Source organism: Trachypithecus francoisi, unplaced genomic scaffold (assembly GCF_009764315.1).
Source record: "Trachypithecus francoisi isolate TF-2019V2 unplaced genomic scaffold, Tfra_2.0 Lachesis_group14, whole genome shotgun sequence".
NCBI lineage: Eukaryota > Metazoa > Chordata > Mammalia > Primates > Cercopithecidae > Trachypithecus > Trachypithecus francoisi.
Genome location: NW_022681459.1, coordinates 25,977,864 through 26,049,756, shown reverse-complemented (window position 1 = coordinate 26,049,756; position 71,893 = coordinate 25,977,864). Strand labels below are relative to the sequence as shown.

The window sequence follows — 71,893 nt, the reverse complement described above, 5'->3', positions numbered from 1 at the left end:
ACAGTTATGAAAAGAGCCCACCTGGCCAGCAGGGGATGGGTCAGTGGGGCTCCTCGTGCACTAGAACACTCTGTAAGCTTCAATGCAACTGCTTAAAAATGCAAAGCAGTTTTTATGGGTTGGCTGGTTTGCATATTGGGTGCATGTGTCTGTGGTAAAAGTCTAAAGCCACGCGTTTCCTGGTGATTAAGAACACAGGCTCTGATGTTCTATAGCCTGGATTGGAACTCTGGCTGCTTAGCTGTGTGGCCTTCAAGTTACTTAATGTCTTGGTGCCTCCATGCCCTCATCTGTAAAATGAGGATAACGATGACCATTTCATGGGGGACGAGGGGACTGTGAGAACTGAAAGCTACAGTCCCTGAAAGATTACTTAGAGTGGGGGTAGCAAGAAGGAAGACAGCAACATATTCAGCTGTTATTATTGTTACTCTTATCATATATGGCCACAATGAACATAATGTGCAATAACAGTTACCTCTGGGGGGCGGGCAGAGAAAGGGAGATGGGACTTCAGAGAGAAACACAGGAACTGTCCATTTTATTGTTGGTGATTCCTGTTTTCCTAGATGCTGAAGTAAATATGCATCCCACTAAGATTTGGTAAACCTGAGTGGTAGGGATATGTTTATCTTATTTATTTTCATATCCGTGTTTGAGATACCTTATATCAGAAAAATAAAGTGGGGGGTAAAAAAAAAAGGAAACGGAAAAGAACAAAAACCCCAAACCATTGCACTGGTCTTGAAGCTCTTATAGGTAGGTCTAAGACGGAAAGAAGTGGAAGGGGTGGTCGTGGAAACTCCTCCCAAAGACAGGCTCCTCCCAGCCAACCAATCAGATGAGCAGCAGCCCGACTGGTCACGCCCTCCTGTGTGATGTCACGGCTGCCCAGGCCGTCTCCCTGGCCTTGCTGGAGGACACCTGGAGGGCACCCAGAGACGTGGCATCCACCTCTCAGGGTAGGGGGGCCGTTGCCCAAGGGTCCTGCCTGATTGTATCCCAGACTCCTCCGGCGGCCTTAGGGATAATGGGATTCCTTTACCCCTCCCCTGAAACCCACAGCTTTCTTCAGGGAAGTGATAGGGGAAACCACACACATGCAAATTTCGAGTATTTAGAATCACCTTGGTCCTGCCTCGGAGGGAGGGAGAGACCTTTCTTAGTGTGTTTTCTAGTGGGCCGGTGCAGCTCTGTGCTGGTGAAATGCAGGGACCCACAGGGGACGAGAACAAATAACCATCCATGAGGCTTGGGTGGGAGGCGGGGGTGGCCATAGGGATGTGAGGGTGAAGAGCAGGGATGGCACGTGGGGCAGTGGGGCCTAGGGGAGAGCGGTGTCCCAGGTTCGTCTGAATCAGCTCTGTGGATGACAGAGTATGACCACCTTGAGCTGACATGTGGAGCTGCTAAGGTCTCAACATTTGTGTCCTCCGGAATCCATATGTTGAAACCTAATCTCCAATGCAATCGTTTCAACAGGTAGAGCCCTTGGGAGGTGATTAGGTCATGAGGGCTCTGGGGTTAGAGATAAGATCAGTGCTCTTATAAAGGAGGCCTGGGGAGCATGTTCACCCTCTGCCAGGTGAGGACACATGGATGGTGCTGTCCCTGAGAGGTGGACTCTCAGCACATGCTGAATCGGCTGACACTTTGGTCTTGTACTTCCCAGACTCCAGAACTGTGAACTTATAACTTCGAATCTTTATAAGTTACTCATTTGAAGGTATTTTGTTATAGTGACTGGGACTAAGAAGCTCACTCTCTCAGGTGCTGACCTAAACGCAGTCTAAGCACGAGGTTGTTCCTTCTTCCTGTCACCCCATAAGGCACCCTCCCTTACCAGCTCCTCCCTTGTTCAGATGAAGGTAGAAAGGTTTAGAGGTTAAGTCTGTTGCCTTGGAGGCTCCACAGGTCTATATTGTTTCCCAGTGAACACGGGGTTGAGTTTCTTGGTTTACTTTGGAGGAAAGTGTGTGCTCAGAGTGGATTGTTCCAGATGGACCAGGTCACTTGGGTCACACTGTGACTGCCAACCATCTCCCCCAGCCCCACTCCTCCTTCCCTGCCTCCAAGGCATGTGCAGGGACTAACCCTGTCCAAACTCGCACTCCCTCCTGTGAGCATCCCTGCAGAGGAAGGCCCAGCAGAATCCTCTGAACACCTCCAAACTCTTGGTCTCCCAGCTCTTGCAGCAGCGCTTGGTTTACATTGAAATTATCTCTAGGTTGAAAGACAGGAATTCCCTTTTTGTCTTTCTTCAGACACAGAAGTCCAAGCCTCCCTCCCCAACTATGGACCCCACAGATTACTCCCTGCAGGCATCAGGTGATTGTTCAGTGAATACACACAGGGAGCAGAGAACCCAGAAGTGTGGGGAAGACCAGGAGATGTCCACATGTGGGGCCGTGCCTTAAAGAATAAACAATACCTGACTGTCATTGAAATGCTATTTATTTGCTTGACCCAGAGGTGTTTTTGAATACTCATCTAAACGAGGCAGTGCATTAGGCACTGAACCTCAACAGTTCCAGTCTCCCTGAGTGTTTGATCAGTGACCCCTACGTGAGAAAGACAGTTTAGGGAAGAAAAACAGATAAGTGAAACTAACAAATTACTGAGTTTTACTGTCCAACCTTATTTCTGAAAAGACACTGCTGCCCCACGTGCCAAGGGTGTTTTCCATCTGTAGAAGCAGGTCACACACCTGTGGACCCTCACCCACATTCAAGGCAGTGAGTGCTGAGGCACGACAGAGCCATTCTCCACGCGGATGCTGCTGTAGGAGGGGTTTGCAGGACTCCTGCCTTCAGCCCTACAGCCCCGTGGCCCCCATGACACCACAGACCAGAGCATTCAGGACCTTTCCTTAGAGTCTGGAACAATGAGCTCTGAGGGTCCCCCTTGAAAGAAGACCAGCCTTCTCCACTTCCCCAAGCAGAGCCAGTCACAGGGAGAGAAAACAGCATTTCTGATGACCAAGTCATGCCACCCTTGGGAGATGGGGAAAGGCCATGATTGAATGAGGTGAGAGACATGATCACCTCAGCCACAAAACTTAATGGGTGCCCATTTCACACTCACTAGGATGGTTCTGATTAAAAAAATAACACCAGCAAAAAAACATAACAAATGTTGGTGAGGATATGAGAAATGGAAACCCTTGTACATTGCTATGGGAATGTAAAATGATGGGGTTGCTGTGGAAAACAGTATGGCGACTCCATCTTCTTCTTCCTTCTTCCTCCTCCTCCTTCTCCTCCTTCTTCTTCTTCCTCTTCCTGCCCCTTCCCCTCCCTCTCCCTCTCCCCCTCCCTTCCTCCTCCTCCTTTTCTTCTTCTCCTCCTCCTCCTCCTCCTTCTTCTTCTTCTTCTTCCTCTTCCTCTTCCTCTTCTTTCTTCTTTCTTCTTTCTTCTTCTTCTTCTTCCTTCCTTTTTGACAGGTTCACACTCTGTTGCCCAGGCTGGAGTACAATAACGTAACCACAGCTCACTGCTGTCTCAATCTCCTGGGCTTAAGGAGGAGGAAGCTTTCTCCCTCTTCAGCCTCCAAAGTAGCTGGAACCACAGGTGTATGCCACCATGCCCAGCTAATTTTTAAGACTTTTTGTAGAGATGGGATCCTGCTGTGTCACCCAGGCGGATCTCGAACTCCTGGGCTCAAGTGATCTACCTGCCTTGGCCTCCCAAAGGGCTGGGATTACAGGCATGAACCAGTGCACCCAGCTAGTATGACCCTTCTTGGAAAAATTAAACAATACTATATGAGACAACAATTCCGCTTCTGTGTATGTACTCTAAAGAACTGAAAGCAGGGACCCCTGCAGGTATTTCTACACTAATGTTCATGGCAGCATTATTCACAACAGCCAAAAAGTAGAAATAACCCAAATGTCCATTGATGGATAAACTGATGAACAAAATACGGTATATCCATATAATGGAATATTATTCAGACTTAAAAAAGAAGGAAACTTTCATCCACACTGCAACATGGATGAACCTTGAAAACACTATGCTGAATAAGCCAGACCCAAAAGGGCAAGTGCTGTATGATTCCACTTATATGAGGTCTTTAGAGCAGCCACATTCATAAAGACAGAAAGAAGAATGATGGTTGCCAGAAACTGAGGATAACTGGGAAATAGGAGTTACTGTTTAATGGGTACAGAGTTTAAATTTGAGAAGATAAAAATGTTCTGGAGATGGATGGTGGTGATGGCTCTACAACAATGTGAGTGTGTTAATGGCACTGGCCACACACTTCAAATGGATGAAATGGTAAATTTTATGTTTATTCTACCAAAATAAAAAAAAATTTAAGGGGGTTCCAAAAATCTCAGTAATCAAGATAGATAATATTTTTATTTCATTTTTATTTCTTTTTTGAGTCAGGGTCTCATTCTGTCGCCCAGCCTGGGGTGCAGTGGTGCAATCATGGCTCACTGCAGCCTTGAACTCCTGGGAACAAGTGATCCTCCCACCTTAGCCTCCTGCATAGCTAGGACTACAGGTGCGTGCCACCACCCTTAGCTAATTTCTAAAAACTTTTTGTAGAGATTGGGTCTTGCTATGCTGCCCCTATGCTGGTCTTGAATTGCTGGCTGCAAGCGATCCTCCTGCGTTGGCCTCCCAAAGTGTTGGGATTAAAGGACTGAGCCACCTTGCCCAGCCAAGATAGATACTATTTTAATGCTATATATATAATCAAAATGAATGCAATAAATTCCATGATGGCAAAATAGCAACATTTTAAAAGAAGAGGATCTGTATTTCTGAACTTTTCTTTTGCTGCAGGCTCTAACATGGCTTGGCCTACCATTGACCGGCAGTTACCTCTCTTTGAGAATGTATGTGCTGGTCACAACACAGGTATGATTTCTCAACCGTATGGTCATATGACCAGCCTGCAAGGCAGGAATTATTACAGATAAGTAAACTGAGGCTCCTGGAGATTAAGTCATTTGCCCAAGGCCAAACCATGGCCCTTGGCCTCTGCAAAGCTGCCTCCCAGCTGTACACACAGCTGGGTAAAAGACGGCCCCAGGCTCAAGACTAGAGATTTGATCGGTCTCTTCCAGTTAAAAATGCCTAAGCAAATCAGAGGCTAAGGTGGAGATTTCAATCATGTAACTGCTATCTTGTGAGCCTGTAATAGCCGGGGATTGCATGGGTTTTTCTCCTGTGGTTTTTGCTTAACCTCTTTTTTAATTTCATTGTTCCTTTAACGACGTGATTCTTTTGGCTCTCTAATCTGTCCTAATAAATGCTGTAATTACAAGTTTCCCTGACCATGCTGTGCAGCAGGCGAGCTCCCTCCCTGGCTCCTGGGAAACTGAACTGGAGAAGGATCTTGGCAGGGAACTGCTGCATCCACGAGGCCGCAGTTACCACCCGCCTCTCAGTCAAGTTCAGCTCTTTCAAGCCAGGACCTTGTCTGTCTTGTTCACAGTAGTATCTCCCAAATCTGCCTGGTGCCTGGTACATAGAAGGGGCTTAATAAATCTCTGTTGAATGAATAAATGAAAAAAATAGAAGTCTAACTAGCATAGAACCCTTGGAAAAGTACATGCAACCTATATAGCATCTTTTCTTCAACCTTTCACCTCATGTGGTGGTTGGCGTTCACTAAGGATATTTGTAGAATGAAATAAAAAAGCATACAGGTGTTGTGTTGCATTGTTTAATGTGCTTATACATATACACACAAACATATATATGTGTATGTATATGTATACACATATATATAATTGTATGTATATATACACCTCTTCAGTCGAGAAGAGCACAGCAGAATACACATTATTTTATCCCAAAGGGGATAAAAATACTCATTTGTCATCTAATCCTTAGACATAAGGTGTATTTGCATTTGGTGTGTTCACTAAGATTCACTGAGGCCTCAGACATCCTGCTCATGGGACAAATGAGCTTGTCTGGAGCTCGTGAGTTGGTTCGTGATTTGAAGCCTTTGACCTCTTTTTCAGGCCATTCCTTGTACAAGCTGTTTCTGTGTTTAGGCAGAGTGTGTTCTCCATGGCGGCTTCCCCACTGTGACCTCCAGTCTGTGGTCCTTCGTATTCCTCTGAAAAATGAAGTGTTCTGGGACTAAAGATCACCCATGGTAGATAGGGGCACTGGAGAGGATGACGGGAAGAGCTCATCTGTGTGGGTTGGGAATCTGTTCTGCTGCCTGGTCCTGCCCTCCCTCCTGGGTCCCTGGCTCCAGAGCACAAACTCTCCTGCTCCTCTAGACCAAGCTGTGTGCACCCTTGTGTCTGCCTATGCCTTGTCCTGGCCAGAAATCTTTCCTTCCCTGTCCCTTCCTCTTTCCTTGACTCCTGCCCTGTAATGATCGAAAGAGCCTCACTATTTCGTATCTCATCCCAGCATAGGCATCACCTGGGAGCAAAGCGGGGATCAGGGCCCTGCCGGATGAATCAGACTCTACTTAGTAACAAGCTCTCCAAGTGATTCATCTGCTCCTTCAATTTTGAAAAGCATTGGAGATAGCTCCTACTCATCTTTCGGTGTTCAGCTCAGGGGCCGCCTCCTCCAGAGTGCCTGCCCTGATCTTCCCACCCACCACAGCTGGCTGCTGGGACAATCAAATAGTCAGGCACAGCCCCAACATGCACACCCATCACATTCACGAGCACTTCTAGTTCACAAGTCTTTCTCATTTAATGGTGGTGCACTCTGGTGGAATAAACTTAAAATTCTTCTTGGAATCTCCAAACGAGAGGCGTCATATAGCCTCCATGCAGGCTGTGAGCACGTCATACCTGAGAATCCCCACCCTCACTCCACACTCTCTTTTTACTTGCATGGTTTTCGAGCAGAAGTCTGATGTAATCTTACCCTTGATCCTCCAGATGTAAGGTAGGTTCTTTTTCCACCTCTGAATTCTTTCATTATTTTCTCTGCATCTTTGAGTTTCTGCAATTTGAATATATATTATATACCGAGGTATACATTTTAAAATATCCATCCTGCTTGGTGTTCTCTTTAGTTTCCTGAATCTGTGGTTTGGTGTCTCATTAATTTTGGAAAACTCTCAGTCATTATTACTTCAAATATTTTTTTCTGTTCCTTTCTCCCTTTCTTCATCTTTGGTATTCCCACTACATGTATGTTACACCTTTTGTAATTGTCCTGTCATTTTTAAACATGGTGCTCCTTTTTTTTTTTTTTTCAGTCTTTCTGCCCTTTGTCTTTCAGTTTGAGAATTTTCTATTCATATATCTTCAAGCTCACTGACATAGAGCTTGTTTTGTATTCCAGTCACTATAAAAGAGCACTGCTGATGTGCGGGGCAGAAGTGGGGGAGGGGAATAATTCTATATAGAGTCCAATGATTAGGTTTCAGGTTTTTAGTGAGCCTGTGTCCCTGGGCTGTGAACTTCACCTGGGAGTCTCAGTTATGATCCCATCTTATATTAGGCAAGACAGGAACGCTAGCTGAGATGAGACTGGGATGTTTTCTTTTCCCTGGGTGTCAGGATGAAGGAAGCTGAAGTACAGCATTTCCCTCCACAAAGATGAGGTGGTGCTTCTCCCCCTGTTCACCAAGGTAACGGAGGTAGTGCAGCCTGGCAGACGGCAAGCAGGGTGATGGTACGGATGTGATGCCCCCGCCCAGGATGGAATCAGAGAGCCAGCCTGGGATCCTACCTCCACCAATTCCCAGCTTTGTGATCCTGAGCAAATTAGTTACTGTCACTGCAGTTTCATTTCCTCATCTTAGAAGAAGGTAATAACAGTCATCACATAGCACACTTGTGAGACTTAAACCAAATGATGCAAGGGAAATGCCTGCAACACTGCTTAGCAGATAACAGAGTCTCAACAGATGGTAGAGGTCATTCTGAAGAGAATGCCATTTGACCTAATCAGGGTGACGAAGGCAGTTAAGAGTAGGCGAGAGGAGTGGTAGGGCTTGGGGAAAGCAGGTCAGGCAGCTGGTGGGATTTGCAGAGCTGAGGAGAACCTTCTGGGTGCATTTAGTTGCTGACAGAGTCTGGCCCAAGCCCAGGCCACAGGCACAGTCCCAGGAGACATGCTCATGAGCTGTCATCTCAGTTCAGCCGCTGACTCACCCCACAGGCGGGCACCCAGGGAGCAGGTGCTGCAGCTGTTCTGTCATTAGACCTCTGAGGCTGTAAGACCTGACCATCTTCTGGCTGATGGAGTAACTTGCCCACAGGTGGGGATGGGAAGGGTGAAGGCCCAGCCTCTCTCTCTTGTGTGTCTGGGATGAGAGGGTCAGTATCCTCACCTTGGTCTAGACTTTGTTGTTTAAAAGGTAAGCTGGGGGGCAGCAGGCTCAACATCACCTGGGCGCATGTTACAGATGCAAACCTCTGGTCCAGTCCCAAACTTGCTGAGTCTTAATATGCATTTGGCAAGCTCTCCAGGTGATTCCTTTGTATGTAAAAGTCTGGGAAGCACTGGCTATAGCATCTTTCTGGTTCACATGCACGTTAAAGCTGGAGAAGTGTTGGCCTAGGGGTCTTCATGGATTCCAAGCAGAAGTCAGAATACCAATAACCAGCATGAATTTCTGATTGTAATATCAGCAGCTGAAGGATCAAGGTGTTTGGAACCCAGGAATCACAATCAGACTTTTTCAGGCCACAAATGGATTGATAAAACAACGGCGGTCTCTCTGATAAGGTGACATTTCAGCTGAGCATGGAAGTAAGTGAAGACGTGCCCATAGGAGTATCTGGGGATTGAGTAGCAAGTGCAAAGGTCCTGGGGCTGGAACACACTCCGTGTGTCCGTGTGTGTGAAAAATGGCAAGGAGTTCAGTGTGCCTGATGCAGATTAAGTGAAGAAGCCAGGAATAGGAGGCGATGAGGAAAGATTGTGTTGACTCTGTAGTTCGTGGTAAGGCCTTAGGATATTGTCATGAGTGAAATGGGAAGCTGTTGGAGGGTTTAGAGTGAAGGGGTCATATTATCTGACTTTTGTTTTAACAGGACTCTCTCAAGCTGAATCTAATGTGCTGAGAATAGACTGAAGAGGGCACAGCAGGGCAGTCTGGTCAAAGGTGCCTGCAGGAATCGAAAACGGATGGTAGTGAAAGAGGTGAAGAGATGAGCTTTGAGCCTGGTCCTGTTTAAAGCAGAGCTGACAGGACTTGCTGGGGATGGGTGCATGCTGTGGGGGAAAGAGAAGCTCCTGGGTTGGCTCTGTGCACCTCTGTGAGTCAGCTTTCCTGGAAGGTGCTTTGCGTTTTCCCTTCAGTGTCTATGGCAGGCATGGGCAGAAAAGTCTTTGTTTCTGGGGAGGCTTTTTTATTTGTTTGTTTTTTTGGTGATGGAGTTTCACTCTTGTCACCCAGGTTGGAGTGCAGTGGCCCGATCTCAGCTCACTGCAACCTCTGCCTCCCGGGTTCAAGCGATTCTCATGCCTCAGGCTTCCAAGTAGCTGAGATTAAAGGCACCCACCACCACTTCCAGCTAATTTTTGTACTTTTTAGTAGAGATGGGGTTTCGCCATGTTGGCCAGGCTGGTCTTGAACTCCCGACCTCAGGTGGTCCACTCACCTCAGACTCCCAAAGTGCTGGGATGACAGGCGTGAACAACCATGCCCAGCCCAGGCAGAAGAGCCTTAAACATGGCCAGTAGCACACGCACTTTCATCTCTGTTTCTTCCCACCCCCCCTAAAATGTCAGTAAAAGCATGAAAACAGGAAACCTACAGGATGAAGAGCCCAGGACTGGGGATTAAAGAAGATGAATGACAATGTAAGTTATGTCTGAAGAGGAAAGCAACACAGCCATAGGTGGGAGGTGACTTAGCTGAGGGAAGAAAGCTGACTGCCAAGTGTCTCAGTCAGAGGTGCAAGCAGAAGACCTTGAGGATCCACCCAAGAGCTCAGGAATCAGACTCCAGGCCCTCTGAAAGGTCAGGGTGAGATGGGGCTGGCAAGAGCTGGGTTATCAAATGCTGTCTAAGGGTTTTTAGGTCTGCTGCTCAGGCAGACACTAGCTCCTTGATCCCAGGAGAGACTCGAGGGTGATCCTCTGGGAAATCGAGACAGCTGACACTCCAATGCAGGGTGAGATGGGGGTATGAATTCTGCACACTGAATGGTGGACTTCCAGCCCCTTCTCCATCTCTGCTCCAGGGCAGCTATAGCCAAACCTATAACCAGCAAGCAGGAAAACAGATGACCTCTGAGGACAACATCACCCAGAGGACAGGCTCCAGATGCCAACAATGCGGGCTCCTCTGAACATGTACTTTGCCTCTCACTGCAGAGGCAAATCCTGCCCCAGCACACCAGTTTCTGATCAATATTTTAGTGCCTCACTCTTAACTATGAATAGATAGCCAAGGATCACCAGACAGGAAGTCCTCTAAAACACACAAACATAAACTAAAGACAAGAGAGAAAGGATTTCAGAGAAAACAGGCAATTCAGGGAGCAGAGGGAAATTTTCTGGACAAACCCACAATTAAAATCTTCCAGGACTTAAGAGGAACTGTATACTTGTGATTCAAGATCAAGCTCCTAGGAGAAACATTCATAGCTCCAAGATTGGGGGCAGGAAAGAGGACAGAGCTGAAACAAAATTCTACAGGAGGATTAAAAGATAACACTGAGAAATTTTGCAAAAAAATATACCGCAAAAGGCCAAAGAGTCAACAATAGGAGAGGAAAGATGAAAAGATAAGAGAATAAGCCCTGAAGGCTGAACTCCTGACAAACTGGAATTCCAAAAGAGAGAAGAGGAAAAAATATACAGAGAATAAGTTATTTTTTAAAATGCAAGAAAATTCCCGAGAGCTAAGTGGTATAAATCTCCTGATGGATGCTCAGGCCAAGGCAAATCATCATGGACTATCACTGCAGCAGAGATAAAGAGAAGGCGTTAGAAGCTTCCAGAGGCCACTTAGCAAATGTCAGCAATCAGGAGGCCCTTAGAATTCTCAACAGCAACACAGGGAGCTAGAAGACAATGGCCTTCAAAATTCTGGAAGGGCAATGAATTTCTAATATGGAATTCTTGGTTTATAAAACTACTGATCAATTATGAAAACAAAATACAGGCATTTTCATGCACTCAAGATCTCAAGAAACTTTTCTTGTCTGCGCCCTTTCTCAGGCAGTTACTGGGCACATGCTCATCCAAAATAAGAGAGAGAACCAAGAAAGAGGAGTCTCAGCAGGGAAATCAATGAAGCAGAGCAGGACAGAAGGGATTGTCAGGTTGCCAGTCATGCAGGGGACCCAGGGAGCTATTGGTCCAGGTGGGAGCTGAGAGACCAGGGTTTCCCGGAGGGATTCCTCTAGGAAAAACATGAACTGAACTTTTTTTTTTTATATATATACAGGCTGTGCGGAAAATAGAATTCAGAAAGGGTTTTACAAGTAAATCATGACTGTTGAAAATTAGCCAGAGGTGCATCGGGGAAAATCCAAAGTAATTATAAGCTTGAAAACATACACATGTACGAGACAGAAATGCAATCTTACTTCTTGATGTGGCTCAGTGGAAAATATTTACATAATCATAGTACTGACTTCACTAAAGACCCAGATAAACAACACTGGGAAGATGAAGAAAGAGAAGCGAATGTCTGTTGGGGCAACAGGGTGGTAATTTGGGGGAGTATTAAAGAGCTATATTGGCTTCCTGTTGCTTCTGTAACTCATTACCGAACATTCAGTGGCTTAAGATAACACAAGTGAGGCTTTGCAGTTCTGGAGTTCAGGAGTCTGAAATGAGTCTTCCCTGCACTAAAATCAAGGCGTCCTCCCTTCCGGAAGCTCTGAGGAGAATCTCCCCTTTCCAGCTTCCAGAGGCCGCCACATTCCTCAGTTTTGGCCTCTTCCTCTGTCTTCACGGTGAATGGTTCCAACCTCTGCTTCCATGGTGACCTCTTTTTTTTCTGACTCCACTGTCATCCGTCCCTTTCATATGGACCCTTATGATGATATTGGACCAGGCTGGATAATCCCTCCCTTTCATATGGATCCTTATGATGATATTGGACCAGGCTGGATAATCCCTCCCTTTCTTATGGATCCTTATGATGATATTGGACCAGGCTGGATAATCCCTCCCTTTCATATGGACCCTTATGATGCTATTGGACCAGGTTGGATAATCCAGGACAATCTCCCCGTCTCAAGACGCTTACTTGAATCACACCTGCAAAGTCCCTTCTGCCATGGAAAGTGACATGTTCACAGGATCCTGCGTTCCCGAGATTAGGATGTGGACATCTTTAGGGGGGAAAAGCTGTGGTTTTGCAGACCCCAAAGGTTAATGTGCTCAATGGAGAATCAGGATTTAGTCCTATGAGCATGTTATTAACAAGAGTAGAGGTAAATTCCCAAAAGCATCACTAAGTGCACTGGTGGTCGCAGTCTCATGGCTATGAGCAGGGTGGGGTAGGCAGAGCCAGGGGCTAGTTGTTTCCATTATAAGCCTTGTGATATTTTAGACCATGTGTATCTAATGCTGTGATAAAGAGTAAAATGTCCAGTCAGGTGCAGTGGCTCAAGCCTGTAATCCCAGCACTTTGGGAACCCAGGGCGGGAGAACCACTTGTGTACAGGAGTTCCTGGCCAGCCTTGGCAACATAGTGAGACCCTGTCTCCACGAAAAATAAAATATGAGCTAGGCATGGTGGTGTGCCTATAGTCCCACCTACTTGTGGGGCTACCGTAGGAGGATCACTTGAGCCCAGGTGGTTGAGACTGCAGTGAACCATGATCGTGCCACTGCACTCAGCCTGGGTGACAGTTAAGACCCTGTCTCAAAAGCAAACAAACAAAAAAGAGTAAAATGCTATCGTTAGGCCCAGCTCATACCTAATCAATCAAAACGTAACTTAAGTTCTGGAGATCTAGTGTCCCTCATGGTGACTGCAATGAACTGTACACTTGAAATTTGCTAAGAGGTCAGATCTTGAGTGTTCTCATCACATACTAAAAAGGTAACTATGAGGTGATGGATATGTTAATTAGCATAGTTGTGTATACGTATTTCAAATCATCAAGTAGTACACCTTAAATGCATACCTTTTAATTTGTCAATTCTGCCTGAATGAAGCCAAAAAATCTAGGTAGGAGATCTGAGCTCCGTATTTTTGTAGACTTAGTCTAGGCTCCACTAGGCTGTTGGATGCAGAGCCAGGCAGGAACCGCTGTCACCCCTCGTGACTACTCCTGGGGTTTATCTCTGACATGTCTCCCAAGCAGGATGCAAGCAGATAGGTTGCAGGGCCTGTGCCTGGGACTTCTGGCTGCCTCTTGCCCACATCTGTTTCTTACATTTTCAAGGCACACAGAAGGATGTGTGAATGCACAGGAAGTCTCAAAGGGGAGGATTTCAGAGGTTCCACCCCTTGTTCTTCACAGACACGAGGTTTCCAAGTGCCTGCTTTCTCACTGGGGTTGGTCCACATGAAAACCTTTTCACTGGCTTGCAAACAAAAGTAGAAAAATAAAGGAATGTATAGCAAGTTTTCATACTTCAAATGAATTTAATTGAGAAACTGCCTTTTATTCTAAGATAACTTTCTTTATTACCCTTTTTTTTCTGTTAAAACTATCCTTTTATAAAATGATAGCAAAAATGAGTGTTACCTATTTTTTCAAATTGCTTATTTGGCAAAGTGGAAGGTTGTAAAGGCCAGTATGCTTGATCCTTAAATTTTCATTGTTGTTGAAATTGTATAGGGCTTTGAAATTTATAGTCTGGAAACCTCTGAAAGGAGCTGGTTTCTCTGCCCTGCCAGGGTCCTGCCTCTCATCACATGCGGTTATGTGCCCAGGACAGGTCACTGGTCAATTTCCTTTCTCTGGTTTGGACGATGACTTTTTCTTGTGGTCTTTGTGCAATACCTATGTGGTGAATAACATAGTGAGTGACTGGGCGACTTCCAGAAGCTTGGGGTGTGTGCTAGATGAGAAATCATCTTTGAATGACATTTAAGAATCCCCTTTTCATTTATCTTGGCATATAAGTAAGCCTGAACTGGGAATCTATCCAAATTTGCATTTCAAAAAGGGCTCTTGCACTGTGGAGGTTCACAGAAGTTCAGTAATGAATTTCTGAACTAATGACCTACAAATGGTTGTAGTTCATCATGGTTTTGTAGACATCATGGTTGTGATCCTTAAACTGGGCTCAATTAAACTTGTCCTGTGAGTGGCATGCAGAGGGACCGTATCCCACAGTCAAGGCTGCACTGGGAAGGGGCCCTGCACAGCCCTGGGGAGCTGGAGAAAGTTCCCTCATTCTGAGAGGGGCTGGGGTGCCTGAGGCTATTCCAGATCAGGCTGGAGGAGTAGGTAATGCTTTCCAATGCAACGCTTTAAAAGTCCCCCTTTTTCTTTTTTTAAGTAGAGACAGGCATGGTGGCTGGCGCCTGTAGTCTCAGCTACTCGGGAGGCTGAGCCAGGAGAATGGCGTGAACCCGGGAGGCGGGGCTTACAGTGAGCCGAGATCGTGCCACTGCACTCCAGCCTGGGTGACAGAGCGAGACTCTTAGACTCCGTCTCAAAAGAAAGAAAGAAAGAAAGAAGTCCCATTGTTTTTCACTAAGTAGAGGGCAGGGATGATGGCACTATGCTGAAGGAGGTGTCTTCACAGCCAGGTGGATTTTATTTCATGTGAGCCTGGCTGACCAGGACTAGGATGACCTTAGAACAATGGCCCTTCCTAACAGTTTATAGGTAAATTGTGTTTATACAATTTCATACAATTTATAGTTTTAATATTTGCTATAGTCTGAATGTGTCCCCCAGAATTCATGTATTGGAAGCTTAATCCCCAGTGTAACACTGTTCGGGGGGAATTGGGCCTTTTGGGAGGTGTTTAGGTCATGAGGATGGAGTCTGTATAAAACTTGGTATAATCATGAACAAAATTAAAAGGGAAAAATACTTTCTATAAATGTGATGTGCAGCTAGTTACTCTCCACAATCCATTAAACATCATTAAATACAAATATTTTAAAATCAAAATAGAAAATTTGCAGAGTAGGAAAAACCACTGTCTAATAAAATGTGAATAATGCAAAAATTAAGTGTCACTCATTATATTTAACAAAGTTAAAAAACATTTGATACATTTTGGCAAAGTTACTCTGAAGTGGGCATTCTTGTCTTGCTGGTGAAAGAGTTAATTGATACAAGCACTCTGGAAATTTTTTGCTAAAATCTATCAAGAATCTTAAAATGTTCATGCCCTTTGATGTACTTTAGTATGGGAATTCCAATGATAAAAACACATCCCAAGAATCAAATCAGTGTTTGAACCAAATATACCACACAAAAATACTTATTACAGAATTAAATGTGACAGCAAAAACCTGGAAACATCACCACAAAATCCATGAACAGGAAAATGATTCAATGAATTCAGACATTGATTTGGGATGATGACACTTGACTGTGGAGACCAGGGGATAAGCCTTAAGTGGAGGGAACCATGTAATTAGACGTGGATTACTGTCAGTTAGGTTTTTGTTTGGAAGGTGGAATAGAGGGTGCTTCTTACATTGTTAAAAATACATACATATGTATGAAATGCACCTACCATGCACAGATCAATACTGAGATTGTTCCATGAATTGAGGAGTAGAGTTTGCCCAAGTCTGAAAATAGAGACTCAAACAAAGATAGATATAGATATAGACATTAATATAGGCCGGGCGCGGTGGCTCAAGCCTGTAATCCCAGCACTTTGGGAGGCCGAGACGGGCGGATCACGAGGTCAGGAGATCGAGACCATCCTGGCTAACACGGTGAAACCCCGTCTCTACTAAAAAAAATACAAAAAATTAGCCGGGCGAGATGGCGGGCGCCTGTAGTCCCAGCTACTCGGGAGGCTGAGGCAGGAGAATGGCGTAAACCCGGGAGGCGGAGCTTGCAGTGAGCTGAGATCCGGCCACTGCACTCCAGCCTGGGCGACAGAGCGAGACTCTGTCTCAAAAAAAAAAAAAAAAAAAAAAGACATTAATATAAACATATAGCTGTAGTGATAGATATATAAATACACTCATATGTATGTGTTTTTATATACACATATATTTTTATATAGCATTTAAAATGAAAAGTTTTAAAATACTCTTTACAATAGTACCCCAAAACATGAAATACTTAGAGATAAATTTAACAAAAGGTATGTAATACCTCTATAATAAAAACTGTAAGATGTTGTGGAGAAATAAAAGACTTAAATAAATATAAACATATACAATGTTTATGGATTTGGAGACAATTTTCTTATGATATCAGTTATCTCCAAATGTATGTATAGATGCAATGCAATCCCAATCCAAATCCCAGATGGTTTTTAAAAATAGAAATAAATGAGCAGATTCTAAAATTTATGTGAAAATTCAAAGCACACAGAATGGCAAAAATAATCGGTTTGGCTGTGTCCCCACCCAAATCTCACCTTGAATTGTAATAATCAGCATGTGTCAAAGGCAGAGCCAGGTGGAAATAACTGAACCATGGGGGTGATTTCCCCATACTATTCTCATGGTAGTGAATAAGTCTCATGAGATCTGATGGTTTTATAAAGGGGAGTTCTGAACACTCTCTCTTGCCTTGCACAATGTTTGTGAGGCCTCCCCAGCCATGTGGAACTGTGAGTCAATTAAACTTCTTTCCTTTATAAATTGCCCAGTCTTTTTTTTTTTTTTTTTTTTTTGAGGCGGAGTCTCGCTCTGTCACCCAAGCTGGAGTGCACTGGCCAGATCTCAGCTCACTGCAAGCTCCGCCTCCCGGGTTCACGCCATTCTCCTGCCTCAGCCTCCCGAGTAGCTGGGACTACAGGCGCCCGCCACCTCGCCCGGCTAGTTTTTTGTATTTTTTAGTAGAGACGGGGTTTCACCGTGTTAGCCAGGATGGTCTCGATCTCCTGACCTTGTGATCCGCCCGCCTCGGCCTCCCAAAGTGCTGGGATTACAGGCTTGAGCCACCGCGCCCGGCCTATAAATTGCCCAGTCTTGTGTATGTCTTTATTAGCAGAATGAGAACAGACTAATACAGTACTGTACTGCTGAAAGAACAGACAAGAAAAGATCAAGGGAGCAAAATAGAAATTCTATAAATAAGTTCCCAACTGTATGGTCAAATGGTATTTTCAACAAAGCAATTCAATGAGAAAAAAAGAAAATTTCCAAAAACAGATGCAGAAGTAAGTGGATATCCATATGAGGAGAGGGAAGAACCTCAATCCCTACCTCATACCATACAAAAAATTTATTCCAAGGTGGACCATAGGCCTTATCATAATACTAAACCTGTAAAACCTCTAGAAGAAAACTTTAAAAACATATTTATGAATTTGGGGGTGGACACATTTGTTAGTAGAGTCACAGAAAAAAATTTTCTGAAATTCACCAAAATTTGGAATTGGAATTCAACAAAATTGGAATTGGAATTTGTATTAGTCCATTTTCACAGTGCTATAAAGATACTACCTGAGACTGGGTAAGTTATAAAGGAAAAGGGTTTAATTGACTCACAGTTCTGCATGGCTGGAGAAACCTCACAAAGGTGAAGGGGAAGCAAGGCACATCTTACATGGTGGCAGGAGAGAAAGAGAGAGAAGGAGGTAGCACCAGATTCTTATCAAACAACCAGCTCTTGTGAGAACTCACTATCACAGGAACAGCATGGTGGAAACTGGTCCCGTGATCCAATCACGTCCCACCAGTTCCTTTCCTCAACATATGGGGATTACAATTCAGATTACAATTCAAGATGAGATTTGGATGAGAACCCACAGCCAAACCATATGAGAATTCACCAAAATTAAAAACTTCTGCCCATCAAAAGACGTTATTAAGAAATGAAATAGGCAAGCCACAGACTGGGAGAAAACATCCATTCTTATGATTTTTTGACTTTATAATGGCTTTATTGGAGTATTAAATGCATTTTCAACTTACGATAGTTTCGACTTACAACGGGTTTATCAGGATGTATCTCCATTGCAAGTCAGGGAGCACCTGCATATATTTGTAAAAACTGCTACAATTTAATAATAAAAAGACAACCCTAATTAAAATTAGGTAAAAGACTAAAAAGAGACTTTACCAAATAAGATATGTGACCAATAAGCACATGAACATCATTAGTCATCAGGGAAATACATATTAAAACCGAGATAGACTTCAGCCTTCTAGCATGACTAAAATGAAAAAGATTGACCATTCCAAGTATAGCAGAGGAAGTTGAATTACTAGAACTCTTATATATTACTGGTGAGCATGTAAAATGATATAACCATTTTGAAAAATAGTTTGGAAGTATTGTACAATTTTAAACATATATCTATCCTATGACTCACAGTTCAGTTCCTAGAGAAATGAAAACACATGCCCACAAAAATCCTTGCACAAAAATGTTCATAGCAGCTTTATTCATACTAGTCCAAAACAGAAATGTCCCAAGTGTTCATGAACTTGTGAACCAATAAAAAAATTGCAGTGTATCCATACATGACTCAACAACAGATAGGACAAAGCACTGAAACACAGCGACAGGCATGAATATCAAAAGCATTATTCCGAGTGGGAGAAGCAGACACAAAAGTACAAAGTGTAAGGTAACATTTCTGACCTTCTCAAGGAAAACTAATTCATGCGGATAGAAATGAGAATAGAAGTTGTTTCTGGAATGGTGGGAATTGATCAGGAAGTGGCACAGAAGGAATTTTCTAAAATGATCGAAAACATCTATATGTTGATAGTGGTGTGAGTTACATAGCTGTATGCATTTGTCAAAACTGATTGATATGGTCTGGATCTGTGTCCCTGCCCAAGTCTCATGTCGAATTGTAATCCCCAGTGTTGGAGTGGGGGCCTGGTGGGAGGTGACTGGATCATGGGAGCAGTTTCTTCCTTTGATGCTCTTCTTGTGATAGAGTTCTCACGTGATCTGGTTGTTTAAAAGTGTTCAACACCTCTCTGTCTCTATTCCTTGTGCTCCAGCCATGTAAGATGCATCTGCTGCCTCTTTGCCTTTGACATGATTGTAAGTTTCCTGAGGCCTCCCCAGAGGCTGTCATGCCTTCTGTACAGCCTGCAGAACCAGGAGCCAATTAAACCTCTTTTCTTTACAAATTACCCAGTCTCAGGTACTTCTTTACAGCAGTGTAAGAATGAACTAATACACTGGTCAAACTGAATTCTTACAATCTGTTCATTTTACTGCATGTAAATTAAACCTCACTTTTTTAAAAAAGGAAAGACCTTGCCATTATGGAGTTTGAAAAACTATTATGTAGTCATTGAAAAACAGATTTTTGAAACTTTTCTAGTAACATATTAATAGTAACAGTGTTACTTATTAAGAAGCTATATGATTATATATGACATAATCTTACTTCTAAGAAAAATATTGTATGTGGGCTTTAAAATATCGGGAAGAAATACAGGAAAATGTGATCAGTAATTGTATTAGTATGCTTGGGCTGCCATAAGTAAATACTATAGACTGAGTGGCTTAAACAACAGACATTTATTTCTCACAGTTTTGGAGGCTGGAAGTCCAAGATCAAGGTCCCAGCCTATTGAGTTCCTGATGAGGGCTTTCTTCCCAGCTTACAGACAGCTGCTCTGTCCTCATGTGTCCTTGCTGTGTCCTCACGTGACACAGAGTGAGAGAGAGAGAGCGCGATTGTATATATACAATATAATTATTAAATTGTCTTTTTATGAGGACACCAATCCTATTGGTTCAGAGCCCTACTCTCATGGCCTCAGTTACCTTAATTATCTCCATAAAGACCCCACCTCCAAATGCAGTCCCATCGGTGGTTGGAAATTTCAACATATGAATTTTGAGGGAACACTATGTAGTCCATTGCAATAATGATAATGATCTCTGGTTGGTGAGATTATAAGTAATTTTAATTTTCTTCTTTATTTTTTCCATGTTTTTTTATTTTCCAAGAATGAGAGTGTATCATTTTTATCATCAAAAATAAACAATGAAAATTTTCTCTTCTAGAAAATACTATTTTACAGCACTTATCCTGCTCTCACTGAAATGGCTTTAGTTTTCTGTTGCTGCTAAAACCAAGAACAGTTTACTGCCTAAAAGTTTTGTAGGTCAGAAGTCTGGGTCAGCTCAACTGCTTTCTCTGCTTTGGGTTCTGTAAGCCTGAAACCAAGATGTCAACCAGCTGGGTTCTTATTGAGAGGCTCTGCGAAAAATCAGCAGCCAGGTTCATTGATGCTGCTAGTTTAGTTCCCATGGTTGTGGGGCTGAGGTCCCTGTTTCCTTGCTGGCTGTCAGCTGGGAGGAGCCATCAGACACCCTAGAGATTTCCCTCTGGTCCTCACACGTGGCCCCTGCATCTCAGGGCCAGTGAGTGTGCATGCCATCCTTCTCGGGATCAGACTCCCACTGACTTCTCTTCCTGCTGCATCTCTCTTCTGCTCCCAGCCTCAGAGAGCTCCCTACTGTGAAGGACTCATGAAATTAATTTGGCCCACCCAGAGAATCCAGGACAATCTCACTATTATAAAGTCCCTAAATTTAATTACATCTGCAAAGTCTCTCTGACCGTGTAATACAGCATATTCAGAGGCCTTAGAGATTTGGGCATAGATATATTTGGGGGGGCCCTTATTTTGCTGATCACACACATTGTGTGTGAAATTAGAAATAAAGCACGTTGGTTGCACAACCAAGCACAAGGCTGTGCCCCCTGGGAGGTTCTCAGTTCCTTGACTGGAGTACGGCTCTTGAATGAGCAAGACTGTTGTAGTCATCGCCTTTCGATAATGAGGGCAGCATTGTGCCAACGCCTTGACAGAGTGATTCAAAAGTGGGTAATCTCTGTGGAGATATGATTTTCACGTTACTGTCTGGTCAGACACCTTCACTTTATGGAAACCACCAACATTCTCATTTGTACTTTAATATTTCCATTGGGCACCTCTATCAGCAAACTGCTCAAATCTATTCCCTTGGAAAGCTGTTCCATACATGCTAAGTGAGTCTATCTTTTCAATACGTTTAAAAAATAAGTGCTAGAGATGGTGCACAGAGTTAAGGAAAAAATGATGCTAGAAATAGGTGACTTTGAGGAGGGTTTATACACCAAGGGGCTGTTCACAAAGGTTTGGGCATAGGAAACTGCAAAGTAGAAAGTAAGGTGCGGTACATGCAATAATGGCCCCTAAGAGGTCCACCTCCTGCTCCCCAGAACCTGTGAACATGCTGCCTTACTCGGCAAAAGAGACTTTGCAGGGTGGCTGAGGATCTGGAGATGGGCAGACTGTCATGGATCACCCATGTAATCACAGGGTTCCTTGAAAGAGGGAAGCAGGATCCTCACAGAGATGAATGATGATGAGAGCGGATGGTGGGCAGAGAGAGAGTTGAAGATGCCACACTGCTGGCTCTCAGGATGGTGGACGGGGCTGTCAGCCTGGGAATGAAGGCTGACTGTAGGAGCTCCAGAAGGCACTAGCTCTTGACATTAACCCAGTGGGACTATTTCTGGACTGTTGTCCTCTAGAAATGTAAGATAATAAATATATGTTGTTTTAAGTGAATGGGTATGTGGAAATTTCTTACAGCAGACACAGGTACTGAATACAGGCAGTAAACTGGGGCTCCCTGCAGTTCAGCTTCAGCACCTTCTAAGCCTCGAGGGACAAGGGAAGGGACTAGTTAGAGGAACCATACGGAGAGCCATGGAGAGCCAGACTTTGAGAGGAGCATAGCCTCAGGCTCACAGACACAGCCAGCTCAAGGCCAGCTGGTCAAAAGGGAGGCAGGAGAGCATGGTGGCTCCCGTCTGTAATCTTAGCACTTTAGGAGGCTGAGGCAGGCAGATCACTTGAGGTCAGGAGTTCAAGACCAGCCTGGCCAACACGGTGAAATCCCGTCTCTACTAAAAATATAAAAATAAAAAAATTAGCCAGGCGTGGTGGCACGTGCCCATAGTTCAGCAGCTTGGGAGGCTGAGGCCGGAGAAATTGCTTGAACCCAGGAGGCGGAGGTTGCAGTGAGCCAAGATCATGCCATGGCACTCCAGCCTGAGTGATAGGGTGAGACCCTGTCTCAAAAAAAAAACAAAAAAAAAAAAAACAGGGATCGGGGGAGGCAGGAGAGTGAACCTCCAGTCTCCTTCTGGAAATCCCCATGGGATGAACCCATGGGGTAGGAATCTGTTTGTGGTCAACACCCCACAGGTCAGCAGCACCCCACAGAGTGGAGAAGGACAGAGAGTAGACATAAAGGCTGAACTGACCACACTGTACACCATGGAGTCATGAGACGTGAGAAGAGGGGTGCCCCTTGTGTTGAGTCAGAGGCAGATACATGTCTCTGGACCATAACTCTCAAGATCATGCCTTATTACAGTGGTTCCCCAGCTTTTTTGAGCATTAGAATCATGAGTGGAACTTGGAGAAAATATAGATGTCCAGGGCTCACCCAAGAGCAATGGAATCAGAGGCTCCCAGGGAGGGCTGCAGAGGTGTGTTGACTATTACATTGACTTCCTAGCTGCTCTTTCTATAGTTCTTTTCCTGGCATAGCAACTCCATATCTTTACATTATATCTTGAGACTCAATGCTTTACTTCACCACAAAAAATGTCCTTGAATCTGAGTCAAACAGATGAATCATTTGTCTATAATTCACAAGAACGTTGCATCATACAAACTTTAGAATGGACTCTTGTGAAACGATTTGCAAGCGTAATATCTTCAGGTCCACAATAAATTAGAGGGGCCTTAACTTTAAACTATGCTTACACATTATTCAGCTTTTATTGGTACCTTCCCAAAACTGAGGTGGTTTACATTTGGCCTTTAAGAATATAGAATTGTCTTAACCAAAAACGTGATATTCCCACATGGGCTAACTTGGCAAAGCAGTGGCGTTTCTTTGACTGTCCACGGCTGTATTTAGAGTTTGATTTGACTCATGTTGTCTATTTTCTCATGAGCTTCTATATTTTAAGAATGTTGCAGTTCTCTTTGAAAAGTTTGAACTGAAGTGACCCATTCATTGTGTGATCATATAATTTATTGTCATAACTGAAGCAATTTTAAGAGTGAAAGGGAGCTATGAATAATAAGCTGGGCACAGCATGATACACTGGCCCCAGCCAGGCCCATCCAGGGCACTCGGGGATGTGTGTTCACCTTTGCTGTTCATGACCCGAGGTAGGAGACAGGGACCAAGGCCAAGGGCTGCTGCACACTCACCGCATGCAGGCCAAGGTCTGGCTTCATACAAAGCATGCTCAAGTCTTTGGTAAAAGGTCCACTCTGGCCGTATGCAGACATGAATTGGAGGAAGTAAAAGTGAAGTGGGGGCCTAGTAAGGGAGGTGGTTACCCAAGGAACAGAGCGCGTGGGAAGAGGGAATGGTGGCTTGCAGGATGGTGGTAGTTGAGATGGACAGAAGAGAGTAGAGGGGCTTTGCAGGGAGGAATTATGAGTACCTGATGGATGGATGTAGAGGAGTCAGGAGGGATTTCCAGATGTCTGGGCCAAGCAACCAGGGGAGCAGGGAGCTGCTGACCCACACAGGGAATTCTGGAGGCCAAGCATACCCTCCATGGTGGCTTCTCTAAGGGGGACCTTCAGCCTACGGTTCCTCACACTCCTCCGAGACAGGTGGTATCCTGAGGACAAGACTCGCCTGTGGCAGATATGAGTGTTTCTGAGGATCATTGGGAAGACACCCTGCATACATTGCATGCTGGTTCTCAGGGTCCTGTCCTTCCTGCCTGATGTTGGGCTGCAGAACCCCAGTCGCATGGCGCAGCTCACGCAGACCCAGGCTGTCTGTGCTCTTGTGTCTTTGCCTGCGCTGTACTGTCCGCCGGAAATGCTCCTGTCCCTTCAACTTCCCCAGATCCTGCCCTATATTTATCAAAGGATTCTTGCTGTTCCACATCTCATCCTGCTGTAGGCAGCACCTGGGAGCAACCCAGGGTCTCAGCTCCTGCTGCAAGACCTGATGAATCCAAACCTGCTTAGTGAAAGATCTCCAAGTGATTCATCTACCCCTACATGTCTGAAAAGCACTGGAGGTAGCTCCTACTAATCTGTCAGTGTTCAGCTCAGGGACCACCTCCTCCAGAGAGCCTGCCTTGATGTACCCACCCTCCCCAGCCGGCTGCAGAGACGTTGGGGGGCACAGCCTCAGCAATGAGCCCTGGCCATCTTAGTAGGCACCTCTAGCTCTAGTTTCTCCACGTCCCAAGACAGTTGTTCCTCCCTGGGCTCAGATGACACCACATCCTCCTCCCTTCAGGCCCAGAGGTGAGACTCTCTTTTCCGTAGTGCTAGGCCCTGGGAGCCTCACTATCTCTTGTCCAAGCCTTTATCTCTGCTCAGGAAACTGTCATAGGAAACTGTGACAGCCCAGGAAATTGTACTGCATCACAGTCTCTTCATGAACTGTTTCTTGTTGAAATCTTGTCTGATACATCAGGCAACTCTCCTTTACTGTGAAGATAATTTAGTTGTCTTTTCTGTATGTACAGATTGTGTACATACAAATGTTTTCCTTTATTTATATAAATATTAAAAAAACACTTTGTATCTCTCTTAATTCTACATTTTCTTCAGATACTGACATAACAACTGAAAGCCCCTTCCCTCAACATTGGGGGTGTTGTGTGTGCATGTGTGTGTGTGTGTGTGTTTGTGTGTAACAGAGAATGGGTTTGTCATCAATGGAAGTCTTTTTGTTGATTATATAGTTTAGAATTGTTTAAACAACCTTGTCTTAAAACATCAATGGTTAAGAAAAATACAAAACAAGAAACAGTTATAAAATATCGACTCCCCCAGATTAATCAATAAATTTAGAACTAAACTAATACAAATATTAGGTAGTTTGGGCCGGGCGCGGTGGCTCAAGCCTGTAATCCCAGCACTTTGGGAGGCCGAGACGGGCGGATCGCGAGGTCAGGAGATCGAGACCATCCTGGCTAACACGGTGAAACCCCGTCTCTACTAAAAATACAAAAACTAGCTGGGCGAGATGGCAGGCGCCTGTAGTCCCAGCTACTCGGGAGGCTGAGGCAGGAGAATGGCGTAAACCCGGGAGGCGGAGCTTGCAGTGAGCTGAGATCCGGCCACTGCACTCCAGTCCGGGCAACAGAGCGAGACTCCGCCTCAAAAAAAAAAAAAAAAATATATATATTAGGTAGTTTGAATGGCATGTTGTTCTTAAGTTTTTTTACGTTGTTTTTAAAAACAATTAAAATTATTCAGGTAAATATTGTCGCTTGTATAGATGTACAATAACAGCTTATGGCATTCAGAAATGAACTTTATTGTTTTAAATGTCTCCTCCCATCTCAAACTTAAAAGGAGAGTTAAAAAAAAACACAATACTCATACCATGTAATCTAAAGGGTCCAGTGATGAGGAATTATATTTACAAGAATTAGATTGATAAGTCTATATTTTAAAATACTAACATAAAATTATAATGCTATACCAAACTTCAAGAAATGAAAATTGTGACATCCCAAGTCACAATAGCTAAACTAAAAATAGATAAATCAAGCTCACTTTAAAGAGATGGCACAGGCTGCTGTGTCCCGCTGTGATCCTGTGCATTCAGGGCCCTGCTGTTAGGAGAGTTGAGTGAAACCTGGTCCCTGAGCCTCACAGCACCTCCCTCCTCCTTGCTGGGGACCTGATACTTCTGGTCCCTGACCCAGGGGACCCCTGGTTACTTCTGGGCCTCTGTGGGCTATTCCTGGAGAAGGAGGAGCAAAGGATCCCCTAGGGAAAGCCTGGAACTTGTACTCCACGTCAGCCAGGATCAGCCTACTGCAATCATCTTCTTTTCTTAGCTCCTGGAGCTTCCCTCAGTGGACAGAACTGCCCTTCAGCTTTCCCGAGCTCTTTCCTCACAGATGAGAATCTCCTTCTGATAGAAAGAAGTGGTTCTCTCCAATTCTTTGCCGATGTCTTTGGCTATCTCCTTGTAGAGGCTTCAAATCCGCTGTGTGTGTTCACGTTTCTACACACGCTGGGACGTTTCTTCATCTCTAAGCTGTGTGTTTCCTCCTCAGATGATCTTCTCTGAAATTGCACTGTATGTTCTTGATGTGATTCAGGCAGAATTTGAAGCTCCATCTGCACGTTCTGGATCTCACCTGTGAGCCAGGATTTTTTTTTTTTTTGAGATGGAGTCTTGCTCTGTCGCCAGGTTGGAGTGCAGTGGCACCATCTCGGCTCACTACAGCCTCCACTTCCTGGGTTCAAGAGGTTCTTCTGCCTCAGCCTCCTGAGTAGCTGGGATTACAGGTGCATGCCACCATACCCAGCTAATTTTTTGTATTTTTAGTAGAGATGGGTTTCATCATGTTGCCCAGGCTGGCCTTGAACTCCTGACCTCTGGTAATGAGTCCACGTCTGCCTCCCAAAGTGCTGGGATTATAGGCGTGAGCCACCACACCTGGCCCAACTGGGGATTTTCAAATTGCAAAGATGCTTTCTCAGTTTGGAGGCATTTGATTTTTCCTGTGAGCTCTCATTCATTGCATTTTCTTCCGACAATTGGCTATTTCTTGTTTTTTTCTTGACTTTCACAGGACAGATTTAAGTCACCATCACCCAGCAAACTCTTCTGACTTATAGTTGGGCAGGCGGGGGCTGGGGGAGATGGTCTTCATTTTCTGCTTTTCTGTTTAGCTCTGGTTTCTAGTTCTCGTCACTGTGGTCCCTAGGGAAATCTCGCAACCACACGGTGTCCAAGTTTTCAGCTAGAGGTTTTAATTGGTTCATGGTATCTTTCATGACCTGTCTTATTTGCGCATTCAAAAGTTCCAGCTTTTCTTTCACCTCCTTTTTCTGTACTCTTTGCTTCCATCTTGTACTTTCTTGGTTGAGCACTTCTGGACTTTCTGCAAAATGAGTGTTTTCATTCAAACCACCTGTTATTTTTTTCTGAAGTTTTTCTTCATCCTCCTTTGATCCTTTTAAGATGTGTCCTACATCAGTCACTTGGGAACATTTAGGAGGCTTGTTTTTCCATGCTTTTTCCCTCCTGTGTTCAGGAGGGAAGACCTTCTCAGATTTGCATTAATGGTTGACAAGCAGAGGGATTATAACGTTCAAGGTCTGGCCTCCATCGAGGGTGACTTGAAGGCTTCCTGAGCCTGTGTCTTGACTCCCATCCTTCTACATGTTCTGGCTGCCTTCTACATGGACCTCCTGATGGAAACAGTGTTTGGCTCAGTTCTTTTCCTGTGTTATAAAGTGTGTCATCTCTTGATGATTAAGATCACCGCAGCAGCACAAACCAGGACCTCCCAGGGGTGCCCAGGGACCCCCAGGGCTTCTCTCAAGCCATCACCAGCAGGGCAGCCCCCACCAGCTCCAGAGCGGCTGGAGAGGCATTTTGAGGAGTAGCAGCCCCTCTGTGGCTCTGCCTCTGCTTGCCAGTGGCCTAAGGGCCACAGTTGACCAGTCAGAACCCTGCAGAGTGTTCTGTCTCTAATGTAAACAAGTGCCTGGCAACCAGGACCATCAGCTGGGTTGGGGGAGGGGAGCCAGCCAAGTTCTAGAAACCGTGTCCCTGACTTCGCTCTGCTCACTGCACAAATAATAATATACTAATGAAAAAAAAAATGAAAGAGAACACAAACAAATGGAAAGACATCCTATGCTCATGGATTGAAAGAATTAATATAATCAAAATGACCACACTGCCCAAATCAATCTACCCATTCAATGAAATCCCTATCAAAATGCCAACACCATTTTTTCCCACAGAAATAGAAAAAACAGTGTAAAAGAATCTGAATGGCCAAAGCAATTCTGAGAAAAAAGAAAAAAGCTGAAGGCATCACACTGTCTGACTTTAAAATATATTACAAAGCTATAGTAACCCAAATAGTTTGGTACTAGCATAAAAATAGACACAGAGTCTAATGCAATAGACAACCCAAAAATAAATCCACATACTTGCAGCCAATTGATTTTCCACAAAAGCATGAAGAGCATACAATGGGAAAAGGACACCCTCTTCAATAAATGATGCTGGGAAAAGTAGATACTCACATATAGATGCATGAAACTGAACCCTATCTCTTACCATGTACACAAATCAAGCCAAGGTGAATTAAAAACTTGAGCATAAGACCTGAAACCATAAACTGGTAGAAGAAAACATAGCAAAAACACTTCAGGACATTGAGCTAGGCAAAAAAATTTATGGCTAAGACCTCAAAAACACAGGCAACAAAAACAAAAACAGACAAATGAGACTATATTAAACTGATATGCTTCTGCACAGCAAAGGAAACATTCTACAAAGGGAAGAGATGCCCTTTTGAATGGGAGATAATATCTGCAAACTGTTCATTTGGACAAAGAACTAATATCCAGAATATACAAAAACCTCAAAGTCAGCAGTAAAAACAACAACAAATAATAATTGTATTAAAAAGTGGGCAAAACATGAATAGACATTTATCAAAAAAAGATATACAATGGCTAACAGATATATGAAAAAAGAAGCTCAACATCACTAATCATGAGAGAAATGCAAATCAAAATGCAGGGTAAAGGGGACACACGGTTGATGGGAGTGAAAATTAGCGCAGCCACTTTGAAAAACAGGATGAAGATTTCTCAAAGAAGTAAAAATAGAACTACTATGTAAGTTACTTAGTGTTAAGGCATATATGGGCTGTATTGTGTGCCCTCAAATTGATATGTTGAAATCCTAACCCCCAGAACCTCTGAATGACACTGTCTTTGCAGGTAGGTTATTTACAGAGGTAATCGAGTTAAAATGCGATAATCAGAGCTGGCCCTAATGCAATATGACTGGTATCCTTATAAAAAGGGGGAATTTGGACACAGAGATGGGCAAGTGACATGAAGAGACACAGGGAAAAGATGATCATCTACCAGCCAAGGGGAAAGAGGGCTGGAGCCGACTCTCTCCTCACTGCCCTCAAAAGGAACCAACCTTATGGACACTATGATCTTGGATTTCTAGCCCCCCAACTAAAACAAAGTTTGTGACACTTTGTTATAGTAGGTAGTCCTGGGGAATTGATACAGGAGACAGGGCATGGGAGGTGATGACCACCAGGAGGAACAGAGACAGACAAGGTGAAGCAAACAAAAGGAATGGTGTATGTGTGTGTGCGCGCATGTGTGCGTGCACATATGCACATGTGTGTCAGTGTATGAGTGTGCATGTGTGTGTGCATGTGAATACATGTGTGCACACACGCACATGTGTGTATGTATGTATGTCTATGCGTGCCTCTGAATGTATGACTGCACACATGTACGTGCAAGTGGGTTGTGTGTGTGTATGTGTGTTCTTGGGATCCTGAACTATCTTAATCCCAACTGCAGGGCCGATTTACAGAGACACTTAAGCGCATGTGACCCCGGCCGCCATCACAGTGTTGGGTAAGGTGATGCCCTGTGGCTTCTTGTTGTGATGCAATTGCTGACATGCAGCAACCAGGAGCAACTGGTTATTTTGGCTCCAGCCACAGACATAGTTGAAGTGCTGGGCTCCAAGCTTCTCACTCTAGGTAGCCTCCTGTGCCATTGCTTCTTTCCTCCTGGGCCGCTTCACTAGGAAATGGCTTCCAGAAAGTGTGGACAGCCTGGCTTCCAGTGATCTGCAGATTCCCAGAGGCTGACATTGAACCATGGTTGGAATTTGCTCTGGGGTCCATGCATAGCTTGAGAAGACAGAAGCCCCAAGGTATGCAAATTTGACCCAAAATACAAGTCTGATTGCTGAGGACCTGAGAATTAGAAATGAGATGCTAATTCCTTAGGACAAGCTTCATCCAGAGGGTGGGAAGGCGAGGAGCACCTGCAGCACTGTTGACAACTACTAGGGTCGCGCGGAAGCCAAAGGAGGGTACCCTCTGAGGGAACGTCTGGCCACTCAGCTGAGCTCCAGCCCTCTGAGCCCTCCCCTGTTCCCAAGCCACAGTCTGTGTCTCAGGCACAAGGGATCAGGGACCATGGATGAGTCAGGATAAGCCTCTGCAGTTTCTCTTTAGGGGGTTCACCTCTCCGAACCTCAGTTTCCACATCTGTAAAATGGGCATAGTAAAACCAATCTCTCAGGGTCACAGGGAGGTGTAAATGAGATGACAGATGAAAGTGAGCTTTGAAAATGGTGCCGTATTTCCCAATTAACTAATTAAACACTTGCACTGCAATGAAAAATAACCTCTTTCAGAACCAAATTGGGTGGAGTTTACCAGCAAATCATAAAGGTGTTTCTCATCATGAACTTTACAGGTTACAGCAGACAAGCAATCTTTTTTTGCTTAAGAGTTCATTTTTTCGTTTACTTTTCTTCATTTGCTCCCACCTCCATTTTCCATCCTTCAACCAACCCACCTTCCTCCAGGCCTCAGTCTTTCCTGGATCTGCGCTTCTGACCTTATGGCCACTCAAACACGCACATGCGTGCTGAGCCCCAGGTCTATGTCTGAACAGTATGAGGCCATAGACACAGAAACAGCTAGCAGGAGTCAGATGTGGTAATCCTGGGCAGTTTTGCCATCTGAACATGACTTCGAGAAATGGGGAGGGGACAGTTACTCATAGCACATGGAACAAAGGCCATGTCAATTCCAGTTGCCAAGATGTCATCACCTCAGCTATGACCAAAAATGGTCTTTCCCCTCATGTTAAATTTCAAGCAGAAGTCACATGTCCAAACTCCGCCCAGGAGTTACAAAAGAGTTGCACAATAAGGGGTTTCCCCCTGCCCTGCTTTGAGACTCACCCTTCAGTTTTACTCTTACAGAAAAGACGATTAACATCTGGCCCAGATTATGAGATTCTTGTATCTGTTTGAACTCAACTAGTTGCCACCGGCTGCTGTACACGAGGGCTGTGTGTTCTTTGGGTAGGAGGTTCCTGGATAATGTAAAATTCCAATCAAGGGCTGTGGCCTCTGGTCTGTGGAAGGAGGAACTAGAAACGGAGGAGCCCCTAGACAGCATCGGGGGCAGCATTTATAATGACTTTAACCAAACATGACAGGGTTATTCTGGCCAGAGAACACCACCAGAAAACAGAAGACCAGGGTTGGAGTTTTGGTTCCGTTAAGGACTTGTTTCACCACAGAACTCTGCCCGTGGGTTTCTTCTGATGAAAATAGAGACGTGATTGTCCGGGAACCCTATTTTCTTTGCAGACCCCCTGGCTCCAACACATCTTCCCTGGAGTGCTCTGCTTAAATAGCACCCCCACCCAGGTTACTGACTTCACACCATCTTACACCCCCAATAGATCAATCCCACCACAGCCACCAATGACCTGGCTTTATAATGGAGGGGAAACTGAGGCAGAGAGTGATTAAATTGCATGCCCAAGGTCACAAATAGTGCCTGACAGACCCGCTGATAGTGATAATACAAGGACCAGATCCAAACCACAAGAAATCCTCCTGTTAACTTGCTTGATGTTTCAGGAGAGGTGATGGGGCAGCTTGCTCCCTCCACCTCTTGCCTCCGTTCCTGCTCCACTTCCTCTGGCCCCCAAGCCCTGCACCCCTGCCCAGCAGCCCCATTAAAGCCTAAATCATTCCCTGTGACAAGTGTCCACCATATGGAGTTCTGGAGCCCTATCAGAAAAGAGAGCTGGTAGGGTGATATGGGGGAGAGCCAGGACGTGGGGCAGGACTGACGAGAATTTAATTCTGCTTCTTCCCCACCGTGGGAAAGGCGGGCAGGCAGGCCACACGACCTCATCTCCGCCCAGTCTCAGTTTTGAAGATGTTCAGAAAAATGATTTCTCTAAATACTTATTTCCCTTTCCTTTCCTTTTTTCTTCTGAGTTTCAGAAAAATTGTGGCAAGACCAGGTGCAGTGGCTCATGCCTGTAAACCCAGTACTTTAAGAGGCCAAGCCAGAAGGATCCCTTGATTCCAGGAGTTTGAAACCAGCCTGGACAACATAGGGAGACCCCTTCTCTACAAAAAATTTAAAAATCAGACGGGTCTAGTGGTGCACGCCTGTAGTCCCAGCTACTCAGAAGGCTGAGGTGGGTGGATCACTTGAGTCCAGGAGGTTGAGGTTACGGTGGGCCGTGATCATGCCACTAAACTCCAGCCTGGGCAACAAAGCAAGACCCTGTCTCAAAAACAAGTGGCAAAATATACATTTTCCGTTTCCTAAAACAGATTTGGAATTGGGCTGGAGCATGGAATAGAACAAAGAAGGATGGCAGGAAAAGGGCTTTGAGAGTATCCATTTCACCCTGTGTGAAGGAACTTTTCTTTATCATGCAGACTAGACAATTCTTTTTGTTTTAAATAAGAAATGCTTCCTCCTTACCTGGCTATGAAAAGGTCGGAAGACTGGAAGCACGGACACTGGATTCGGGAGCCCAAAGGCTCCCGACTTTCCCTACTTTCGCTTCATCCTCCTGAGGTCCACTACTTTTGCTCTGAGTGAGCCTCTCTTCTTTCTAGAACAATTCTCAAAATGTGCCCCACAGACTCTGAGGTCTCTGAGACCCTTTCGGAAGGATCATCATGGTTAAGACTATTTTTACAAGGATACAAATCCATGCTTGACTTTTTGACATTTGCTATGATGGTACAAAAGCATAGGTGGTTTTGCATTGTAGTGTTGAACCAGAATCACGTGAACCGGAACTAAACTAAACTACTGACAGTCACTGTGTCACTGCACTCTCCACCACCACCATGCACTTGCAGAAAAAAAGAAAATAAAAAATACCAGTTTCACTCAAGATTTTTTTTTTTTTTTTTTTTAAACACGGAGTCTCACTCTGTCACCCAGACTGGAGTGCAATGGCGCGATCTCAGCTCACTGCAACCTCCGCCTCCCAGGTCCAAGTGATTCTCCAGCCTCAGCCTCCAAAGTAGCTGGGACTACAGGCATGCACCACTGCATCTGGCTAATTTTTGTATTTCAGTAGAGATGAGGTTTTGTTATGTTGGATAGGCTGGTGTGAGCCACCACACCCGGCGTCAAGAAGACTTGTGATGAAGCAGTAAAAACTAATTTTTACTAATGGAACACACATCTTTTTAATTTCTGTGTAATAAAATGGAAAGTACACGTAAAGAACTGGTCTGCATACATACTGAAATAGGTGATTGTTCTAAGGAAATACAGTTGTGTATTTGAGTTGCAAGCTAAACTATCCACTCTATTCATGAACATCACTTTTATCTGAGAGAATAACTGGCAAATTATTCTGATTTAGGTATTTGGCTGGTACTTACTCAAAAACAAATAAAGTGAGTCTGTCGCTTCCCCCTCCCACCACCAAAATAAACTTAGGGATGTTTGTTGCTGATTATAAAATTTGAGGTTTCAAGTGAAAATTTGAATTTTAAAAAATTGGTATCCACCACTGTGAGTTTGATAGATTCCCGGTACTTTTCTGATGTGATTTGTGGTGATATTAAGTAGTATAATTGTTTAATATTATATTTTGAAATGTATTAACATGTTGAAGCAATATTTCCCAAATGACCCGTGCAGGATGTTACAAAATCATACATGGGTAAAAGATCTACTCAAAGTGCAAGGTAGACCAATGGAATTTAATGTAACCTTAGGAAAGTTCATTAATATGATTTCATACCTGAATTGCAACTAAGGAGTTATACTTTGTTACGTTTTGGCATAGTAAGGAAAGAATATCTACAATTGTCTGAAACAGCCTTAAATGCTCCTCCTTGTTTCAGTTACGTATCTGTTAGGCCGGATTTTCCTCACATCCTCTATCAAAATATATGTGAAGAGACTGAATGCAGGAACAGGAGAATCCAACTCTAATACTAAACCAGACATTAAGGAGATTTGCAAATGTGAAACAATGCCATGCTAACTTTTAAAAAACAATTACTTTTCACAATAAAAAAATGCTCTTAATGCCAAAACGTAAAATTATTTTTAAATGAATTCTTTTAAAATTTACCTTAATTTCTAATATGGAAATCATTGATAGATATAACCAGTAGAGTGCTGGTAAATGTTTAACAGTCAGCACTCTGGGGAAGAAAAGGCCCTGACTTGTAGTGTCTGCCGATTCCCATGGTGTAAATACTCTCATCATGCCCCATCTCAAGCTACCTTTACTGATGTGGTGGTGGGAAGAGACATGTAGCTCTTGGGAGCACACAGTGAGCTGGCTCTAGCACACCAATGAATATAACCCACATAAGCTTTTTGGCATACTCACTAATTTTGAAGCATGTAAAAGAACAAATTTGAAAATAGGTGTCCTAAGACCACCATCACCTTACCAATGTCATACTCCACTGAGGGGACAGTGTTCTCTCAGTTCCCAAAGTACTTAAACCTCCAATTCTAGTGTACTTAATATAAACATCCTAGGATCTCTCCTCAGTTATCTCTGCCAAGCTTCTGGCAAAGACATTTGAATCTTTCTATTATAACACCTTCTTAAAAGAAGTTTTTGCTTTGAAGGAGTACTTTTTGGGAATTCTTTTAGGAAGGGCTCAGAGTTGATTCCAATTTGGGTTGTGGCTTCTAAGTCACTTGTGTATAAACCAGTCAAACAGACTTGCCGCTTGACGATGGGATGTTTTGGGTAGAGAATGGATCTGGGGTTAACATTCCTCCAACTCCTTCATGCTGGGTGTGGAGAGGAAGAACGAGGACTATCACAAGGAATTTATATAAACAAAATACTTTATTATTGAGAGAGTAAAGGCCCAATTACAAAATGTTTATACTTAAGATCTGTTTATTACCATGCCAATGGTTTATAAGGACTGTAGTTTCCATAACTGTTAGGTCGAACCCCATGAAACTCCTTCTTTGTAGATAAAAGCCAGTCTAATATTGGCAATTTCACGTGGTTCAACCTCACATACAATGAGCCAATGCCTAGGATTCTTTTGGCAGCAAGACGTTCCCAGTCACATGTCTGTTTATATTATAAACAGATGTCCGAGTGATAAATACGTCCCACTTGAGAAAAACATCCTGTGCTTAAGTATACTGGGAACGGTCTTTTGTGGGTATTTAGGCATCGCAGCTCTGGCTTTGCTCTTCCCAACTTGCCCGGCCACCCGATTCCTCAGTTGCATCACAGGAGGATTTTTTACAGATGTCAGCCACCGGTCCAAGGCCACACAGCTAGTAAACAGACAAGCCGGTCGGACTTTGAAACCAACTTGACCGGGTCATTTACAAAGGCCAGGAATACACATGAATCAGGTGCTCTTTTGAAATGACTACAAAAGTCTCCATCTCGATGAAAACGTTTTCTCCAAATGAACGGCTCTGATGCTTTCTCTTTCCCATCTTAAGTACCCGCTCTGTGCCTCAGAATAGTCTGTGTCCAAGAAAATAAGAATCACGTCATCTTGCTGTGGACACTGAGCAAAAAGGAGGAGCATGCTATTAAGATGGTTTGAGACACACGAGTGCACAAAGATGGAACAAACTGTACTTCGTTCAAGAGGTTTCATCAAGACCCCCATCGCCCCCCATCCTTCAGCTCTGTACAGTAACTTTAACTTTACATGGAGCTGAGATAAAAATAAAGCTTTCTTACAAATTACATTTTTTTTCCAGTGAATTACTTTTGCAGTAAAAATAGCTGCTACATAAATCCCTCCTGATCTCTGAAAAGGAGTTGCATATTTCCAAAAATAGTATTCTTATTTTAATCATACAGAAGAACGTGGAGCACAGGAAGGAAATGGCTGGGTGGTCAGGGAGAGGTGAGCTGTTGGAGAAACACAGTTAAACTAAAAAATAAAATCCATTTTGTGTATAAACTGACTTAAAGGCATGCAGAGAAGTGGAAAACATATGCCATTTGTCAAGAAAAATACTGCTTTATAGCTTTTACTTTACAATTAAAGGAGAAAGCAGAGGCCAGATATAACCCCAGATAATAACATTTAAGTTTCTTATAAAAACTCCCAAATGTACAGTCCTTGCCAGACAACCAAGGCAAGAAAACCCCCAAAAAACCAACAAAAAAAAGCACAAAAAGCAGGGATGCCCCCCCCCCCCATAGGCCTTATCCCTGTAAGTCTATTAAATGTAAATAATACATACTTTACAACTTCTCTTAGTCGGCCCTTGGCAGATTAAATCTTTGCAAAATTCCATATGTGCTACTGAAAAATGAAATAAAACCTTGGATGTCTGAATTCTTATTTCAAATACAGTTATATAATTATTTTAAATTACAATATACAATTTCTGTTAAATAGAACTGTTAAGGGATTCTGAGAACAATTATAAGATTATAATAATATATACAAACTAACTTCTGAAATGACACAGTTGTTTCCTTCCCACCCTCCTACCCTCTCAAAGAGTTTCTGCATTTGCTGTTCCTGGTTGCAAAAGGCAAAGGAAAATCTAAAAGTAGTTTGTGTGTGTCCACAACATGCTCGCTCCTTTGAGAATCTCAAACAGCCAGAACCATCCCGTCCCACGGCCTGCCAGGCGCCAGGATGGCTTCCCGGTGCCTCTTTCTCGACCATTTTCATGTAAAAGCACTATGAGTAGAATCAGCTGTGCCGTCGCGGCCACAGGCGAGGCAGCCTGGTCAAGAGGCGTGGTTTGGGATGCAATAAGGCCACTGCTTCTTGGCGACTTTCCTAGACGTTTTCAATCCTGCCTTTCCTGGGTCCTCGGAGCAGGTGGTCAGGATGGACTTCCCACTCAGTCCACCAGCCTGGGGCCGGCTCAGGGCGGTCCTGGCGACCTCAGTCCTCTGTGTCGGGCTGGACGCCCAGGATGGCGTGCAGTTCCTCGGGCGTGAACCCCAGCAAGTTCTGGAGGTCGCACACGAAGCGGTACACGTAACGCTTCCCCGACGTCTTGTGGATGATGTTCTTGTCGTAATAATAGCGTAAGCCCCGGCTCAGCTTCTCGTAGTTCATCTTGGGCTTATTTTTCCTCTTTCCCCACCGGCGGGCCACCTTTGGTGAACACGGATGGAAAAGAGTTCAATTCAATTTGTCAGTGAAGAAAAAGTGAATGACATTCCTCCCTGATTATGATTCTGAGGCACATTCACTCTAGAGAGAACTTGGCACCTACACAGGTCCGCAGGAGGATCTTTTGAGTACCTAGGAGTACCTCTGAGTACCTACGGCAGGGGCACTGTGTCCCCACGGGGCAGAACCACTGGGGAGCGAGGTCCCTGCTCTCTGGCCCCAGCTCAGCAAAACCTCCTGGGAGCCAAGGGTTCAGAACCGGGAGGGTTCTGAGACAAGGGAAACGCAGGTGTCACCCACCCTCCAGGATTCTATTCCAACTACTGAAGTTAACAGGTGCCGGGTGGGATTCTGAGCTGCGTGATATACTCATTCCTCAATGCTTGTCTCCCAAGGGAACTGGGGGCGGGGTGGGAGTGGTGACAGATTATGCTCTCTGGTGCCAGAGACCAAGGGCTTCTCTCTAATACTTTTCTGGAGGGGTTGGTATCCCACCTGTCCTTGGCCTTCTCCTTTAGACAGGGCTCCTGGTTCTAACCCTGCAGGGTTGGGGTCAACGCTGCTGGGCTCAGCTAAGGAGCAGACAGAAAGCCGGCTTGGGGCCACATGAGGCTTGTTCCCCCAATGGACAAGGACAGCCTTCCCAAGGCATTTTCAGATGGTTGGCAGAGAACCTCAGTTTGCAGCTTGGGCCTCTTGATCAGACAACTGATCAAGACAGTGAAATCTGTGCGACGCCCTTGTACGAAGCATACCCAGAAAACACTATACACATTTATCCACAAAGCCTGACTCCACTTCCATTTTCCCAGCCGTCAAGGATGCCTCACGTAGAAAGATTCTCATTAGTACTGGTGAACCCTGTTTTTTGTGCCCAAAGAACTGAATTTTTGAACCCAACCAGGAAATCAGGTTTTTGAACCCAGAGATTTCCCAGGGCTCTGGCCATACCTCATCGGGGTCGGCGAGCTTAAACTCCCATCCGTCTCCAGTCCAGCTGATGAATGACTGGCAGGATTTGTCAGATAGCAGCTCCAGGAGAAACTGCCACAGCTGAATGGGTCCACTTCCTGTGGGGAGACGGAGGGAGACAGATCATACCCTTTCACAGATGTAAAATACAGCAAGCCTTCAACCATCCTAATTGTACATGCTGACTTAGGAATGCAGACCCAACTCTCTGAATGGGGTTCCGAGGTGACACTCAAGGGTGGCACTCAAGGTGTTGGTGACAGTACTAAGTGTTTTCATGGGATGGGGCTGGGCACCAAATGTGAGTTCCTCCTCCGCACTGCCTACTCCTAGAAAATAAGGTCACTAGACGAGACACCCTTCCCCTTGATGGCTACGTTTGTTCTTTCTGGAAGACAGTTTAGGGCCACCAAGTCTTGGCACTGAAATTCCCCATCTGGTTTAATTGTTCCTTATGTAAAAACCTTCAAGGTGTATTTCTAGAAACACCCAGTGGGGCAGAGATGGGGGTGGCTGAAGGGGTGTCTCATCACAGAATGAGGCGTGTCATACGTGGGATCCCATGCCACCTTCCTGCCAAATGATCATGTGTAAATTGCTTCATGTGAGCCTGGTTTACTCAACAGCCACGTGGGGTCACACTCATTGCCTCACAGCCTCTGTCTGGGGAAGCATGCAAAGCAAGCGTCAGTGTGGTCCTGTTCTAAAGAGGAGGGGTAAGATGCGGCTCAGAGGCCAGATGCCTTGTCCTGGATCACACCCCCGTCACAGCAAAGAGGAGAAAAGCCTAGATCTTCCGACCTTAAGCCCAACCTCTTTCTACCAAATAGCTCTTCCTCAGAAACGCAATGGCCATTATCAATAAAACTTTGCTGTAAAGCACGGGGCAGGCATTCTAGAATCAGAGCTGTGTGACTACCGATAGCTGTCTACCTGTGAGCCAATTTCCCCATCTGTAAAATGGCCTCATACCACCTCCATGCCAGGCTGTCCTACGGACTGTATGCCTACTTAACCACAGAGCTGGCAGTCAATAAACAGAAACTTATGTTACTATTAAAATGAACCACACTAACGTTACGGCTGTTTATTCTTCTCAGGCCCTGAACTCCCAATAATGAAAGCGAGAATAGCTTTCACACACTCTTTCCGTGTACTTTAATACATTTACGTGGCTGGTTGTTCTTAGATGACAGGAAAAGAATGAATGCCTCAGTATCTTTATTTTAAACGTATCAGATTTTTTTAAGTTAGGTAATTTCAATCCACAGTGGCTCCATATGGTCAAAAAAAAAAAAAAAAAAAAAGCACATTTAAGGACACACGAAGTCAGTGAAAACAAAGCTCCAGTATTTTCGCTAAAGTACTGGAAATATCTGTTCCTAAAAGCAGCTTTAATATTTGTCCTCTGCCTAGAATAGCTCTCACCCAAACCTCAAAAATAAGAGTAGATAGATTTTAGAAGCAAGAAAAGGTAAACAGTACCCATATTATTTGAGACTGGCTCTGCTGCCCCTCCCTAAGCCAGTTTACATTCTTTGATTCTTGGAGTAGGTGAGTCAGAGCTGAAGACTGCATGGGCCACGCCCCCTGCTCCAACTACTCCACAGAACGTCCCGGGTGGAGGGAGTGGCCTGTCGATTTTCATTCACTCCACGGAGCTCTGTGTACATGAAAATTCCACCCAGTGTGGCTTTTTTCGAATTCAGAGATACAGTAAGCCATGCATAAAACATAGAGTGTAGAGCACTTGTGTACCTAAGCTTAGAAACACCCTCGGTGAACGTGGTACTGTGGCTCGAAAGGAAACAAGGGACAGGACCCAGGAGACTGGGCGCCCAGGCTCCCGGAGATCCACACGCACCTGTGAAGCCGGCCAGCACGGCTGCAGGTATAACTGGTTTGCCTTGCTCCACCGGGTCACTCCTCTCTTGGATGTAATCCTTGAAAGACATGGTTGGCTTATTGAGGCAGAGAGACTGGCTGCAGTCATCTTCGAAGCTCTCGAAGGAAGGAACCCGTTGTACATCCAGCAAGGACGACTGGCTGTTCCAGGACTGGAGGAGGGAATCTGAGCTCTCGAAGCTGTCTGCACCGTTCTCAGGGGAGTCATGGTCTTTGGGCGTCCCTGGCAAAGACAACCAAGCACATACTTTGATTCCTCCAGGACACGGTTGGTCTTGGGCACGACCACAGCATCACCAACCACTACCAGTGCAATCATGCACCTGCTGGTGTAGAACCACTCAGACTTCTCAAAATGCTCTCTACTCAGGTGCCTATTCCTTAGGGTAACTATACTACACAAATCCTATCTTCCATCAACAGTAGAATGAATAAAATTCTTATAATGGAATACTATACAGCGATGAAAAAGAACACATGGCTGCTACATCCAACAACATGCATGAATCCCAGACCTCATGATGAGTAAAAGACAAATACAAAAGAAAACATACCACATGATTCCATCTATGTAAAGTTCAAGAAAATCAAAACCTAATCCATGATGATAAAAGTCAGAATGGTTCCCTTCTGTGGGGGGATGATATTGATGGGAAGGGGTACGAAGGAACCGTCCAGGTTACTGGCAACTTCTCTATCTCCATCTGGATGGTTGTTACTTAGGTATACATATGTACACAAATTCAACCAGCCATATGACCTGAGATTTGTGCACTGTATTTATGTTACATCTCCATAAAAAGAAATGCCAGATTCCTGCATCACCACCATAAATATCCCAAAGCGTGGAGAAGTCTGGCTGTGACAGCAGGGACTGTGTTTTGTTTACTCAATGCCTGCAGTACCTGGGCCAGCACCTGAAACATATTAGAGGTATGCTTGTTGGAAATCCACTTAGAACATGGGCTTTGACCTCCTTCTATAATGGTTGAACCCAGGAAGTATTTATTAAGAGGTTCATGACGGCTCTGGGGTTCTCAGAATCAAACCAACAGCCTTGTTGAAAGATGCTTCCAATCTTACCAGAATTGTTGGTGAGCAAATTCAAGTTGCTGCCTGGGAAGTCCTGACTGACAGAGCAGTAGGTGACGCTGACGGAGCTGAGCCGAGACTTGGGGAACATCTGAAACTCCTGCTCAGAGCTGAGTACGCTGGGTGTGGAGGCCGGACACATGCTGTCCAGGAGGCCGCCTTTGGGGTAATTCTGTGTCTGCATTCCGTACGGCGTCTGCTCCGTGCCAAAACCTGGGACAGAACAATCAGATGACAGAGCTCTTAAAGTCAGTATTACCACAGTGACTAACCCTTCAGAGCAAGTCACAGGTGAGCACTCCGCACACTCCAGCCCTCTGCAGAACCTCAGTGGAAACCCGGCCTTTGGTGGGGGTCTGTCACCAAGCCTTCTTCTCAAACCTTTCATCCTCTCCACCAGCAGCCCTTTGCCAAAATGACTGCAGCCTTTGTAGGCAGGACTCAATGTTCCTATTTCTACAACCCTAGTGCTTTCATGGGACCCTCAGGAAGACAGGGCTCACTGGCTCTTGCCGCTTCTGAGGAGAGTAAGGCTCAGAGAGACCAAGTGATGTGTCATGCACTGTGTGATGCATACGGAGCAGAACCAGGCCACGAACCCCGTGTGCTGAGGCACAGCCTATCTGCTTTCTGCTCCTTCATCACACTGCTCCTGTCTCTGTTCATTGCAGAATAATTTATTTTCTGGAGAGGGAAGGAAGCTCTCTGACTCTGATTCAGGCTCAGGCGGGCACAGGGTGTCTCACTATACCACGTTCAGAAAGACCCCCTGAGCAGGAAGCCCCCAGTGGGGCAGAGAGGTGGGCTTCACTGGGTCTGAATGGTGAAGAGCTGGGGCCAGAGAGAAAACACTAGGCTGGACCAACACCACCCAAGCCTGCTGTTCCGAGGAGCCCTCCCACGCTGGCCTGGCCAGACCACGTGTCCTCCCCAGTACCAGCAATCGGAAGAAAGGACCTAGATTCCATGACAGCTCTTTAAGCTCCCAAGTTCAAAGCCAGTTTACAGATTGCTTCCCACACACTCTGTGCCCGCCGCCTCTTGTTTGCTACACTTGTTTGCTACACCAACAGGTGGTGACTGCGGTAACCAGCTTACTTCGTTCTGCTCCTTGCTCTAAGAATTGCCTGGACTAGCACTAACAGTGCTGACCTATGGAAGATCGTGTGAGCCACTTAAGCAATTGTGAATGTTCTAGTGGCCATATGAAAAAAGCAAAAAGAAACAGGTGAAGTTAATTTTCTTATTTTACTTGGCCTCATGTAGCAACGATCATTTCAATATGTAATCGATACGTTAAAAATGATCAGGGAGACATTTTATATTCTCTGTTTCATACTAAGACTTCCAAAGCTGGTGTGCATGACTATACTCTTCCTACACATCTCAATGTGGACCAGTCACATTTCAACAGCTTATAGCTCAACCACCCACGTGTGGCCACCATAAGAGACGCACACAGGTCTAGGTGGCCCCTTAGGAGCCTACAGCAGAGAGTCCAAGTCTACTGGGAAGACGGAAGACCAAGCTCTTAAGGGCAGAATCAGTCGGACTGACCTATTGTATTGCTGTTAATCCAATGAGGAACGGAAGTGAGGTGCGAATTTTCTTCATATTGATCTTCTGTCTTTTCTTGGTTTTCTGAAAAGCAGACACAGGAGACATAAGATGGCAGGTGTAGGTGAAAACTACACAAGAACAAACTGACTTTCTGAATTCCTGTGAGATGATAATTTTAGAATGATGACATGCATGGAGTGCTTCACATGGAATCTCATGGTGCTCCACGTCCCTGCCTGTCTTTTTCAAAGAACGAGAGAAAGCAACCCATTTTTCTAATTACTAAAATAAATTTTCCAAAATGAATGATGTCATTGGCAACACTACATTTTCTATTGCAAAAGGTCCAGATGGTGTATTGAATTCATTCATGCATTCAAGAAACAGTTAAGTATTTATGAAATGCCATCTGTGCCAGAGGCTGCACACAGGAAATTAATAAAACGGATGGTGTCTGCCTCCGTGAAGCTTACAGTCCCATTGCTTCCAAACCTGCACACTTCCCCAGGGTGTAGGAGGTCTCCAGGGCTGTGGGAGTCTGGGATGGCTAACTGCCCAAGAACTTTGAAAGGGAAAAGGTTTGTGCACCGTGTATACATACTTCATACGAATATATTACAAAGTATACGTGCACCTGGAAACCCAAACACACGCAAACTCACAGACCCGAGGAATGGCAAAACAGGCCCAATTTGCCAACGAACAGATCACCAGAAACTTGGTAGAAAAGCCCCGTCCAAGTTCAGAAAAAATGAGGGTCTTTAAAAATGAGTTTCCCTGGCCCTCAGAAGCCGTAACTGAAAAAAGTTAGCTGTTGAATCCTAGGTGGTTTTGAGATTCTGAGTCTATAGTTGATGCTGAAATTCAGTGTGTTTAAAATCAGTCAGGTGAGGACTAGTTCCCTGAATTCTATAAACGTGCTTTCTTTTCTTTCTTTCTTTCTTTCTTTCTTTTTCCTTCCTTCCTTCCTTCCTTCCTTTCTTTTTCTTTCTTTCTCTTTCTTTCTCTCTCTCTCTTTTTCTCTCTCTCTCATTCTCTTTTCTCTCCTTCCTTCCTTCCTTTTCTTTCTTTTTCTTTCTTTCTCTCTTTCTTTTGACAGAGTCTCACTCACACAGGCTGGAGTACAGTGGTGTGATCTTGACTCACTGCAACCTCTGCCTCCCGGGTTCAAGGGATTCTTCTGCCTCAGCCTTCCAAGTATCTGGGATTACAGGCATGTGCCACTGTGCCCAGCTATTATTTTTATTTTTTGTATTTTTAGTAGAGACGGGGTTTCACCACACTGGCTAGGCTGGTCTTGAACTCCTAACCTCAAGTGATCTGCCCGCCTTGGCCTCCCAAAGTGCTGGGATTACAGGTGTGAGCCACTGCATCTGGCCTTCTTTTCTTTTTTAACTCAATGTGTTTTAAACATTGGTCTCCCTGCTATTTTAAGTTTTGAATCAAGACTTTCTCTGTATTTGGTGAGATTTCTACTGATCAATGGCCAGTTTCTGTACAAGACGATAGAGTGTCAATATATATCAATTTCTCACTTGTTTAAAAACATACCCCACCCCCCTCAACAATCCTCAACATCCAAAATACGTTCCATTTGGACGTAGGAAAATTTATGTAGAATTTATAGGGTTTATGTGAGTAAAGGCTCCCTTTCATTGAGGCTGCCATATCTTTTAGCTCTGTAAGGTGAGCTCAGAAAACGTGGGAATTCTTGCCTGTCCTACATATCTGAGTCAACATGGACTCCCGTGATGAATACAGCCAGCAATAGAGAACAATTTAGTGACTAAGGCTACTGCCTTGTGGCTATACCTGATGCTATACACACACATACACTCACATAAAGTGGGATAAAGATCTATAATCACTGCCATATATCTGACTCACTTGAGTGGCATTTTGAGGCAAGGTACTCTATGTCATTAAAAGTGGCAACCCTAAGGTTGAAGAACACCCACGTGACTTTCCCAATCAGTCTTCCTGGCCATAGCTCATCCTGGACAAGGAGAAGCAAGACATTCAGCTGGTACCTTTGATCATTTGCTCCAGATGTTCCCAGAGAATGTCACCCACAAAGTCAGGTGCCAGCTCCAGAAAGCGTTCCTTGCCAAGGTTACACAGCATCTGGCCATTCATGCCGAACCTCTGCAGGTTCACGTTCACCAGACTGAACTCATTGGTGGCCCAGAGAAGCCACTGGCATACCTGTTGCTCACTCCACAGCCAGGGGTCTACCAGGAGAAAAGAAAAGATAGAACACGTGAGGTAAAAACAATGGAAAGGTAGTGAGACCACTGTCATCCCTAATTTATGCACCAAGTCCCAATATATACCAGAACCCACGAATGAGCAAGACACCATGATGACACGTCACCATTCTGCCACGACCAGGCACATTCCAAGACACCAGTAACGTGTCCTTCTACTATATATTTACTGAGTTCTGGATCAAGTCTTCGGTTGACTGGGGTGAAACAGAAACTGGCTCAGGTTAACGACATCTATGCTACTCTTTGCAGAATACCCCAAGCAAAAGCTTAACAAACAAGTCAAGATCAAACAACTGCTTTCAAGCTGGTTCTTCTCACCCAGTGCAGGCTCAGGAAAGCAGTACTTACTTTTCGGAATACCGAGGCGCCGCTGTTCCTTTTTGAAGCCACTGAAGGTAGCTTTTAAGGCTTGACTCATCACAGCCTTGCTGCACGGGGTTAACAAAGGCAACTCGCAGTTGGCCGAGTCTGGAAGGAAAGCCCCCACGGGGACATGAGGACTTCAAGTTGGTGATATCAGGTGGAGGTTTAGGAGAGACATCTTAGTTTTTGGAAAAGAACAATTTTGATCTCACACCTTGGCATGATTCCTTAAAACAGCGTAACTATTAACAAAAAACTTTTCTGACTACAATTGAGAAAATATATGTCTCAGAACTATACTTATTAAAAAAAATCATAAAACTCAAATTTGATTCTATTTTGCAAAGCGTCACAAAGCAGTCGTGCGTAGGGAAACCTGCTAAGTCTATTTTAAAATTGTAGGCAATGAAAAGAATTGCATGGTTTCTGGTCAAAAGGCTGAAGGGACTGTATCATTTGGAAGTTACTTCCGTGAAACTAGGCACGGAGCTGAGAAGTGAGTGTGACCTGAATGTGCCGCACTTAGCCCGGTAATGGAACCACACCTTGCATTTTTATTGAAAACCATCTTCTGCAGACACCCTCAGCAATTTCAAGAATGATAAATGGCTGCCATGCAGTGTTACGCGTACGCCAGTGTGTGCGTTTTCATTAATTTTCTGGTCTATATTCTCGGCACCTACTTCATATGACACAGTCATCTCTGGCACGTTTCCAACTAATAGCTGTGTCACAGTAATTGTGCGAACATTATCTGACGTGCTATTCCTTTAAGAAGAATAAACAATGACACGAAGAACTACAGAAAGAAATACAGATGGCTGAGGATTACAAAGAACAATGTGTTGCCCCCAAAACTCAGGGCAGGGGAGATGATTTAACTAATGACGCAAACCCAAATGACAAGTTTGGGTGTGTTTTAATGTCTACTCTTCCGTCTGTTTTCCAGGGCAGAGGAGGGAGATGAGGACCTGCTTGCTAATGTTGAAAACATCCGGGAGGGACAGCTCAGGGGTCCCCTGCAGTTTTCTAACAGCGGCTCACTGGGGGATGTCTGGCAGTCAAGACCTCAGAATCCACATCAGAATCACCAAGTTGATACAAATGAAAACCTGCCTTCTGGTTATTCATAGCAAAGGTTCCAGATATCAACATTTCTCACTTAGGAACTGTCATCTCTTTATTAACAGGACGACTTAGGAAAGTCGGGCACAATTTTTCAAGTCTGAGGAACAAATTACCATGAGAAATGGAATCCAAGCCTGTTGGCACTTCTTGCAGTGTTTGCTCTTCATTTAGAGAAGGAAAAACAGCAAAAAGGGACCCGTCAAAGGTGTCAAAGGCTGGCTGGCGCTGCAAAAACAGATGGAAAAGAAAATGGAAAGACAATATTTAAACTGATTTCATGACCTATTGTAAAAGTGGTCCATGGGCAATCCTACCAATATTCCCTGTTTCAACTGGCAATTTTGAAGCAAACATGGAATCCACCAGTCAGTCCTCAAAACAGACTTGTAAAACGGTCAAAGTGACTGAAATGATTCTATTTTACAGTGGATTATTATGATTATTTTTTGAGACAGAGTCTCACTGGGTCACCCAGGTCAGAGTGCAGTGGTGCAATCTTGGTTCACTGCAACCTGCACGTCCTGGGTTCAAGCGATTCTCCTACCTCAGCCTCCCGAGTAGCTGGGACTACAGGCACCCGCCATCACACCTGGATAATTTTTGTATTTGTAGTAGAGATGGGGTTTCACCATGTTGGCCAGGCTGGTCTCAAACTCCTGACCTCTTGTAATCCACCCGCCTTGGCCTCCCAAAGTGCTGGGATTACGGGCACGAGCCACGATGCCCAGCCACTATGGATTTATTTAAGTAACCTCACAGAGTCAGAGTGACTGGGAATTTATTTTAGTGGCCTAATCTACTTAAGTTAATATATTAAATACACAAATCTAAAAATAACAGAAGCTTAAAACGGTGTCAAGAGGAGCCTCAGAGACCCCTTTACCAAACACCTGACCCTCCTGTTACATCGAGAAAAATTCAGTGAGGCTGTGTGTGTAAGAAAAATGACCCTTGACAAGGCCGTCTGAGCACAATGCAGTTAAAAGGCAAATGACCGGATAAAAACTGAAAGTCAAACAATGAAATACACTACTTTATCTTTGGAAGCATTGATTTTGAAATGTTTGCCATGAAACAATTTAATTGAAACTAGAGATGCTTTTCCACATCAATTCCAGTGGTTTGGAAAATAGTAACACATGACAAAATTCCTTAACGTTTCATTTTATAAAAAGTAAAGTGTCTTAAAAATGAACCCCCCTCCCCGCCCCCCGGCCAGGTGGGGTGGCTTATGCCTGTAACCCCAGTACTTTAGGAGGTTGAGGCCAGAGGATCACTTGAGCCCAGGAGTTCAAGTCTGCGGTGAGCTCCGATCAAGCCAGTGTGCTTCAGTCTGGGCAACAGATAAGGACCCTGTTGCTTAAAACCAAAAACCAAAAAACAAACAAAACAAAACAAAAAAAACCCAAATCACCTACTAAGGGGAAAGATTTCCAAAGGAAATAGATTTAAAGTTAAACTAAACTATCTGCAGAAGAGGAGAGACACATAGAAAGATAAAACCTTACACGACGTCCATTTCTGATCATCTTACATAACATTTGTGAAAGAAATAGCTTTTAATATAAGACTCGTTTGTAAGTAACAGATAATGTCTGGATTCATCATCGCCTAAATTGTTGAGGAACACGTGAAGACAGACGATATTTTTCCAACATAAGCTGGAAATCCCATGTTATGTGTAATACAATGACCCATCTGTTGAGTCATCAGTAAGAAAATGTGTAACACGTTTACAAATAAAATCGGTTACCCGCTTTCTTTTTACAAATGCAGAACAATGAATGACGCATTACAAAACAGGGCAGGCAGAGGCTGGAGCCCAGCCCCAAAAAAATCCGAGTCAATAATGACCAACTGCCTGAGATCTACCAGGAAAACCAATCAATCGGGCAAGTGCAAATTACTCATCTGGATTTATAAACTACTTTAGAGCAGAGTTAATTTTGATGAAACCTCCAATAAACTGTTAAAGTTCCCACAAGCATTGCCCAGGCGACGAAGAAATGCCTTTCCTAACTGTAAATTCTATTTTTTTTTAAAGCCAGGAAGCCAAAAGGCAATACAAATCTGTGCTTCCTATTTCAACACATCAATTTCAGCAATGACTGTTTCTCTTCCATATCCTGAAACCGCATAAGCATCGTCGAATTATTTGAATTAATAGAAGCATTTTTCTTAGGGGTGTGGTTTCAACTTAATACCATGATTTCTTGTACCACTTCTGCCATGCTTAAAATGTCTGGCCAAATCAAACAAGCAAACTCACTAGGCTGAAGTTTGATGACCTTTAGAATACTGCAGAAAGGACTGTGCTGAGTTTTAGCTCTTTGGGTCACATCAGACAAATAACCTCAATAATGACATACAAAGGAAAATGCAATATGCCAGAGACGTACATCATCATTATGCAAGACGCTAAGCTTTGAGGAGGCCAATTTTAAAATCATGCTTCTGAAACATGTTTACTACATAATGCTGAAAACAATCAAATCTTGCTGTCATATTTGGGGAAGACAAGTGGGAAATTACCAGTTTGTGCTACTAAAGAATGTTCCCAAAAGGAATGATGATAGAAGCTACATAAAATGTTTATGCAGCAGAGAGGGCGCTTTCATTTTTCATCTGGTTTTTGCTTTAACATAAGTAGGCCTGCTTGTTCTCTGCACCAGTAACAGGCTACCTACAATTCCATGGCTGCTGCCCTTTCTGATAGGAGCTGCAGCAGTTGGGTCTGTCTGCCTCTTCTCTCTCATTTCAGTTCTTAAACAGCTTCCCATCCATCAAGGAAACTCCTGGGTAGACAGAAAAGGCAGTAGAGACAGCCTCTCCAGCTGTTTTATTGGGAGTTATAGGATTTTCACCTGGTAGGAGCCTCAGAAAACAAACTCTAAAGGCCTTTGGTTTCATATCGTGGAGGAGAAGAACAATACACATCAAGATACCCATTCTGCAGACCAGAAAACCGAGGCCCAGAGCAAGTAAGCAAATAGCCTATAGTCACACAGTCAATAAATTAAAAAGCTAGGGCTACAGTCAGTTTTCTGGGACCCAGGCCATTTTTTTCTTTCCTCCTAGAGATCGAGTTTTCCAATTAAAAAAAATTAAGACTTGCTCACTCACCTTGAGTGTCCCTCTGTAACCGTTAGCCACAGGGGCTACCTGGTCCATATTCTTGATTCCAAAATCATTCATCTTCGAAAAAAAAAAAGAAAGAGTCAAGGAGGCAAAGGATTAAGTACACTAAGAACTCATCATTGGTGGCATCCAGACTTGATCCTGGCTGTTCTGCAGCTAACAGGTAATTCCAAACTGAATGCAGGGAATTCTTATTTAAATGGCTGTCCTCACAAAGGTCTCAAGAGGAAAGCATTTCTCAGTATCACAACGGGATATGCTATTTTGGTGACTGAATAATAATGCTGATTCCCCACTGAACTCCACTTAGATGTCACAGAAAAAGTCACTTGCCGGCCGGCTAGTCAGAGCCTCCTTGCTGAGTTAACAGGGCAAGAGGGCCTGAGTCAGGCTTTTCATTCACATTTCCATGGTCAGCTTAGGTGAGCACTTGGGTGGGTACAGCGGGGCAGTGGGCCACCTCCTGTCTGCTCTGGACACAATCCGCTCAACCTGAGAGCTTCAGGACAGCTGCAGGGGGCCATTTCCAGAGACAGGAAAGGAGTCCAGAAATCCCCCCTCTTCCCTTCCACTCTCCAGGCTGTGAGAAAGCACACACCCAGGGAAGGGATCAAAGGGAGAACTGAAGACCAACCCCCCTTACATGGTCCCAGATCTTCCTGCTTTGAATACAGAGCTCAAAATATTTCTGCTTTGTGTGTTGCTTGGCTGTGCACTTCTTCAAGAGGAACTGATTCCAAGCAGGGATCTGCCTTACTTCCTCTGACTGAGTCGTAATCTTCTACTAGGCCTGGGCTAAGCAATATGGTACCCACTTGCCATGTGTGGTTACAGAGCTCTCAACCAGTGGCTAGTACGAATCCACACATACACACTAGCTCTCAAAGACTTAGTGGAAAAAAGTAAAAAGCTCAATAATTTTTATTCTTACACAATATTTCAAATATATTAGGTTAATCAGAAATACACTGAAATCAATTTCACCTGCTTTACTGTTTTTTTACTATGGCTATTACAATGAGGCTTATAATTGGACAATGCCATAATAGACTGAAAACTTATTTGAGACTCTAAAATGTAATTGTTCAGCCAGGTTAAGTTACATGTCAATAAGAAAGATACTTAGACAATAGAGTAACTAAAATTCATTTTCAGAGACCTTGGGTTAGCACTGATGAGTAGCCTTCACCTTTAGGGCGATTCCTTGCCCTCCCAGGTTCATGGCTATGGAACTGAAGGCTGGTAGCAAAGCTCTAAGCCCAGCTCCATAGCCTCCACTGGGTGCTCTTAACTGTTTACAACTGAGAACTTCAATTAAGACAACATTCAACTGATAGAACTTACTGGATGTGGCAAAATAACATAGGCGCACAGAACTATTTAATTTGCATTTATTTTCTTGTTTTCTCTTTACGATCAACATTATGGCTAAACCAGACCTTCCAAGAGCCCTGCCACCCAACACACACACACACCACACACACACACACACACACACACACACACACAGAGACCCCTCTTGGCTAAAAGGCAGCAGGTGAAGCCAGAGGCATCAGAAAATTCTGTTAAAACCCTCGGAGTGCAGGTAATGATCACGGTAGCCGACAAAGGCTGGTCAGCACTGGCAATAAATAATAGTCCTATGGGAGGACAGAGAAGGGCAGCAGTCTTGGATCCAAAGTGGCCGCATTCACTCAGAATCTCCACTTGGTGGATTATGTCACTTATATTCACTCAACAATCAATAGTCTCTCCTACTGATGGCTGCCATTGCCAGAATGCCTAGTTACTAAGAGCTAAGCCCCGTGCTCGGGGGCCATCCACTCCTACATAATTGAATCTTCCTGCATCCCTGAGAGGCAGATGTCATACAGTGAAGCAACAGAGGCCCAGCAACACAGACAACCTGCCCAGGATCCACATAGCTACCAGGGGGGCCACTATGGGGCAAAGTGGAGATTAAACCCCAGTTGAGTATGGTCCTAAATTCTGAGTCCTTCACGCAGTCCTCTGCCGGGAGAAAATCAATGATGAGGAATGGACCCTTCCCACCCCATCCTGATATTATCAGATCAGGCCCTTCTCACTACTTCTTCCAATGTGAAATGCTCCTTCCTCTAGAGCTTTATGTCATCTCTCTGCATGATATAAGCCCTGGTACCTGTTGATTAAAGAAATAAGCCTCAAACAGAAGGGTAAAATCATAGACATCTTGGGTGTTGCCAGTTATCCATCCAGAGCCGGATGGATCAGCTCTTTTTCTTCCTTAGGCTTGCAGACTGCTTGCTGACTTGATTCTGTTTTTCAGCTTCTCTGAGATGGACAGAAAATGAATGTGGAAGGCAGTGGAAAAACTCTGCCCAGCTTTTGTGTACAAATACCAGGAGAAAAGGCAGCCTACCACTCCCACATAAAGAGCTGTAATTACTAGCTACAGAATAGAATTCATTTGTTGTCCAGCTTTTAATGAGTTTTGTAAAAACCATGCAGAATTAAAGTGCTCTACTAAATGGTTTCAGGCAGACACACAACTAATCAAATTTAAGCTTGCTTAGTTTACTCAACAGGGCTTGTTAGGTGGCAGACAAGCCAAGTTTTTCCGCATAAATCAATTTCAAGTTTGCTGTTGCTGATGGATCGCTGCTTTTGAACCACAAAAAAAAAAAAAAAAGATAAAGGGCAGAAATGTAACAGCTGAGAATTTAAAAACAAGGAGAATTACCCTTATTGGAACAAGAAATCACTTATGTAAGATTATTTTGATAAATTTGAAAACAAAACAAAAAAAAAACACCACAACCTTGTAACACACATTTGAAGGTAGTTTGCTTTTTTCGCTCTGAAGGCGATCAGTTTAGAGAGATGAACGACTAATCCCAGAAATGAGTATCTGAACATTTCCCTGCGGATGGTCGGTGCTAACATTTACTGTACTGCGCTACTACTCAGAATTTTACTAAAGCTTAACGTGGAGATTTATCTCCCTGATTGGTGGTGGTGTGGGCAGGCAGATAACGCACAGGCGCTTCCATTGTATGGAACAAATATAATCTCTTACTGGTGAATTAAAACAAATTACTCCTATCTCCAAAGGGACTGCTCATTTCTTTACTTTGTAAATAACTAGCCCGTCAACTACTATTTTAGGCTATCCTGAAATTGAGTACAGGCTAACATAAAAGGTCTTCTGCCGTAAAAAATAAAATAGGATAACACGCAACCCAAACACACACAAGCAAACACTCAGTTACCCCTTCATTCAAATGCTGTATGAACGAGAAAATAAAGGCAGCCCAGCCAGATCCTATTTCCGACAGGTTCCCCATGCTCTCCTCGCAGAACCGAGGGGTCCCCATGCCGGGCCCTGGACGCGGCGAGCAGGTGATCATGACACCCGCGCCCCGCAGGTTCCCGCGGTGCCGCAGCCTCCAGGTGTCTTAGGCGCCCCAGATCCTCCGGGCCCGGCGCCGCTCCAGGAAGTCACCCTCAAAGCCGGGGCGCCTGGCCACCTCGGACACCCTCTCCTGTGCCCCCACTCCCGTTCGCGAAATCATGTTCGCCGGGACACCCACTGGGCAGGACCCCCTACCAGGCCCGCGTTTCCTTTTAAAAACAAAAGCGAGCGAAACAGGCCAGCGCGCCCTGGCCGCGCCCGCGGCTCGGCGACCCCCAAGACAGCGGCCCTAGCACGCAGGGACACCGGCCGACCCCGCCAGCCCCGGAGGCCACTCCACAACCGGAAAACGAGCCGGTGCGGAACTCAGACGCGCGCCCCTAGAGTCCTCGGAGCAGCCACCACCCCCATCTGCACCCCCGGCAGCGCCCCGAGATCTGCATGTCGGTGCCCGCCGCGACCCCCCCCCCCCCCGGGCCCCAGGTGACCCTCCCTGGGACTGGAGCCGCGCGCGGGCCGCTCTCCGGGGCCCAGCTCTTACCGCGCCGCTGCGGGCAGGGCCGGCGCGCGGTCGGGACAGTGACTGCTCAGGACCTGCGGCTGCTCGGTGCGCGTCGGGCGAGGGCGAGGGCCAGAGACGTTCGGGGAGGCCGGACGCGGGCCGGGCGGCTCCGGGAGCTCTGGGCTGGAGCGACACCTCACTCGTCAGTAGCTGGAGGAAGTAACCGGCCGGTCCCCGACGCGGCGCGCTCTTCAGGAGCGGGGGGAGGAGGGAGGAGGTAGGAGGGACGGCCGAGGGGAGGGGAGGGGAGGGAAGGGAGGGGAGGAGGGAGGAGAGAAGAGAGAGGGGAGGGAAGGGGAGGAGAGAAAGGAGGAGGGGAAGGGAGGTAGGCAGGATGGGGAGAAGCGGGAGGAGAGGGAAGCGGGCTGCAGGAGGGTTGGGGGAGCGGAGGGAGAGGAGAGGGAGCGCACGAGGGGAGAGAAGAAGAGGGCGGAGGCAGCGAGGGAGCGCGGGGCGGAGCTGGCTTCTTCCGGTCCAGCCTTCCCTCCGCCGCCTGCTGTCACTCGGCTGGGTCCCTCGCCTGCTGGCCTTGAGGCCCGGGGACCAGGGCCTTGGCCCCACGTGCGTGCGAGTGTGCGCCCTGGGAGCCGGGCGGAGACTTCCCGTGGAGCGCTCGGCGTCCTTCCCGGAGCCAAGGCCCTAACGCCAAACCTGCCTTTGGAATTCCGCAGGGACGGAGCAGTGGTGCTGGTGGCACCGAGGGGCAGCCGGGCTTGGGTAATAAGGCCCTGAAGTTGAGCCGACCCCATTCTTGAACCTCCGAATGGGTTTAGGACTAATGATCATTGTATCACAAAAAGGCTCCAAATGAGGCGCTTCCTGTAGAAAACGGGCCCCGTCTGTGTCCCCGAGTTGTGGTGCTGATCCGCGCTGCTCCCGAGAAGCCCCGATCCCGCGGGAGTGGCGCCCTCTGGAGCTGAGTGGTGCCCAGATAGTGACCAGCCTTGGCCGCGCTTCCCTCTGGGCTGGGCACTCCACGCACATCATCGTCACTCTCGGACGACTTATGGCTCCTACTTTACACAGGTGGGAACTGAACCTTAGGGTGAATAACCTGCCAGGTCAGATCAATGAAATTCACGGTGGAAACCTGAGTTTATCTGGCTCCCAAACCCATGGCCAAAATCACCCCCCACACTGTGGTTTCCATTTTTATCAGAAGGTGCTTGAGTCCATGGCTGTTTAGACTCAGGTCACATGCTCAATATTTTGCAGGAAAGTTTAGATTCCTGAAGTTGTGGATGAAATAGGAAAGCCCAGCTTAAGCGAGGCCACGGGGCTGAAAGCTGCTCACATCTCAAGGACTGCGGCACCACCGGGAAGGGAGAGGAATGGCCCAGCTTCTCCGTAACTCAGGGTTCTCGGTTTCCATGGCGACTCTGGGTCTAGAGTTATCCAGATAAATGAGGTATCGGTGCACCTTAATGTTTCTGGGTCCCTGAAGGTCTCCAGGTATCACTGTGGCATGAGCGACCTTCAGAATCTATACCGCTGAAACAATCACGTATAAGGGAAGTGATATTTCTTGGAGACTGAATTGATTCTGATGGCTTCTCAGTGTATATTCAGGCCCAGATTGGAGAACACAGCTAGGTCAAGAAAGAGTTCCATAAATGGAATACAGATCCATAGTAAGTTACCATGGAGACGTGAAGAGTATGTTACTATTTTTTTTAAAAACCGTAGCATAAAATACTGACTCATCTGGGCTGCAGTTTCAGCTAATATAGGGTCTTTCTCCCTCAGACTACTTGCACAGCCCTGAGAAGTTGGGTGTAGACAACTGCTCCCCAAAGCTCAGCTACTTCCTGAAGCTCGCTTGCCTCAAGCAGACTGCCTTGTCCCACCATGCCTGCCCTGGTGTTCGTAGATGCTGAGTGCCAGGTGCTCCAGGGCTCCCTGAGTCGCTGAGGGGCTCCCTGAGTGGAGACATCTTTTCTCTTTCAGGGCTGGCACAGGTTGGGGGCTAGGAGGTGGTGCTTAGTTCATGCTGGACTGTTTCCAATATATATGAGCAGAAAGATATCAAAAGAGGAGCACAGGAGTTTGAAGACCATGGGTTCCCGACAGTGGAGCCTTCCTCTGCTCACTAACCTTGGGCTTCCTCTACAGAATAAGGGATGATTATGGAACCGATGTCCTTAAGACTGTGATGAATGACATAGAACCAAATCTGCAGAATTTGTGAGTGTTGAGTACATGGTAGAGAAGGACTCAAAATGATCTAGCTATTAAGAATATTTTTCCAAGCTCCCCTCAGGGAGGATTTTATTAAAAACTTTCTGAAAAAACTATCATATACACACATACACACACACACACACAAATCCCGCCCCTCACGGGTTTAAACGTGTGAAAGCCTTGGGAAGGGTATCCTGGCTGGAAGACCAAACGGCAGAGCTGAAGAGGGTGGGGAGGCTGCGGGAAGAGGAAGCTGGGCCTGTGTGCTGGAGTCATCGTAAGCCCATCTCCTGCCTCCCACCCAGGTCCCTGGTCTTCCCTATTTCCCCTTCCAAGGAGTCTGGGGCTCCCCCAAGCAGACCCCTTTTCCTGGGTGCTGCCCTGTAGCTGATCCACCTCTGCACCTGGGCAGTCACATGTTCATAATAAAATGGCTTATCCTAGTTCTGGGGCAATATCAGGGTTCCCTACATTTTTGTTCTTAATACTAGTTGGCTTTCCAGTTACTCAGCAGAATTAAAAAGCAGTCTGGCTGAAGCCAGTGATTATTCATTGACTATTATGGTGCGATTCACAGGGAACAATGAGCTTTACAGTAAATTAAACCTAATAAAAGTGCAGCCCTTGTGCTTGGAGATCAAAAGTCGAGGGTGTTAGAAGGAAATTAAAAGTCAGAAGGTGCACAGGGTGGAGTGATCAGATGCACTGTGGCGGACTGAGTTATGAGCAATGTCCTTAAGAAAAAGGGACATTCACAGAGGAGAGGAGGAAAAGGGATATTACGGTAGAATATATGCGTTACAAACATGAAATATCTAGAGAGTAAAATGCAGGAAAAGAGTTCTTTAGGATCCAGACATAATTATGAGACATGATTAGCTAGTTTACGAAGTCATCCTTTAAAAAGAAAACACACAAAAACATCTCCTTAGAAACATGTCTGTATTTTGCTTAAAATCCAAATCAATAGTTGACAGGCAGTTTGTGGTGGTTTCCAGTTGCAAGTTAAACGATGTCATTTGGTCCGAAGTGCATCATTTGTTCACTTAGCGAACACAGAGTCAGATGCTGAGAAGACAAATATGAATAAGGCTTAGTTAGTCCATGCCCTTGAGAAGTAAAAGTGAAGTACACCGTTCAGTCAAAATCACATGCACAGTGAGACTTTGGTGAGGAGTGGAAGAAGAAAAGAAAGAACCTAGAGATAGAAATCATTTCCTCATGCATGAGCTGCTGCCTGCATCTGGCCTGCTGACTTCATGGTGGGTGTCTGGCAGTGATGGCTATTTCACTGATATATGTTGGGGTCAAGGACTTGATAAGCTTAACCCCTTCTTCCGACCACCTCCGAATCTGACCAACCTTGCCCATTTGCAGGCTGGCCCAGCTACCAAGAATCCTGGGCAGATGTGGGGCCATGGAGCTGCCTCCCGCTCCATCAGGGTGGACCCAGATTATGCAAGCGTTGGCCAGTGTCTAGTCTCTTCTCTGAGATTCCTTGGAATGGCAGATAGGGTGTTCTGCTGGTGGTCAAAAACGTTTGCTAATACTCCTTTCTAATTCCTTCTGCTTGTTGTCAGCCTCCTTTGTGCCTTGCACTCCCTGTGGGCATGAAGACATGGTACCCAGGCAGGGCTACCGTCTTCACCTCTGAAGGGCAGCCTGTGGGCCCAGACTGCCTGGGGTCAAATCCCAGCCCAGCCATTCCCTAGCAGGCCACCTGTGGGTCCCTCTGGGCCTCCCTCTGTTAACGTCTCCCAAGCACTTAGAACAATGTCTGGCACGTCATTACGTGTGTAATAAATAAGTAGCGGGTCCCCTGGCCCTGGAAGGCTTGGTCTCCTGCGGGCATCCCTGATCACTGCTGCCCTACACTGGCGCTTTTGGTTGACAACAAGGTATAAAATCAATCCCAGTGCTGTCAATGGAAGTCGTGGTGTCTTTCACTACGATTTTCTTGCCTTTGGTGCTCAGAAATGAGAAAATGAAACACTGGATTTTAAAACTGGAAAAAACTTCAGAGAGTTGATGGCTGAGACCAAGTCTGGTTTGTAAGATGCAGAAACCGAGACCCAGGGAGGATCAATTCGTTGCCCAGGGTCAAATGCCTATTTCCTGGCGAGGCTGGGGCACACTCCAGGCCTCCGGGCCCCCTCGTCCACCACACTGCCACCCCGACACAGTCATTTTCCCTTATAAGGCAGGGCTCTAGGAGGGTATAAACCGCTTGAAAATCCACCATCATATCAAACTGCACAGTGACGTGCTTTAGGCAAGTCTGAACAACCAAAATAGTAATAGTGACCTGTTGTATTCTGTAAAACTGATAATCCCTAAATAAATGTGTCTGAACTGAGTCAGACCTGTACAGATATATGATTTTATAGTTGTGTGTTTTTGTCTGAATCACAAAATGATTCCAACAGTATGCATGGAACTGAATAATCCTCAGTGCATCGGCTTATGTATTTTGCTAACTAGAAAACTGAACCACTAGTCTTCACACAAGCTAAGAGTTAGTCATTACTGTGCCAGTCAGTCTAGCAAATGATTAAGTTAGCTTAACTCACATTTTGGTGACAAAATAAAACTTGGATTAAAGTGTTAAGGCTGAATAATGTCACTGACTTAAGCAGGTGTATAAAGAAATCATTCAGAAGTTGAAATATTTTTAAGTTGTAACACGTCTTTGGAGGAATGGCTTTCCAATTGCTGCAAGACTTTCCACCCACGCCTTCCCATTTATGACTTTTAGTGTGTCTATTTCAGACCGACTGAGCTCTTAGCATCTCTCGTCTATGGCTGTGGTGTAAAGTCATCTCGCCTCGCCTCGTGTGCTCTTCTCCAGGTGAATGCTGCCTTTACCTCTAAATTCCAGTCGTCACCACCTGGTATATGCCCGTTTGGTGCAGGTTGAGGAGCCAGAGGAGGGCCAGCCCTCATCTTCTGGAAGATTCTCACTGAACTCTATGGGAGTTGTCCCAGTTCTCCTAGCAAGGAAATACCTCTTAAGAGCATAAGCACTTGGCTTAATTCTTTGTGGTCACCATCTTGAAATTTGTAATATTTTTTGCATAAGAGGCCCACTTTCATTTTGTACTGGGCATTGCAAATTCAGCAGATGGTCCTGGGTGAGACCTTGCCCTGTGTGCAGGGAGCCAACGGCACTGCAGATACACAGGGCACATCCTGGTGGTGGGTTGTCAGCCCCTGTTCCCAAGGTAGGGTTGGATTTCCATGTCAGACTCACTCTGTCTCAGTGCCTTGAAACCTTATTCTTTCTTGTTGGACAATGGGAGTTGAAAGGGCATGTTTACAAATTCTCCTGGATGAGTGTAAATACTTCTATTTGTGATTATTAGCCTTTCTTTAGAAGTCACAAAAGAGCATTGTGTTTGTGTGTTTGTGCATCTATGTATGCATATGTGTGTGACACACACATATAGAACACCTTTACTGACGTATAATTCACCATAAAATTGGTCCATGTCTTAGTCCACTTCTCCTGCTATGACAAAATGCCTTTGACTGGGAAATATGCAAACAACAAAAATTTGTTTCTCATGGTTTGCGAGGCTGGGAGGTCCAAGATCAAGGCACCAGCAGATTCAGTGTCTGGTGAGGCTCTCTGTTTCTTGCTGTGTCCTCACATGGCAGAAGGGATAAAGGGCTCCTCAGGCCTGATTCATAAGGTCACAAATCCCATTCATGAGGGTCCCACCCTCATGATTTGTTATCTCCTAAAGGCCCCACCTCAACACCGTCACCTTGGGGGTTAGGTTTCACATAAGAATTTTGAGGGGACACATGCATTCAGACCATAGCAACCTGTTTAGACTGTACAATCTAATGGTTTTTAGAATATTCATAGATAAGGGCCAGGCGTGGTGGCTCACACCTTTGATCCTAGCACTTTGGGAGGCCGAGGCAGGCAGATCACTTGAGGTCAGGAGTTTGAGACCAGCCTGGCCAACATGGTGAAATCCCATCTCTACTAAAAATACAAAAATCAGCTGGGCGTGGTGGTGCATGCCTGTAATCCCAGCAACTCAAGAGGCTGAGGCAGGAGAATTGCTTTAGCCTGGAAGGCAGGGGTTGCAGTGAGCCAAGATTGTACCACTGCCCTCCAGCCCGGGTGACAGAGTGAGTTAGACTATGTCTCAGAAAAAAAAAAAATAAAGAATATTAAAAAGAAGAATATTCACAGGTAAGTACAACCATTATCCAAGTCCCTTTTAGAACATTTTCATCACCTCAAAAACAAACCTGTTTTGGTTAACTCTCACCCCATTATCCCTCCGACCCCCAGCCCTAAGCAGCCATGGATCTACCTTCTGACACTATGGATTTGCCTTATGATTTATGAAGTGTTCTGGACACTTCGTAAGAATGGAATCATACAATATGTGGTCATTTGTGACTGCCTTCTTTCACTGAGCATAATATTCTCAAGGTTCTTTTGTGCTGTAGCATGTACTGCATGGATGAACTTCATTCCTTTTTATGGTCAATGTATTTTTTTTTTTAAATTAAACCCAATTACCCTGTTTCTGTTTGTAGCTACATGTGAAACCGCTGGTCGGTAGCGATGGAGGAAACTCAGGGTGTCTTTAACACCAGAATTGGGTAACAACCCTTGATGTTCTTTTTCTGGACCAACCTGGGCGGGGGCAGAAGACATGGAGCAGGAGCTTGGGTGGCACTGGGCAGCCCATCACAGGCCTCTCTCAGGTGTCCTTGTCCCCTCAGCTCCCACCCTTCCAGCAGAGGAGGGTGAAGGAAGGCATAGCGAGGCTCACCCAGAGAGCACGAGATGCAGGCAGCCCCTTCTCCACTCTTGAGCGTGAACGTTTCTTGGTAGCAAGAACGTTTGACAAGAAACAGCGAGTCGTGCCTTCTCATTTCTTTCTTTTCATTCTACTCTTTGGCGTTGGTATAGAAAAATGAGTGGACCATTTCACTGCAGGAATGACCTGCTCTAGTTTAGAGGAAAAGGCAAGCATTTGACATGTAAAAAATGACCTTCAGTATGACTTGTGCATTCAAATACTTATACTCATTTCAAAAGGCTTATAAACGTGATGCCTAGTCTCAACACAGCAGCCAGAGGGATCGTGTTAAAACAGCAGTCAGCCTGTCCATCCTCAGGTAGAGCCCTCCAACAGCTCCTGTGTGACTCAGAGGAAAGGCCTGAACCCAAGCCCGTCGGGCCCCTGGAGTTCCTGAGACCCAGCCTCCGGCAGTTACATGACCTCTCTGCCTCCTCGTTCAGTTCCTGCTTTGGGCACCAGGCCGGCTCCCTCCTGAGCTGTTCCCTCTCCCTAGAAGGGTCTTCCCCAGAGTCCATGTGACTCCTACAGTCACCGCCACCAACTCTTTACTAAATAGTTACCTTTGGTGAGGCCTTCCCTGGCTGCCCCGCCTAAAATTTCAACAACTCCTTTGACACCGAATGAGTTTTTTTTTTCTTAAGCCCTTATCATTATCATTACATTCTTTATCTTTTGCTTTTCTGCTTTAATAATTGTCTGTCTCCACACAAATTCCACCCCATTAGGGAGGGAATTATATCTGCTTTGTTCACTACTTTCTTGCGATGCTTAGAATAATTCCAGATGCACAGCACTCAATAAATATCGGTTGGAAAAATTGCATGATTTAATTCTGAGGAAGGACTTTCACCCTTTGAAAGGAAAATGTAAAATGCTGGTTAGTAAATACTAATGCTTATAGTAAAAGTTTTATCAGGAAAAAGATGTAAATGCATTGTATAATGTCTTTTATAATACTTTGCTGAAATGGTAAACACTGTAATAATGATGGAACCTCACATTTATATAGTACTTTATACCTTTCCTAGGTGGACACGTCTGTAACACTACTGATTTTGAGTAGCATTACTATCTTCAGTTTAAATGATTTGCCCAAAGTTGCAGAGCACACTTCTAGAGGATTCAGGACCAAAATCCTCCTAATGTTTTCCTAGAGCGATTCCCCACTAAAACAAACAGAATGGTACTTTGCCCATGGAGCCCTTCACGGTTTTCAAACTGTTTCCCAGATATCAGCTTCATCGCCCCTTGCCCTGCGATGAGCGGAGTGGGCACTGCTGCCCTGGGGTAAGCAGTGAGGACACAGTGACTCAGCCTGGCCTGGGGGCCTGGCTGGCTAAGCTGAGCGCCAGGCCCAGACCTCTGCTCTTTGTCCCAGCCTGACGGCAGACAATGAGCCATGACATATCACCCAGACATACCGCTTCCTTGTTCTTGGCAGAAGAGGACACAGCTTGACCCTTGGCATTTGAGGCTGTAGAGCCCATTGGTTTCATCATTTAAGAGCAGCCCTGGCTGGGCATGGTGGCTCATGCATTTTGGGAGGCAAAGGTGGGTAGATCATCTGAGGTCAGGAGTTCAAGACCAGCCTGGCCAACATGGCGAAACCCCGTCTCTACTAAAAATACAAAAATTAGATGAGTGTGGTAACAGGTGCCTGTCATCCCTGCTACTCAGGAGACTGAGGCAGGAGGACCACTTGAACCCAGAAGCAGAGCTTGCAGTGAGCCTAGTTCATGCCATTGCACTCCAGCCTGGGTGACAAGAGCAAAATTCCATCTAAAAAAAAAAAAAAATGCAGCCTTGAAGACCCTAAGGACCTGGAGACCCTGAAGGCATCGTTTTGAAACTTGGCCAAGATATAATGCCTTCATTCTTGTGGCTACGTGCTTGCAAAGGAACCTTACCCACTGCCCAGCTTGTATTTTACTTTGACTTAACTGGATTTCTTTTCTCCTCCTGTGCATTAACACCCCACAAGGGATAACAGTGACTCCCTGAGGTGCGTTGAATGGTGGTCCCTGAAAAGACGTATCTACATCCTAACCCCTAGAACCTATGAATGTAACCTTGTTTGGAACAAAGGACTTTGCAGTTGTAGTAAGTGATGGATCTCAAGATGAGATTATCCTGGGTCATCCTGGTGGGCCCTGAGTCAAATGACAAGTGTCCTTATAAGAGACACACAGAGGAGAGACACAGGGAGATGAGGAGATAGCCGTGTGAGAACGAGGCAGTTGGGGGAGAGAAGCAGGCATAAGCAGGAGAGTGTCAGGGATCCAGGAGCTGGAAGAGGCCGTGAAGGATCCTCTACTGGGGCTTCAGAGGGAGAGTGGCCCTGCCAACACCTTGATTTCAGACTTCTGGCCTCCAGAACTGTGAAAGGGTACGTTTCTCTGTTTTAAGTGAAGTTGTTACCAGAACCCTGGGAAACGAGTCCAGTCTCATCATGAGAAGTGACTCGTAAGGGAAAGAGAGGGAGGAGGCTGGTGGCAGGGATGGAGGCCAAGAGAGAAACGCATTCAAGGAAAGTGGGGCTCTCAGCAGGGGCAGGCAAGTGTGGAGTACATTGAAAAACTCGGGTAAAGGGCAAATGGCTGAATTAAGCAGTAGCTTGGATCTTAGACATTCTCTCTGTAAAAATGAGAAAAAGGGATTTATCAAACGGCTTCAGCCAGTGGACACCGAATGCGTTACATGGTAGTGAGTTTGTACTGAAAGGTTGAGCCCTGTCCCTGGGGATGAGCCACCCTCTGCCATTCATGCAGGAAAAAAAGTCATAAAAAAAAGAATAAGAACTTACAAATTCAGATCAATTACATATTCACAATGGTGTGAGGTGTCAGAGGCCGGAAAAATGAGAAGAAGCCAGCAGGCCACCTTTGGCCCTCCTGCTTCGATTCATTGCTAGTTTCTCATAGGTGGGTCCTCCAGGGCCTCTCAGATTTGAGTCTGATCCAGTCCCTCTTCCTGCATCAGCAAGAAAAATCTGGCCTTAGCCTGAACAACATGGTGAGACCTCATCTCTACAAAAAAATGCAAGAACTAGCCAGGCATGGTGATGTGTGCCTGTGGTCCTAGCTACTCAGGAAGCCAAGGTGGGAGAATTGCTTGAGCCTGGGAGGTGGAGGTTGCAATGAGCCACTGCACTGCAGCCTGGGTAACAGAGCAAGACCTTGTCTCCAAAAAACAAACAAACAAACAAACAAACAAAAAGCTGGCCTTGCAGACGTCAAGCTTGAGAGATCTAAAGTACCCCACAGCCAGCCCCATGGTCTGGTAGAGACTGGAATATCCCCTGGCCGGCCCAGGGTCACTTCCGGTTCCGGAGAGCCCCCTGATTCCTGCTTCACTGTGCATGAGAACCTCCTCTTTCCCTCAGCCCTCCTCTTCTGGGTGCGCTTCTGCCGTGGACTCATTCCTTCAACTCAGGTGTCTCCCCTGCCTGGTGCCTTTATTCCCCTCCTCGACCACAGACGTGCCCTTGTCCTGCCATCCAAGGACAGTCCCACACAGTGACCACCTGTCTGTTTCCTGTGTGTGAACCACGCAAGTGCTCCCTTCCGGCTCATCTGTTGGTGTGGGGGTGTGAACGTGGACCCCAGGTGCTGCCCTGCACACGATCAATCCCAGACCATGGGGAAGAGGCGTGGTGGCAGTAGGGCAGACAGCCATGTGACCACAGGGGCATGAAAGGTAAGTGATGAGGCTGGCTCAGGCCAGCGAGTTATTAGCAGAGATGAGAAAAGGGCTCCTCGTCCCAGGAACCGGTACCACCACCCACCAGTTGCTCAGCAAAAGACCTGGAGTTGTCCTGGATTTCTCTTCTTCCTTCACCCCCATAAACCATCAGCAGATGCCGTGGACTCTGCCTCCAGAACGTATCTCAAGCACAATCTCTTCTCTAGTGCCCTGGTCATCACCGCTATGCAAGAGCCTTCCAGCTCTCCCCTGTTCTACCTCCTAGAATCCACCCTGCACACAACAGCCAATGTAGCCTTTGGAGAAGTTACTCCTGTGACGCCACCTGTCACCTCAAAATCCCCAGAAGGTTTCTCGCCCTGCAGAGAAGAGAATCCAAACTCCTCACCATGCCCTCTGTGACCTGGTCCCCACCCCCTTCCTCATTCTCCTCCTTGCTGGTCACACTCCAGTGTACCTGCCTGTGTCTGTTCCTGGAAAACTCCCGTTGCTGCCCCCCTGGGGCCTTTGCACTCGCTGCTCCCTGGAGTTCTTTCCACCTGGCTCTCAAGCTTGGCTCCTTTGCATCATCTGAGGCAAATGTCACTGGCTCAGGGCACTTCTTGCTGATCCTAAGCGGAAGAAGACTTACTTTCATGTCACTATCACATCCTGCCAGTAATACGCTCCCAGCATTATCTCTCCAAAAATGATTTTGTTGCTTTATCTGTCTGTTGCATTTTTTTTTTTTTTTGAGACAGAGTCTCTCTCTGTTCCCCAGGCTGGAGTACAGTAGCATAATCTCGGCTCACTGCAACCTCTGCCTCCCGGGTTCAAGCAATTCTCCTGTCTCAGCCTCCCAGGTAGCTGGGATTACAGGCATATGCAACCACATCCAGCTAATTTCTGTATTTTTAGTAGAGACAGGGTTTTGCCATGTTGGCCAGACTGGTCTTGAACTGACCTCAGGTGATCCACCTGCCTCAGTCTGTTGTATTTCATTGTCTTTCTCCACATACGAAAGCACAGGGTCAGTGAGAGCAGGACCCTTTTCACCTGTGGTGTTCCAGCATCTTCCTGAGCACCTGGCGTCCTCTGGGTGTCGATGAACATGCTTTCACTGAATGAATGGATGGGGAGGAGTCAATGAGTCTGTGTAGATTCAGTGCATCATTCCAGTCTCTCCATTATGACCCTCGAGTTTGTTATCCAAGGTCTCTTCTACTAGAAACTGCTTTGGCCCACATATAACCCTGATAAGCAAGTCATTGAACAAATAGTGACTAAGGCCAAGCCCGTAGTATGTCACTAGGACTCTCCCTCTGCGTTGACATCACCGAGGGGTGGTGAGCTCTTTTTGTCTCACTACCCATGAAGATGTAAGACATTGCGCCAAATGTCCTGCTGAAGAATAAATAACAGCTGCCACAGCCGCCCAGCTGCTCCACCAGCAAACCTGATACAACTGGTTTTCACGAAGTCCAGATGACCCTGAGGCCTTCATTGGGTGGAGTGTCTCCCCCTCACTCCTGCTGGAGCATCTGTGTCCACCACTGCCGGCTGCAGGCTCAGGCCCACGTGGCCTCTGTCCCTGGGCTGGTGTACACTACAGATGCCCCACAGGTGTTCTTCATGCCACAAGTCAACACAGAGCCTGCAGGCAGAGGAAGTGTGGCTCCGAGAGTTGTTGATTCAGCGATACAGTCACTTGAAATACAACAAAAGCAAGTTGTTCTGCCCCTCACATAGAATGACACTCGAAAATAACATCAGTAACAGGAGGCCACACATACACGGGCTTCAATGAAATAGAAGTCTGGCCAGGTGCAGTGGTTCACTCCTGTGTAATCCCAGCACTTTGGGAGGCCGGGGCAGGTGGATTACTTGAGGTCAGGAGTTTGAGACCAGCCTGGGCAACGTGGCAAAACCCTGGCTCTACTAAAATTACAAAAATTAGCAAGGCGTGGTGGTGGGCACCTATGATCCCAGCAAACTGGAAGGCTGAGACATGAGAATTACTTGAACCTGGGAGGTGGATGTTGCAGTGAGCCAAGATTGTGCCACTGCACTCCAGCCTGGGTGACAGAGCAAGACCCTGTCTCAAAGGAAAAAAAAAAAAAAAAGAAATAGAGGTTTATTATTCACTCCTATAACACCTGGGGAAGGTGACTCTAGGCTGGTTTGTTGGCTTGGTGATGTTGTGGTAGTTTTGGGACTTAGGATCCTCCCACCTTACTCTGTCCTCATTCTCCTAGCTGAAGATGTCTCCCTACCACATTCGCATTCCTCCCTAGGAGAGGAGGAAAGAGGAGCAGAGGCTCATCTTCCTAAGGGCACTCATTCAGAATTGCACGTGGCAGGCCCATTGGTCTGGATTTTGTCATGTGACATCATCTAGTTGCAAGGGAGGCTGGGAAATTTAGTCTTTGGCTAGATGAGCCTGTGCTGAGAATGGGCGCCTCTAGGCCAAGCAGAAGGCCCATCCCTGTCCATCTCTGAGATATACCCCTTCCTCCTGGGTGATCTTCCAGTCAACCAGGGACAATCCTCAGGCTCCTCTATCTCTTATCCACTTTTAATGAATCTGAAATGAATCTGAAATGGGGGTCTGTGGATTCTAGCTTTGGAATTTCTTTGATAATCAGTCTCTTCTTTCTGCTCTCCCTGATCGCACAGGAGCAGACACCATAGCATCTGGCAGTTACTTTTCAGATACCCTCCACCTGTTATCTTTCTTTCAGTCAATACTATGCCAGGCAGCCAGATGTGCTCCTCAACACAGGCAAACCTCGTTTTACTGTGCTTCACTTTATTGTACTTTACAGATACCGTGTTCTTTATAAACTGAAGGTTGTGGTATACAGCAGGTCCACTGGTGCCATGCCTCCAAAAGCGTGGGCTCACTTCCTATCTCTGTGTCCCATTTTGGTAATTCTCACAAATTTTTAAATTATTTATTTGCTCAAATTTATTATTATTCTATCTGTTATGGTGGTCTGTGGTCAGTGGTCCTTGATATTATTATTATAATCGTTTTGGGGAACGTCAAAATGTACCCAGAGAAAACGGCGAACGGAATCAATAAACGTGTATGTGTCCTGACTGCTCCACTGACTGGGCATTTCCCTGTCTGTCTCCCTCTCCTTGGACCTCCTGATTCCCTGAGACACAACAATATTGAAATTAGGCCAGTTAATAAGCCTGCAGTGGCCTCTAAGTGTTCAAGTGAAAGAAAGAGTCACATGTATCCCACTTTAAATAAAAAAACTAGAAATGATTGATCTGAGTGAGGAAGACATGTCAAAACCGAGATAGGCCAAAAGCCAGGCCTCTTGTGCCAAATAGTTAGCCAAGTTGTGGATGCAAAGAGAAAGTTCTTGAAGTAAATTGAAAGTGCTACTCCAGCAAACACGTGAATGGCAAGAAAGTGAAACAGCCTCATGCTGATGCAGAGAGTTTGAGTGGTCTGGAGAGAACTCAAACCAGCCACAACATTCCCTTAAGCCAGAGCCTAATTCGGAGCAAGGCCCTAACTCTCTTCGATCCTGTGATGACTGAGAGGTATGAGGAAGCTGCATAAGAAGGATTTGAAGCTGGCAGAGGTTGGTTCATGACATTTAAAAAAAGAAGTCATCTCCAGAATGTAAAAGTGAAAGGTGAAGCAGCAAATGCTCATGGAGAAGCTGCGGCAAGTTATCCTGAAGATCTAGCTAAGATCATTGATGAAGGTGACTACACTCAACCACAGATTTTCAATGTAGATGAAACGACCTTGTATTAGAAGATGCTATCTAAGATTTTTATAGCTAGAGAGAAGTCAATGTCTGACTTCAAGAATTTAAAGGACAGGCTTACTCTCTTGGTGGGGCTGGTGCAGCTGGTAACTAAGTTGCAGCCCATGCTCACTGACCATTTTGAAAATCCCAGGGCCCTTAAGAATCATGCTAAATCCATTCTGCCTGTTCTCTAGAAATGGAACAAGACCTGGCTGACAGCACATCTGTTTATAGTATGGTTTACTAAATATTTTAAGCCCCCTGTTGAAAACTACTGCTTAGAAAAAACTATTCCTTTCAAAATATTATTGCTCATTGACAATGCACCCAGTTACCCAAGAGCTCTGACGGAGATTTACAAGGAGATAAGTGCTGTTTTCATGTATGCTAATACAACATCCATTCTGCAGTCCACAGATAGAGAGGATAATTTTGACTTTCAAGTCTTATTTAGGAAATACATTTTATGAGGTCATAGCTGCCGTAGAGAGTGGTTCCTCTGATGAAACTGGGCAAAGTAAATTGAAAACTTTCTGGAAACGATTCTCATTCTAGATGTCATTAAGAACATTCATGATTCATGGTAGGAAGTCAAAATATCAACAATAACAGGGGTTTGGAAGAAGTGGATGCTAACCCTCAGGGATGGCTTTGAGAGGCTCAAGACTTCGGTCGAGAAAATAACTGCAGATGTGGTAAAAAGAGTAAGAGAACTGGAGATGGAGGACATGACTGAATTGCTGCAATCTCGTGATAAAACTTTCACACACAAGGAGTAGTTTATTATGAATGAGCAAAGAGAGTGGTTTCTTGAGATGGAATCTACTCCTGCAGAAGATGCTCTGAACTTTGTCGAAACGACAACAAAGGATTTAGAATATTGCATAAATAGTTGATAAAGCGGTGGCAGAGTTTGAGAAGATTGACTGCAATTTTGAAAGACATTCTGTAGGTAAAATGCCATCAAACAGCATCGTGTGCTAGAGAAATCTTTCATGAAAGGAAGAGCCAATGAATACAGCAAACTTCACTGTTGTCTCATTTCAAGAAATTGCCACAGCCACCCTGATTGGTCAGCAGCCATCCAGATCATCCAGGAAGACCACCCACCAGCAAGAAGATTATGACTTGACAAAGACTCAGATGGTTATTAGCACTTTCTAGCAATAAAGCATTTTTAAATTAACGTATGTACATTTTTTAGACATAATGCTATTGCACACTAGATAGACTACAATATAGTGTGAATATAACTTTTATATGCACCAAGAAACCTGAAATATTTATATGACTTTCTTTATTGAGATAATTACTTTATTGCTGCAGTCTGGAACTGAGCCTGCAATATCTCCGAAGTACACCTGTACATTCCTAAATGTTATTCTCTGCTTACAAACACTCAAAGCCTCTGCACTGCTCTTGAAATCCAAACAGATGGGATGACTTTCATCTGCGCTCTCAGCCTCTTCTTCCAATACTCCCCTCCCCATCACTCTCCCAGAAGCCCCAAGGTCCAGCCAAGGGAAGGGCAAGAGAGTGTGCAGAAAAGAAAACATATGCCCATAGCAATTTATTGGGTATCCACTGAGGGCAAGGCCTGCCATGTATGCAATTCTACGGTCATGTCCACGTTCTCTGAACTGACTCCTGGGTCTTATCTCCTGGGCAGTAATGGTCAATTTTGCTTGACTGTTTCTCCCTTGTGACTCTATGCTTCAAGTCCCAGAAAAAATTCCCTTTTGCCAAGGCCTTGAGTATTGAGGGTGAAGGAAGCACTGAGACCTCTTCAGAGGAGTCACCAGGAGGCTGATGGGAGAGGCTGAGATTGAAATGAGCTCCACAAACTCAGGTCCTGGGTGGCTGAGCACAGAACTCCCTTTTCACTCCCAGAGATGTCCAGAAGAGGCAGCAAGGCCTGGTCTGTGCTCCCGGCTACTTAATCCCAAGCTTTTCAGCACTAAAAGCCATAGGCAGCCACAAAGGGCACATCTGCTATGGATGGCTGGAGACACTCTGGTCTGGTGAATGGGCCCCACCTGTGCCACCAGGATTGAACCTGGAAGCCCCTCAACCAATCCTGCTGCCCATGTCTGTTCACAGACCCAGAGACCCTGGAAGGACGTGTTGGTTCTCTTGTGGGAGGACCTCACTTCCAGCAGCCATGTGCATCTGAGCCTTTCAGTCAACCTCCTACAAAGGGAGGTCATTTATTAATCAGGAACATATGCACTGGGGAATGAGCGTTCCTCAAACTTTTAGGGATCAACTGGACACAGATTCTCTGCTAACACCAACTGCAGGGCACTCAGGTACCCTGAAGCTCTGCTGGAGGAGAAGGGGCTGCCTTAAGGGTCAGATAACAGAGTCATGTGACAACAGAAGCTGTGACAGAGCCCTGGCTTTGCCACCTGCCATGTGATCCTGTGCAGAGCTTCCTTCCTCCTGTCTCCATCTCTTCTATCACACCGGGGTGGTGCACCTTGCTCTGTCCATTATACAGACACTGAAAGAGCTTTGCCCTCTCCCCTCCCCTCTCCTCTCTGCCATCCAAAAACATAGATGAAGTGCCTGCTAAAGGCCAGACCCAGTTCTAGGCAGCTTGGGATGCACTGACCAACATCACGGAGAAATATCTCAGTCCTCATGGAGTTTATATGGGAGGGGAACACACATGGTAAACAATAAGCATAATTAATAAGTCAGGTACTTAGGAACTGAAATGGCAGGAAGTGTGAGATGGCTAAAAAGAGAGAAAACTGAACAAGGCAAGGGAGATCCAAATTCCGAAAAGTCGAAGGACCTTTCAAGATGATGGTTGTCAAAGTTTTTGGTCAGTGGTTGTCAAACGTTTTGGTCTCTGGATCCCTTTACACTCTTAAAAAGTTTTGAGGATCCCCAAAAGCCCTTGTCTATGTGATTTTACCAATTTTTGCCGTACTAGAAATCAAAACTAAAAAACACTAAAAATATGTATTTAAAAGTAACAACAATAAACCTTTTACATAAAATCATATGAGTAAAATTTTTCAATGAAAAGTAACATATTCTAAAGCAAGAACAAAATGATTAATGGGAAGCATGGCATTGTTGTACATTTCTGCAAATGTTCATCATTTCTGGTTTAATAGAAGGCAGCTGGCTTCTCCTATCCCCCTCTGGATTCCATCCATTGCAGCATCACTTATCAGGAAGACTTTAGAAGACTCCATTGTTCAAGCACGAGAGAGTGAGAGTGAAAAAGGCAAACCATGCCTCTGAAAGTAGTTTTGACCTTACAGATCCCCAGAAAGAGGCTCAGGGACCCCCAAGGGCCTCTGGATGACACATGAGAACCATGGCTCTGGTGTGTTCCCATCTCCTCGTCCTTTCAGATGAGACATTGTGGTCCTGAGTGGACAGTTGAGTTCTGACGTCTCACAGTTGGTCAGCAGCACAGACTAAGACCAGACCCACGGCTTCCTACCTTAGCCAAGATTCTCTCCCCAGCGTGGTGTGTATTTGTTGCTTTATTATTTCAACACAAATCACATGTCCAGGTATTTAACTCTGCTTATAATGAGGGAGCAATTTTTAAGATAAATAAGGTACAAGCTCAGTGGCCATGGTGCAGCCCCAGGTAAGTCTTCCTGGCCTGCAAAGCCCGGCTGTTAACTGGCGTGTCTACGCCCCCATCCATCTCAAGGGGTGGGGGCTTGCACAATGCTCCTTTGTGCTTTCTGAAAGGCCTGTGTGTTTCAGGTGTAGCCTTGTGTACTGTGAGAAGAGTCATTACAATAACAGTAAATATTGCTCTTTGATGAATAGAGCAAAGGTGATTTAAGCTGAAGCTGAATCTTGACGGGAGGAAGGGTGGTAGTGAGCCGCTGCAGGCCAGTCATTCACACTTGGAAGAGCATCCAACCTTCTGCATGAGTGCCTTTGACACACCTTGACCTTCAGTGCCGGGGTTGCCAGTCGAGTCTATGTTCCCGGAGGCACTGGTTGGCTTAGCTATGAGCCAAGTAATGTGAGTGGGTGCACTCTTCTGTTAGATGGAACTACAAATGGAGGCCACCAACTTTTAGTTTCTATTCCATAA

At 45.4% G+C, this 71,893-nt stretch overlaps 1 protein-coding gene and 1 long non-coding RNA gene across 2 annotated transcripts; both read right to left on the bottom strand.

Moving 5' to 3' along the window:
- Positions 1-13,617: 13,617 nt before the first annotated feature.
- LOC117095783 lies at positions 13,618-26,165 on the bottom strand. The gene is made up of 3 exons (XR_004442178.1): positions 25,552-26,165; positions 15,570-15,640; positions 13,618-13,870 (listed from the first exon to the last, which is right to left on the bottom strand). It is a non-coding gene; the product is annotated as an uncharacterized LOC117095783 (long non-coding RNA).
- Positions 26,166-34,667: 8,502 nt separating this feature from the next.
- Positions 34,668-54,638, bottom strand: ETS2 (ETS proto-oncogene 2, transcription factor). The gene is made up of 10 exons (XM_033232485.1): positions 53,325-54,638; positions 49,375-49,446; positions 46,365-46,476; positions 45,109-45,228; positions 44,521-44,721; positions 42,488-42,571; positions 40,922-41,143; positions 39,798-40,061; positions 37,913-38,031; positions 34,668-36,943 (listed from the first exon to the last, which is right to left on the bottom strand). The coding sequence occupies exons 2-10, from the start codon at positions 49,444-49,446 to the stop codon at positions 36,728-36,730; spliced, it is 1,410 nt and encodes a 469-aa protein (XP_033088376.1). The 5' UTR covers positions 53,325-54,638; the 3' UTR covers positions 34,668-36,727.
- Between the last annotated feature and the right edge of the window lie 17,255 nt (positions 54,639-71,893).

Excerpts from the sequence above, each read along its gene's own strand:
- ETS2 (XM_033232485.1), bottom strand. The coding sequence starts at position 49,446 with ATGAATGATTTTGGAATCAAGAATATGGACCAGGTAGCCCCTGTGGCT. Across the intron at positions 44,722-45,108 it reads GCGCCTCGGTATTCCGAAAA|ACCCCTGGCTGTGGAGTGAG; the intron begins GTAAGTACTGCT and ends TTCTCCTGGTAG. Across the intron at positions 42,572-44,520 it reads TCTGGAGCAAATGATCAAAG|AAAACCAAGAAAAGACAGAA; the intron begins GTACCAGCTGAA and ends TCTGCTTTTCAG.